Source organism: Abrus precatorius, unplaced genomic scaffold, assembly GCF_003935025.1.
Source record: "Abrus precatorius isolate BTA unplaced genomic scaffold, Abrus_2018 Scaffold11, whole genome shotgun sequence".
NCBI classification, from domain to species: Eukaryota; Viridiplantae; Streptophyta; class Magnoliopsida; order Fabales; family Fabaceae; genus Abrus; species Abrus precatorius.
The window spans coordinates 7,322,844-7,394,932 of NW_020874303.1; the positions used below are offsets into that span (position 1 = coordinate 7,322,844).

At 27.2% G+C, this 72,089-nt stretch overlaps 7 protein-coding genes across 7 annotated transcripts in view; 3 read left to right on the forward strand and 4 right to left on the reverse strand.

The window, feature by feature from the left end:
- Positions 1–1,478: 1,478 nt before the first annotated feature.
- On the reverse strand, positions 1,479–3,220 carry LOC113855555 (G-type lectin S-receptor-like serine/threonine-protein kinase LECRK3). The gene is given in 2 exon segments (XM_027487194.1): positions 1,479–2,068; positions 2,071–3,220. Coding segments are annotated over 2 exon segments (1,740 nt in total).
- Positions 1,482–6,758, reverse strand: LOC113853792 (thaumatin-like protein 1). The gene is made up of 3 exons (XM_027484416.1): positions 6,668–6,758; positions 5,900–6,581; positions 1,482–3,796 (listed from the first exon to the last, which is right to left on the reverse strand). The coding sequence occupies exons 1-3, from the start codon at positions 6,732–6,734 to the stop codon at positions 3,256–3,258; spliced, it is 1,290 nt and encodes a 429-aa protein (XP_027340217.1). The 5' UTR covers positions 6,735–6,758; the 3' UTR covers positions 1,482–3,255.
- Positions 6,759–21,595: 14,837 nt separating this feature from the next.
- On the forward strand, positions 21,596–24,883 carry LOC113855163 (sperm-associated antigen 1A). Its single transcript, XM_027486671.1, has 3 exons — positions 21,596–22,043; positions 23,172–23,360; positions 23,836–24,883. The coding sequence occupies exons 1-3, from the start codon at positions 21,870–21,872 to the stop codon at positions 24,316–24,318; spliced, it is 846 nt and encodes a 281-aa protein (XP_027342472.1). The 5' UTR covers positions 21,596–21,869; the 3' UTR covers positions 24,319–24,883.
- A 4,547-nt stretch (positions 24,884–29,430) lies between these two features.
- Positions 29,431–30,518, forward strand: LOC113856287 (ervatamin-B-like). The gene is made up of 2 exons (XM_027488041.1): positions 29,431–29,860; positions 29,947–30,518. Exons 1-2 carry the CDS (start codon positions 29,431–29,433, stop codon positions 30,516–30,518), a joined length of 1,002 nt encoding a protein of 333 aa, XP_027343842.1.
- Positions 30,519–58,002: 27,484 nt separating this feature from the next.
- LOC113855556 lies at positions 58,003–58,560 on the reverse strand. Its single transcript, XM_027487195.1, has one exon. The coding sequence runs from the start codon at positions 58,558–58,560 to the stop codon at positions 58,003–58,005; it is 558 nt and encodes a 185-aa protein (XP_027342996.1).
- Positions 58,561–65,958: 7,398 nt separating this feature from the next.
- On the reverse strand, positions 65,959–66,516 carry LOC113855557. The gene has a single exon (XM_027487196.1). The coding sequence runs from the start codon at positions 66,514–66,516 to the stop codon at positions 65,959–65,961; it is 558 nt and encodes a 185-aa protein (XP_027342997.1).
- Positions 66,517–71,339: 4,823 nt separating this feature from the next.
- LOC113856601 (protein EPIDERMAL PATTERNING FACTOR 2-like) overlaps positions 71,340–72,089 on the forward strand; it is a 1,252-nt gene continuing 502 nt past the window's right edge. The window contains exons 1-2 of the mRNA XM_027488493.1: positions 71,340–71,439; positions 71,831–71,880. Coding sequence (XP_027344294.1) covers positions 71,340–71,439; positions 71,831–71,880 — 150 coding nt within the window. The remainder of the gene's footprint in view (positions 71,440–71,830; positions 71,881–72,089) is intronic.

Consider the following 72,089-nt stretch of genomic DNA (forward strand, 5'->3'; position numbering starts at 1 on the left):
ATATTTTTTTTATGATTCCTATCCTATCACCTTTCTTAAGATAAAAATTTGAATTACTATGATAGAATAGAATAACTTAATAAGATAAGTTATCATTATATTGGAATGTTTAACAAACTGAAGATATAATATGATAGAATAAATTATCTTTTTTATGTTATTCTAAGCACCAAATAAACTATTAAACTTTATTTTAATAATATATATATTTTTTTATATAATTTTTTTATGAATAAGTTGTATCCTATATTTTATTAGACTTTTATAATACTATTAAAATTAATTTCAACACATATACTTACACTTTTAAACAACTTTTCTTAAAATACAAGATTGATTAAATTTATAAAATTTTATAAAAAAATAAAAATAAATTAATAGATAATGTATTACATTATTTTAAGATCATGAAGTCAGAAGTTAATATAATATGATTCAATAATTAGATTGATTAATATTTTTGTAATCAACGAATTTTGACTATATATATTGATTGTAATTTTCTTATAAGCATAATATATAACAAGAAAAATAAAATAAAAAAACAAAAAAAAAAACATAGGTTGTAATTTATTTTTCATTTTACTTTTACACATGTATAAATATTATAATATTATATTTATGGCTTAATAAACTTTATCATAAAGTACAAAAATTTATGATAAAAATAATTGATTAAAAACCCATATTTAATGCATAATTAATTAATATCCCACCTTCTGAAAATCCATGTTATTTAAATTTAAATTAAAGTTGTAATTTTTAAAATTTATAATAATAATAATAATAATAATAATAATAATAAATAAATAAATAAGATATATATAAAAGATAAAATTTATTCTGAATTATGAATTAAACTATCTTGTACATCAAGTTATATCCATGACCATTTTGTACTAATGCAATTAAGGCCTTTATATTGAACTAAGATTTGCATTTAATTTTCTATCAGAGTCATAAATTAAATCTTGTTTGTACATAAAAGCAGAAGTGCATGTATGAACACAATTAATAGTTTAATCTACCATTTTTATATCTTTTATTAAATGATGCTATAATCTTCCACTAACATTTGTCACCAAATTTTATATAGTTCTCCGCATGTCTCTCTGTCTGAACGTTTCCACGGTATATATAATCTTGAAGCTCTGTGGGCTGGACTATAAGAAACGATCAAGAAGATATGCAATTCTTTTGAAGTAAATGAACATATCATTTTTACTGAGGATTCCATTATTTTGGTGTATTGTTACTGGAAATCATCAGCAGGAAAAATGTACCTTTAAAAATTACTAGAACATCTAATGTCATTTATTATATAGAATAATAAATATAATATAATCAACTTCTGATTTTTAACAATTTTCCCACTTTCTAAGTGACATGAAAGATCAATTTTAACAACTAGATGAACAGTACATTATGGAAAAGAAAATGAAAGGCAATGCCAAAACCACATATAGAGGAATCTATTTTCAATTGTGACTTATTGAACCATTAAAGTAGGGATTTGGGGGAAGAGAAACTTCAACAATTCCTTCTAGCATAAGCAAAACCTTCTTCATTGTTGGCCTAAGAGAGGGATCTTCTTGAGTGCACCAAATGGCAATCATGACAATCTTTTCGAAGCTGACCAATTCATTTACAGCCTCATAATCATTTTCAAGAAGCATTTCTAGTCTCTTGGTTTTGTAGCAATCATATGCCCAATCAGTTAATATCCCCTTTTCTTCATTAACAAGCTCTTTTTCTACATTCTTCCTGCAACAAATGATCTCTAGTAGCAATACCCCAAAACTGTATGTGTCAACCTTAGTTGTGACCGGTGCACTTCTAAACCATTCTGGTGCAACATACCCTTTTGTTCCTCTAATTCCGGTTTCAGTGTGACTTTGATTAATCAGTAATAGCTTTGCTAACCCAAAATCTGAAATTTTGGCATTATATTGATCATCAAGAAGTATATTTTGTGGCTTTATGTCACAGTGGATGATTTGGGTGGAACATTCCTCATGCAAGTAAACAAGACCTCTTGCAATTCCAAGAGCAATGTGGACTCTTGATTCCAATTTGGTTTCAAAGGGGTGAAAAGGAAGCTTGCTGAAGTTCCATTGCTCATAAACTCATATACCAGAATCCGATGTTGTCCTTCATTGCAATATCCAAGCAAACGAACTAGGTTCCTGTGATGAGTTTGGCCTATCACGTTCACTTCTGTTTGAAATTCCTTATCATTATCTCGAACAAACTTATCTAATTTCTTAACAGCCACATTAGTCATCTCTATTATTCCTTTGTAGACAATGCTAAAAGATCCCCTTCCTAATTCTTCTCTGAAGTTACCTGTTGCTTCTACAAGTTCCTTGAAGGTAAAGTTGCGCAAATTTCTATCAACAAAACTTTTTTTGGTTCTATTACTTGTCATTTTCTTGCGATTCCAAGAGAAACCAAAACATATTGCACCAACTAATGTTAAAATAACAAAGACGGAGCCACCCAAAAGAACTGATACCACAATGATTAAAGTATCATGATCTTTCTTCGCATGTAAGTTTGGTAAAGAGGCCAGAGAAATATTGTATTTCATCAATTTCATGACTGAAGTTCCATTTACTCCCTGATCTTTTCTCCCATTTGTGAGTGGGAGCTTCTTTTTCCAACAAGAACTTCCATTGAAAGTAACTAACACACACAAGCAATCTTGCAAACAAGATTTTTTGCATTCTTGTAGACTAGAAGGACTTAATGTTTCATAATCAGATCTAGGCCAATCAGTGTTTGTTAATTCCTTCATTATGTACTGATCATCTTGTGGATATTGATGCCCACCTTCTTGACAGATGACTTGGAAATTCGGTATGCAACCACCATACACGTTATATGAATCAATAAGAGAGTATCCCTCTGGGCAATTACATGTTGGCCTTTGGTCATCTTTAATGGTGCATATGCTATTAAACCCACAAACACCTTCACCATTTGTGAAGGTAGAATTCAAACAAATGTTTTCTGGTATTGTCCTTATAGTGACCCATCTTTGTCCATCTTTTGGATCTTTAGGGTATTGCGATATGGTAAAAACTCCATCATAATTGATTGTTGCTTTGTAGTAAAAGCCATCAGTTGAGATCCCCTCATTTGGCTTGGTGATATTAAACTTCTCCCCTCTTTCTGTCAATATGTATAAGAAGCCTGATTTGTCAAATATCAATTGCATGCCATCATTGGTTTGGTTCTTGGCATCAACGGCGCCTATGTTATAGTAAGGCTCATAACTATAGTTGCTAGGCAAATAACAAGGTTGAGCACAACATTTCCATCCTCATGGAGATGAAGTTTAAACCTTCCAGGAGAAAAGTTGAATTCTCCTTGTCGGGAATAAAGATTGCCATTTAACTGCATTACTTGAGTAGGCACCAATGTGTCTGTTGGATGACTGAAACTCTCCCATACTGGCATTAAATTTTGGTCCAATAGTTGAAAATTTCCATTATCATTCATTAGACCACTATAAATTGTCCTTGACGTAAAACCTGATCTCCATAACTCTGAACCTTGAGGGTTACTAAGCACTAGCCCACGAGAGTCATTTAGTTCCAACCTTGATCCTTTAGGAGCATGACTGTCACCATTTGCACTCCAAATAATGGTCCTGTTGGGTATATTCTCATACCATATAGCTAGCAAATAAAGCTCATTAGGAAGTTGATAAAATCCAAAAGCAAAGTCTCCTGATTGAGAAAGCCACCGAGTTGTACCATTGCCAGCAATGAGTGTGTCACCAACACGGAGGCTACATTATATTGTAGAAATTAACTATAATCAGAAATCTTTGAGAGAGAACAAAAGTACCCTTTTAACTTTAGTGCAAAACAATGTTGCGACTCCATGTTTAAGCTCAATTATATGAAAAACTTTATAAAACTCAAATGTAAAAATTATTTGAAAACATTTGTAAAATTTGAAAAAGATTGTTTCTGTTCAATTGATCTAAAATCAATTGAACTAGGTATGTATGCATGACGGGTTAGTACATGTTTATCATGATCACCGTGATACTCCACCCAAATTTTTATGAGGTTATTTTTTCAGATTCAAACCCGCTTGACCAAGACTCAATAATAATGGAACAGAATCTGATCAACCCAATTTACCAACATAATATATCCAAGTTAAAACTTGTATATCTAAATTATAAAATTAATGAAGTGCAAAATTAAAATTAAATCATATTTTATATTATATATTATAAAGAAGATAATATCTATCGATATAAATATGATATCATGCATATAAAATATTATCTATCAAGTTTTAAAATCTTATTACTAAAACATAAATACTTAAAAAATAAAACTTTTAAAAGGAAAAGAACATTAGGTCTGGTTTAAAAACTCAAATTATAACCCAAACTCATCGTCAAAATACACTCGGTCTAATTTTGAAAATCCAAACTTATCAAAATTAACATTGAGTCGGGACGGATCAAATCTTGTACAACCTTAGATTTACAATGGTAAAACATAGCCTATAAATTTGAAGGGTATAAATTTAAAATCATTTTTATTTTATTGCTTAAAAGATATTAATTATTTTATAGTTAACCATATATAACCCTTTATCAAAATTAATTTATCCTAATTTTTTACAATAACTTGCAATAGGCAGTAAATCATATAAAAGAAATAATTATACATTAAATATACATCTATTCATCAATCAAATTTCTTCTTGTTCTTGTAATGTAATCAATTGTTAATAAAAGAAAAAGTTAAGAAAAAAAAATAAATCTACTGGTTATGTTTTGGATTAATTTGGATCGTGGAATACGAAATACTATTTCAAAATTAAACTGCACAACATGCAGTTATAATATTCCAATTATAATATTCCAATGGTGATTATATTTTACCAATAGTTATAAAAATGTAATTTAAAAGAAATGAAAGGTGAGATTGAGAATTGCACACTGTATACAGTTAACTTCTGAGCCCTAGAGGATCTTAAATTGGTAGGAACCGCACCAAAATCATTTGGAATAGGAAATTGTGTAAGAAGCTCTCCATATTTAATTTAAACTGCAATTAACTACTCTCCACTTGAATTTGTTTTTAATTATTCTTTAAATTTTACTAATTTATAAATAATTTTTAAAATTGTAATCTTTTTCGTTGATCCTTAAAATTTACTCCCTCTGTAAATAGCTCCATAAAATTAAATTAAATTACTAATATTTAAAAGAAAACAAATTCTTTACTTTAAATTTGAATCATTCATTTTTTATTATTATAGCTTTTTAAAATGTCATAACATAATAAAGATTCTAAATGCAGTAAAATAAACACAAAAAAAATTGATAAAATAACACACGCATATATATAATGAAATGTAACAAAACAAAATAATGAATGATAATATTTAAGATAAAAAATAGTTAATTTTTCATTATTAATTTAATTTTATGAAATGGATAAAATTAAAATATTAATTGAAATAAAATAAAATTTTAAAATATCTATTTATGAAAATAATGAAGTTTAAAGATCGATTAAAATGAAATTAAAGTTCGTGATGTCTAATAAAAGAACAAATTTTTAAGTTTAATTAAGATAAAATTAAGTTTAAAGTATTTATAAATAGGATAAAATTTAAGAGAATTCAGTTTTTTTTTGTTACCTCAATTTAACATAGTTGAGAGCACAGAAGAAGTCGTTTATCTTTGCTAACTTCTCTGAGACAATTTTTTCCAAAAATAATAAAATTTTTAAGGATTGATAAAAAATTTTAATATCATGAATTAATTCCACATATCATCCTTAAAAAATAATTATAAACTTACATATGTAACAGTGTTAATAAAAAAAAAAAAAAAATCAAGCGTAAGATAGTATCTAACCTGGCGTTATTAGATGAAGGACAAAAGATGATGTTGTAATCTGCAGATGAACAAGTAAACGTACTGGTAGAGTCATCGTAGGCGAAACTATACGCTTGAGGGCACGCCGTCTTGAATATCTTAGAGTACGCGCTTGGCTCGCACGTGCTCGGCGTCGAGTGATTCCCAACGCAACAGAAAAACTGCAAACCAAACGCGCCGCACGCGCCCTGGCACCCCACCACGTTCCCCTTTTCCGTTACCTTAAGCTCCGTCGGACACACGGCGTTCAGATCCGCCGGACACCCCGTGCTGTTGCAACTCCGGCCGGAAACGCCGACGGGAATCACCATCACCGGCACGTTGTAACCGTCAATCAAACTCACGTCAAAGAAATCCTGGCCGTTCGCGCCGTTTAAAGAAATCTCCACCAGCGTCGCAGGCGGCGTGCTTCCGCTGCCGCCGCACTCCACCTTGCCGGAGCCGCAGTCGCCGGTGACGCAGGAGAAGTGTCCGGTGGCGCAGAGAGTTCGGCCCCAGAAACGGCCGTTCCATTTCGCCGGTGCCGTTACGGTGGAAGACTCGCCGGTTTTCAAAACGAAACCGGTGGTTGAAAGGTTTTCGTTTCCACCGGTACTTAGTGAAGCTGGCCACACTGTGTAGTTGCATTGATTAATTAATGTGAATTTCGCGGAATTCACCCCTGCAATGCAAATCCAACGCTAAGTATAGATTTAAATTATTTATATTTCTTACTAATAATGAGGATTAAAATTCTGAACTAATTACCTGGTTCTGTTAATTGAAGTGCTAATAGGAGAAGTGAAAGCAACCATGTTCGCTTTGGCTTAACCATGTGGAAATTTAATGAAGAATAATAAGTGCTCTGTTCTTCTTCTTCACTCGGGGATTATATCAACTTTAGCAGCTTTCCCCTTTGGGGTCCTCGTTGACTGCCATAATTACTTTCAAAAAAATTAAATAAACAATAATAATATTTTTATATCACTTTTTAAATAACAATTTATATATAATAATTTTTTATTACAAATTATAAAATCTTATACACTTACAACATTTAAGTATTATAATTCTTAATAAAAATATATTATTACCTTAAAAAATTATTATACTTTCGTATCTATATATTTTTATTTTATGATTTTTTATTTTTATGTGATTTACTTTTTGTCTAGTTTTCTCTTCCATTTACCCGTTTTATACGCAAAATGGGATGTAACATAACTTTTGAAAATAAATAGGCTGTCCTAATATAGTTATTAGTTTACTTTCAACTTCATTTTTGTTTTTCTATTTTATTATTATTTATTTAAATACAAAATTAATTATTAAACACGATTTTATCCTAAAAAGTAATATTTTATACAATTCAAACAAAAGATATATTATTTTAGTCAACAGCATTAATTAGGTTTGATAACTATCGTCTGGCAGCTGGGAACACTATTACTTTGAGAAAAATATTAATATGTATCGTTAAAATAATAATTAATGAATAAAAATAAAAAAATTACGTTTTTAATAACTTTAAAGTGCTTATCACCGAGAATGACGCTTTGAAAGTCAAAGATGCCGTCTTGAAAATTGAAATCAACCAGGATCTTTCGTATCGTTCGCATTACCAGTGTATTCACAAATATCACAGATAATGTTTTCGTATAAGAAAAAACTATTTTGTTTATTGTTATTTTATTTTTACTAAAATACATTTTACTTTTTTAAATATAGTCTTTTGAACTTAATTTTTATTTTATTAATTATTCTAACCTTTAAAAATTACAAAAAATATTTTACATAATTCTAAGTAAAAAGTAACCATATTTTGAAATTTTTAAAATATATATTTTAACCTTTTTATTTGCTGTATATTGATTAGTCAGTAGAGTTAGTCGTTTGTGATTCTAGATTATTTTGTAGTCAAATTAAGAAGAATTGTTTGCATTAAACGAGTTTTTTTAAAATATATTAAATAAAGTTATTAATTTTAAAATATTTTATTAATCATGTAAATATAAATTAAAATATAAAAAATATAAATTTTTAACATTTTTGTTAAAATTAATTTAATTGATGACTCTTATTATAATAATTTGTAAATATCTTATTATATGAAATATACATAAAGAAACTAAACTGTATTTTTAGAGTTTTAGTATGAATTTTTTTTTTTTTTTTTTTGGCAAATACAGCGTTTAAGTTGAGTTATGAAAACAAGATAGTTAAACTGAAGTTAAAAAATCTACTATCTAAGAGCTGTGCACAACGTAATTTGGAAAACAAAATTACTTAAAATTTCATAGAGACGGACTGGAACAGATCACGAAAATGTTTAAAGATGTTAAAAATTACATATACAACACAACGTGGTTATAACATATGAAATTAATATATTATTAAGATATAATTAAAATTTCAAATTACAGTATAGAAATTATATTTAAAAAATTAAATCATGATAAATATATTAAAATGTTACAATTTATCTACTTGTAATATTTGGCATAAATGCATATATTTTTATTTGTTATTTTCTTTAAATAACCAGTAATAATATTTATTATTTATTAAGGTGTAACATAGTCTAACTATACGAGGGTAATTTTTAATTACTTTAAATTAGCTATATTTATTAAGAATATTTTAATTAAATTTAAATTATCGAAATATTCAAATTTCAAAATTTTAACGTCTCTAACTTATATTTACTATTTTAACAATTTTGTATTACAAATTGAATTTTAATATGATTCTTATTTTATTGAAATATTTTTTTTCATGTCATTTCATATAAAATGAATTATGAAGCTTGATTTAAAATATATAGTTTGCACAACTTGAACTACTACATTTACACACAAAAATCATTAGATTACGATTTTATTATACCTAATTTGATATTTTAGAAGTTTATTACATTTTGAATTTGTATTAATAAAGAGAGACCTAATTATGATTATTATCAAAACTTTTACTCTTAGATTTAAGATTTCAATTATAGCATTAGTTCTCTGTTGTTCTTGGATATGTTCTTTTAATTATAGCATTAATGTTTGGAGTTTCTCTTTTAAACAAATTTAAACTTATTCTATCTAAATTATGTTCTTATATTTTGTTTGGTTTTTAATATGTATGTTTTATGATATTTAAATTTTATTTTGGACTTAACATGATTAATAAAGAACTTTTAATCATAGTAGTGTTTAATTTTACATATTATATTAAGATTGAAAATCATATTTAGGTTGTTTTAACTTTATGTATGAGTTTGAATAAAATTTGATTAATAATAATTAAATTCGAATTAGGAAATATTTGACTAACATAAATTTAATGAATATTTTATATGTTATTTACAATAAAATTTCTTCTAATATAATTAGAGCTTAATTGATCATCTTAAGATTGAATTAAGAGTGAAAACAGAATTTAGATTTAATGATTAATAATATATGCTAGCTTCAATATTGACTTGAACGGAGAATTGATATATTAGTCATATTATTAATTCATTTATTTTATTTTCTATTTTTAATTAATAATAATCAATCAACATTTAATTATTTTATAATTATTATCAATTCAAATTTATTGTAGTATACATATAATACTTAATTTAGTAATTATTGTTTTTAAAATATGATCTGAGTTTACTTATCTAATGCTCAATTAATTTTGTATAATATTTTTGAATGAAAGTGACTTGAATCAAATTGGCACCATTGCTAAAAATATTGGTGCTTAATTAAGCTTCACTTGTGATTAATTTAGGACAGAATAATATAAGATAATTTTGTAGTTTAAGATATTTTTTCTATCCAATTTTCCATTCTTTCACACGTAACATTTTTTTAAAGTGTGTCAATCATTTTGTTATACATAACATTCTTTCACACGTATAGTTATACATTAATCAATCCATAGAAATTGTGTCAATCATTTTGTTAAAACTTAAATTCAAATTTTTTCTATCCAATTTTCCATTCTTAAACTACAAAAAATAAATATAAGGCATAATATTTTCACATTAAAACATGCATAAAAGACATTTAATTACATCACAATTCATTCAAATACATGTATAATTTGCACTATAGTTCTAATGTCTTTATGATGCAGGCTCTATTATCAATATTTAGAAAGTATAATTAGGTGCTAAAATTTCATATTTAGCCTAAAATTTCAACTAATCTCCACAAACTTTTTCTAAAGAATCAATTTCTACTAATTATGGAAATAAGTATTACACTTAATTTAGATTACAGGTTGTTTCATTTTCACTTTATCACTAGCTTACGAGGCCATGTTCTCTTGAGATAACTAACCTTAATGACTTGAATCATATACCTCACAGATCCACCAACTTAGTTATGCAAATTTATTATATTTTGAAAAAATACTTGTTTAACCTAAATGATAGTTTTATTATTTTAGTTTTTAAAAGAAGAAAAATTATTTAATAAAATATTAATTGATATTTTAAAAAAAAATTATTTTAAAAATTATTTTTACTTGATGGTCTAATTTCCAATTCTACATTTACTTCGATGTAACGAAGAATTCAAAGTCATATATTTCTATACAAAAATTGTGTAATTAATTTACTAATTTAAAATTTATAATATTTTTGAGATAAAAATAAAAATAAAATTATATAGACAAGATAGCGTGACTACACGCTATTCTACAATAAATAATACAAAATAAAAATCATAAATTCATATTATAGATAATTTCAAAAGAGTTTGTTAATTAAGATGATATATTTTAATTTTATAAAAAATAATTGAGTATATATTTAAAATCAAAATTTAATATTAAAAAAAATTAAGATAATGTAAGTTATATATATCTCTGACTGAGTCACAATGTAAATGGGTGCTACAAAAAATTATATAATAAAATGAAAAATAAATTTAAATAATCAATTTGATTATTTAATTTATCAAAGTTAAAAATATAATTTAAAATTATTTTAAAATATAAAATTAATTGTATTGAATGAAAGAAGAAATATTTAAAGAGAAAAATAAAAAATATATTTAAATAATTAGTAAAGATAATTATTTAATTAAGATAGATTAATAAATTATTTAATAAGTTAGTATTGCATAAAACCTAAGGTAAAATTGGCATTACATGTCTTAATAATTTAAAACATATAAAAATAAAAATATACAAAAATGTTACAAATTATTGCATTAATATAATTTTAAATTGGTTAATAAATTAGTAAATTAATTATTTAGTAATTAAAGGCAAACATGTAGTTTGATTAATTACTAAAATAATTACCTAATTATTTAAAGATAAAATATAATAAATTTATATTGCATAAAGCTGAGGTAATATAAGCATATTTTATTAACAATAAAAAAGTTACACATAATTATTAGAAATTGATACAAATATTTTATTATTCATTTAATATAAAATAAATAAAAAAATAACTTATTAACCATAAAATAAAAGAAAGCAAAACATAAATATAAAATAAAATTATATCAACATTATAAAATTATATAATAAATAAAATAAAAAATAATATACTGAAGCATAAATAATAAATAAATAATATGCAAATAATGAAATAACATAAAAATTATTGTGAAAAATATTTTTAATATTACATTATCTATCTTTTATTGCTCTTAATAAAAGAGATAAATTTTACAAATAAAAATTAAAAAATAATAAGAGTTAAAGAATAAAAAGTAATATTATGTTGTAAAGAGGGGACTCTTATTGCTGTAACCCACACTGGACACGTAAGTAAAAAAATTCAAGTGGATAAGCAACCTTTGAGAAAGAAGCTTGGGACTCCTAAATCTTTAGGAACTTCAACCTATATTGGGAAGGGTAAAGAGCATTCCTTAGGATCCAGATTTGAGGTGCTAAGTAAATTTGCACAGAATGAAGGTCAAAATTTGCCCTCTATTCATAATACATTAGTTAATAATCATCATACAATAGATATTGAGGGCAGTAGTCAATCTGTATTACTTCGGTCTAAGCCTGTAGGCAAAGGTTTCCTAAACCTCAGTTCTTCATATTAGATTACCAAAAGTTCTAAACCAAAATCCAAACCTAAAGTTGATAAATTAGGAAGGGATAAGGGTATTTGTCTTAAAAATGAAGATTCCAATCCCACTTTAGCTGAGGGTCATAAATTTGACAAGGACAATCCGAGCCAAAAAGAAATTCTTTTAATAATGAATAAAATGCAACAGGAAATTGATCATAACTCCTCCAAAAACCATTCCATTCAAGATCTGCTAGGCCTTAACCTTAGAAGTCACTGGACCCGTACTGATAATTTAGTTAATATTCCCACTGATAGACCACCTGATCCCTCTATGGATATAGACTTGGTGGATAATCTGGTAGGAAAAGAGTCCTCATTTTCTATTGATTTAAAGAAACTCGATTCCAGTTTGACTAGTCCCCAGTATCTTAAAGATACATCTTAAATTTCCTTCTTTCATGAATTGCATCTTTTGGAACTGTAAGGGGGCTATTAATGATTTGATAATCATGTATAATCTAGATTTTCTAGCTCTGTTTGAACCTAGAGTCAATATGGATAAGGTTGATAAGATAATTAACAAGATTAATCTAAATGGACATACTAAAGTGGATGCAATTAGTTTTTTTGGAGGAATTTGGTGCCTCTAGAATTCTAATAGGATCAAAACTTTTGTAATTTCCAAATCAAAATATATAGTTCATCTTAAAATTTGTAGTCATGATCATAGTGAGTGGTATTTGTCCTCAATTTATGCTAGTCATCAAAATAATCATAAAAATGAGTGTTGGAATGAATTGAGGGTCTTTAGTTAGTCCATTAACAGTCCTTGGTGTGTAGCTGAGGACTTTAATTCCATCCTTTATGAAAATGAAAAATCTGGGGGTAGTCTCCCAATCTATGTCAAATTAGGAAATTTTTTGATTGCTTATATAATTGCAACCTTCATGACTTGGGTTTTAAAGGGAGTCTTTTTCACTTGGCATAGGGGGAATACTAAAGAAAGGATTGATAGAGTAGTGGTGAATGAGGACTGGCATCAATCTTTTCAAAATAGTTATGTGATCCATATTTCTTTGTTGAAATCTGACCATATGGGTCTTTAGCTCAGGATTCGAAATAGGGATAATGCTCATAATTATAATAAACCCTTCAAGTTTTTTGCTCCCTAGCTTTCTCACCCTGATTTTACTAGTCAAGTTACTAATTCTTGGATTTCTTCTCTTCCTTGGGAAGAGAATATTCAAAGATTCACAACTAATATTTCTGCTTGGAATAAAACTAGCTTTGGTAATATCTTTAATAAGAAGAAAAGATTATTTAATAAAATTGAGAGAATTTCTCATAAATTAATTAATGGGGATAATCCTTTCTTAAGTAAGTTAATGAAATCTCTCTGGAATGACTATTAGCAGATCTTAGATCATGAAGAATTTTATTGGTATCATCCTTATAGGGCTATGCGGCTCAATCTTAGGGATAGAAACACTAAATTTTTTTCATTCTACTGTTGTTATTAGAAGGCAAAAGAATGTAATTGAAGCCTTAAAGGATGATTTAGGGAACTGGGAATATGGTCCTTCTAAACTCCAAATTTTGGCCCTAATTACTTCAAAAATTTATACCATGATCACTCTCCCCTCTCCCCTTCCCTGATAACCTGCACTCGTTTCCTCCCATTAGTGACTTTGACAATCAAAGACTCTCAGCCCTTATCTCGTTAAAAGAGGTCAGATCTTCCCTATTTAGTATTGGTAATTTTAAATCTCCTGTCTCTGATGGATTCCAGCTTTATTATTTAAAAGTCAATAGAATTTTTTAGCTCTTTTTATTTTTAATTATGTTCAGGATGTCTTTAGAGACCGTATCAGAATCTTAGCTGTTAATGAAACAACAATTACTTTGATCTCCAAAGTCAATAATCCTGAATCCATTAAGAACTTCAGACCCATTTCTCTGTGTAATGTTAGTTACAAACTCATTACTAAACTGATTGCTAACAAGTTGAAAGAGGTTTTATCTAATCTTATTTCTGCTAATTAATCTAGTTTTATTCCTAGTAGACAGGGAATTGATAATGCCTTAGTTTTATAAGAAATAAGTCACTCTTTTCACAATATCAAAGGTAGGATTAGTTTTATGATTCTTAAATTAGATTTGTAAAAAGCTTATGACAGGTTGAGATAGAATTTTGTGTTTAAGACTCTTCAAAGTGTTGGTCTTAATCTCTCCCTGATTAGCCTTATTCATCACTGTATTTCATCTTTTTCTATGTTTATCAATTGGAATAATGGGATAACTAACTCTTTTAAACCTTCTAGGGGAATTAGGCAGAGGGATCCCTTATCCCTTTATCTTTTTGTTCTTTGTATTGACAAATTGGCTCATATTATTCAAGATAAAATTTTGAGTAAGGATTGGGTCCTTTTTGGTTTTGGTACCCAAGGTCCTAAGGTGTCTCATTTGTTTTATGTTGATGACATAATCTTGGTTGCGAAAGTTGTTTTACAATAGGCTACCATTATTAAAAATGTCCTAGAGGAACTCTGCACTACTTCTAGCTTGAGTACTAATTTTGATAAGTCTTTCCTTGTGTTCTCTAAAAATTTTGATCCCTCCCTTGTCCAATCAATTAGTAATTATTCCTATTCTGGATTTCAAACCTTCTAGGAAGAATTTTTCTTTTCTCATTGATAAAGTTAGGAAAAAGCTATCTCTCTAGAAAATGAATTCTTTATCTTTAGCTGGTAGGATAACCTTAACTCAATCCCGTCTTATGAGTATTCCTTCCTATGTCATGCAATCTTCTTTAATTCTTTGTTCAGTTTGTAATGAAATTAATAGTCTATGTAAGAAGTTTATTTGGGGTGCTCTTAATGGGAAAAAAATGTAATTTAATTAGCTGAAAGAAAAAATCGTAAGCCAAAAGCAGAAGGGGGTTTAGGACTTAAAGATCTTGAGATGCTTAATAAGGCTTTCCTGATGAAATTATGTTGGAGACTAGTAACTTATTCTTTTAGCTTATGGGTCCAAATCCTGAGTCACAAGTATAGATTTAGTCTAGGTCAAATCCCTAGTTTTAGGTTTGGTCAAGCTGCTTCTCACCTTTGGAGAAGTATTGCATCTGTCTGGCCTATGTTCTCTCAGGATTTAGGATGGACAATTAAAGATGGCATGTCCACTAAGTTTTGGATTGATAATTACCTACCTAGTAATACTAATCTAGTTACTTATTCTAAGTGTCTTACCTCTGACTTAGATCTGAGTATCCCTGTAGCTTTATTTTTTGTCAATAGACAATGGGATTGGTCTAAAATTCAAGCTGCCCTTCCTGTTAGCATTTGTAGCACTATAGCCCTGGTTAGCCCCCTGATAGGTTTAGTGGTTCTGATGCTATGTTTTGGACTTTAATTGGTAATGCCTTATTTTCTATTAAAACTGCTTATCAACTGCTTTCAACCCCTTCTAATATTCCTAATAATTGTACAAAGATTTTTAATTTAGTTTGGAATTGGGAACGTCCTCCTAAAATTGCATATTTTCTCTGGAAAGTTACTCATGAGAGTCTCCTTACCAATGTGGAAAGGCTTAGAAGAAATATGTCTACCTCTTCTTTTTGTCCCAGGTGTGGAGATCAGGTTGAGTCTTTCATGCATGTTTTAAGGAATAATTTTTTTGCTAAGGAAGTTTGGGATCATTTAATCTTTTCTTGGCAGTAGGTTTCTTTTTTTAGCTTAGGTCTTTCTGATTGGTTACTTCTGAATCTTTCTAATTCTTCTTATAGTAAATTTCAAAACTGGAATTGCTTATTTGGTTATGTTATTTGGTTGTTATGGAAATGTAGGAATGAATTTATCTTTCTGAACCATCATGCTAAGCTTAAGGATGTTGTGTGTAAAGCTTTATATAAGGCTGATTATTCTTTACTTTGTTGTAGGGTTAATTCTAAGAACTTTTCTAGCTTGGTTTCTGAACCTCGGTGTATCCGTTGGTGCCCCCCTCTTGCAAGACAGTTCAAATAAAACATAGATGGGGCTGTTTCTAGGTTTTGGTTCTTTCGATTCTGCTTGTGAAGACCTTATCTGGGATGATTAAGGAAAGCTGATTGCTAGATTTTATAGCAGAATAATTTCTTGTTCTCCTATTATTGCTGAGCTGTGGGGTATTTTGTTAGGTGTCCAATTGGTAGCCAACCTTTATATTAATTCTATTTGGATTGAAAGTGACTCTAAAGTTGTTGTTGGGCTTATCCTTAAGGCACCTCTGTCTTCCCACCCCCTTCGCCATCTGATTGATAGGATTAGGTAGAAGCTAAAATCTATTCAGATGATTAGGATTATGCATGTTTGTAAATAAGTTAATATAAGTGCTGATATATTAGCTAAATATAGTCTGGAAGAGTTGTTTCCCAATGCTGAATTTATCTCTACTCCTAATACTCTTCTCCCTTTTTTAAGCTTTGATGCTGGTGGTGCTTGGCACCCTAGGCTTGTTATCTAATTTATTTGTTTTGCTTGGATCTTTGACCCCGTTTAATATAAAAAAAAAGTAATATTATGTTTTAATTATTTTCTTCTTCTTCTTCTTCTTCTTATTATTATTATTATTATTATTATTATTATTATTATTATTATTATTATTATTATTATTATTATTATCTGTAAAAACTAAAATCTATAACTTACAAAGACCAATATTATTATTATTAAATAACTGAATTTTAGAAGAAAATAAAAAAGAATAAGAATATCAAAATAAAATTAATGTAAGAGTGTTGCATGATTTTAATTTTGATGAATCAATAAAATTAGTTGTTTATTTTTATTTATATATCAAGGAAATTAAAAAAATATAATTCAAAAAGATATAATAATAACAATAAAATTTATTAAAAAGACATTTATATATTATTACAATCTTAAAACAATCAATGAATAAAATTTAAGAGGAGTAAAAATTTAAAATGAGAAGCAAAATATTTTCACTAAAACAAACTAAAAGTAAATAAGATAATAAAAATAAGTGAAAAATACCTATTGGGCCACAAGAACACTAGCCCATTTTTGAAAAAAGAAAATTAACAAAAATACTTTTAGACAAAACTAGCTTAGGGGATACAAATATTTTTTTTGTTTTTGTAGACTTATAGGTTGGATAGATTGAGTTTTGTTTTATCTTTTATTTTTCTCTTTTTGGACTAAGTACCAATATTTGAAATTTATGACAACAAAAAATAGTATTACACTAAAAATGTAAAGCAATATTTACAGTCTAGTTTTACAGAGTTCCAAGTGTGATTCACAAAGGTTAGTAAATAGTTTTAAATTTGAACAACAGATAATGGTGAGTTAGCTTAAATAGTGACCAATGGTGACTTTAATGGCAGTCGATGGTACGATTTTCCATTTCTTTTAGTCTTTAATTTCCTTTGTTCTTTTTCTTACCCTTGAAGCTCTCGTTCTTGGGGGATTTTAATATCCTCCTTTTTTTTTGTAATAAGTATGTTGGTTTAAAAATATTGCTTTTGCATAAGTGATTTATATTTAAATTTAAGCTGTTAATAGAAGCAGTATAAAAATATATGGCTAAGATTAAAGGTTAAAAATGTTAACAAATATGAAAAGAAGTTATAAGTGAGACAGATGAAGAAGGATAATAACATAAAATTAATATTTTGGATTATGTATAAATCAATCTGTATAATGTAAAATATGCGTAAAACTTTAAAATTTTCTGCATAAACCAATGTGCATAAACTAACACATGAGTGTTTTTAAATTTTTTGCTTAATTTTGAAATTATATGTAATTAAGTCTAATTTATCATCCTTAAAATTTAAATATACCAACATGTGTTTATGAAAATGAAATTGCATAGAGATGAAAATGTGGCTTTCCTCGTCAGAACTATTCCACACACGGAAGAAGCTCAATGGTAGGGCATATTCCCAGGCTAAGGTTGAGAGGAATGAGGTAACTCGCTTGCTTACTTGAGTTCTGAAAGTATCGATTTCTTGATCTCGGAAAAGTACCAGATCTACTTTCTATTTGTCTGAAATCGTCCCAAGATCAAGGCTTTATCGAAATGAATTAAGTAATGAAATGCTATGTTCAGATTCTGAACCATTTGGCATGTGGTCTTCCCTCGTTCTCTTCTGTGGCTTCCTCCGCTATTTCCTCTGGATCGCATGCACTGCCTTATCAATCAAAACTGAGTTTCAATTTGGATAACAAAAAGCAGGTTGAGATATGGTTGAAAAAATCTCACTGGAAAGGGAAAGACCTCTGACAAAACCAAGAAGAAGATGAAATGTGGTTGAAAAAAAGCAAAAATGAAGAAGACGCAGAAAGTATTTAAAAAAAAAATCACAGCTTTTTACATTGGTTCTTAGATAGAACTGATGTAAAAAGTTATTTTTGTTTACGTAACTATTTCTACATCGGTTCTCTCACAGAACTAGCGTAAAAAGTTATCTTTTTACATAGTAATACTTCTACATCAGTTTTGTTGTCCAACCGGTGTAAAAGATCCCAACCTCATTCACAACGTAAACTTGGATAAGTTATACATCAGTTTAATTCTATAACAGATGTAAAAACCTTTATGTACAATTTTAAAAGAATGTAATACACGACATCGGATCTGTCCTATAGGCATTGTTAAATGATGAAAGCGTGAATTTGTATGCATTACCATTTTTGACACCTTAGTTCATATCATATTTTATTGCATTGGTACACTGTAAATGGCTCCATCTTCGCAGAAGAAAGGTAAAAGTGCGGAAACTATTCTACCATTGATGAACATTGTCTTCTTTTGTTTTTATTTTTAATTTTTTTTTTGTAAACTGTTGTACCTATATTGCCCAAATCTGTTACTTTACTCACCTAGTGAGTTCATGGAACTTTTGAAAAACGCAGTGCACCCAGGTAAATAAAAAACGAGATGAGAACAGAGGTTAAATGAGCATCCCACACCCAAAAGATGCTCCATATAGGTATTTCCCAAAACTCCCCAGTAACTAAGGTAAACAATGTAAGAAAAACACTCATTTCTATACCGATTTCGGAAGAGAGATGAAAAGGAAATGTTTTGTTGATGGGAATAAGAAAGTATTTATAACTATAGCAATATAAACAAGAATACTCACCTGTGCCGTAGGAATATGTACATAGAAAATACGAGAATTTTTACCTTGCTGAAGATAGGAAGGTTTCACAATGACCACAATATTGAAAGGACATTAAAATCATATTACCATATATTTGATGTAGATATATTTATGAGTTAAGTTGTAAACAGTGCATGTTTTATAACATTAGTTCTGCACACAACTGATATAAATACAGTGCAACAGTAAATTGTAAAAGGTGCACATTTTATGACATCGGTTCACCCACACAACTGATGCAAATATAGTGCAATAATACATTGTAAAAAGTGCGCATTTTATGACATCAGTTCACCCACACAACTGATGTAAATATGTTTATGACTTAATTATTAAAGGTCCTTATTTTTTGGCATTAGTTAAGCAAACAACTGATGCAAATGTCGACTATACATTTGTTAAACTCTGTCTACAATTTAACATCTTTTAACTATCGAACTATTACAAAAACTATAAAATATTCATTATTTTTTTCATGTCTATGACCTACATAACCAATTTCATTGTAGTAATACAGTCATCTCCTTATTGAGGGAGACTAAAAACACAACTCATTACATTTTGTACTACTGCACAGTACACAATCATTATAAATATGCAACCCAAATATGTATTTTTAATATATACTATATTAATATTAATAAATTCATTGCAACTCACTGATGTTGAAATATTTTTCTTCCGAAACATTAATTTCTACAATGAATTTTAAATCTACCTGATGCTCATAGTGATTAATCCATCAAAATATCTGTACTTTTTTACATTGAATCTCCACAACCTGATGTTATTTTTATCTTAAACTTAACTTTATACATAGTTAATATTTGAAATTCTATGTTTTTAACATTGTAAACGCTCCACACCTGTTGTTCTGTTATGCAATTGTCGTTATAAATTAAACTTTCAACATCTAATTTTCAGTAAACTTTATATATATATATATATATATATATATATATATATATATGACCCATATATATCAAAATAATATAAGTTGAATATCCACAACTCGATGTTATTGTTTTTTTTAACCTTACTTTATTCCATGAGTTATACTATAGAGTTGTACAAACTGGTCTTTTTACCGCTAAAGATAAAGAGAACCAACAAGAAGAAGAAGAAAACACGAAAAAAGAATAAAAACATGAAATTACCAATGTATCCTTTCATAAATCTAACTTGAATATCCGGTATCCTGTAATTCATTTTTAACCATTCGATTAAAATCAACGGTCCATAGTATTTAATTACTTTTACAAAAGTTTTTTTTTCCTTACCTTTTACAAAAGAATAGAAGATATTAAAATCTGCCCTCGTTCTTACCTCTCTGTTTTTTTTTTTTAGTTTTTTTATGCTCCCTTTTCTTTGTGCTTCTTCCTTGTTTTTTGGATCTTTTTGTGGTATATTTTTTTTACCCCCTCTTCTTTATGTTTGTTCCATTTTTTGTTAGGATTCTTTCACAAAAGTTTAAATTTATGAAAATTTTCTTCTTCGTGTGTAAAGTTTGACATCTTTTTTGTGATTGCATTTCCATAATGTTTAATTTTCATCTTTTGAAATCAAATATTTTTTTTTTAAATTTGTAAAAAGCAACTTTTTATTTTTCTTAAAATAAAATTGTTTCTTTTTTACTTTTGTAAAATAGGATAAACATACAATAAAAAATTAAATTGTTTTTTTTTTAACAAAAATTAGTATTCATAAAACTATAACTTATAGATTATCTTTATTATTATTATTATTATTATTATTATTATTATTATTATTATTATTATTATTCTTGAATAAAATAACACTAATACTAAATATAGATAAATAGCAATATTTTAAAGATTAAAGCAAAGTTTAGATTAATTTTTTTTTATATTTTGCTTTTAAAAGATATGAACTAAAATTTCATTGAATTTTTTAAGTATAAATTCAAACATATACATAAATAATTTTAAAAAAGAAAGCTATAACTTTCACCTAAATTCTGAATAAACTTCAAGTTTGGAGAGGATCAAGGATCCACCTTTCAATTTTGCCTTTATTTTTATTGAAAATTGATAACAGTACCTGATATGTTGTATAGTTTCTTTCTTTCTTTCTTTTTTATGATTGTTCATGCAAAATCACCCCTCTTTATTTCTTTATCTATTGGTAGCACGGCATGCAAAAATAAATAATCATACGAGAAAGAATATATAAAGCATAAGAGCATGTTTTTTATTTACTAATTTTTTTCTTTCTTTCTCAGTACAGAAAAAATATATTACTAACTTTATTAAGGAAAAATATATATAATCGGATAATATTGTATTTTAGTTTTATTAAAAACTGAATTATTTTATTCCATTTACTTAAACCGATAACTTACATGAAAACGGAAAATTACAATAAAAAATATTAAATTAGGGACAAAAATGCTTAATTTAATAAATTAAGGTAGAAAGTGTAAATATATACCTTTAAACAAGGAGAGTAGGGTGTATTTAAACCTTTATTTTTATTTTTAAAAAAACTAAAAGAGAAAAGACAGAGGCAAACGCGCGTTTCTAGCGAGAGTACAATAATTGGGCGAAGCGCTTCCAACGACAGCGTCGTCTTGTTCCTTATTCTCTCTTCATACGCAAGCTGTCACTGAGCTCACTTATAGATTTTTGAAAGCTGTCCAAAACTCAATTTTTCGTTTCACAGTGAAGTACGTGTACACATGATTTTGAATCGTTCCATGATTTAAAACTCTTCGTTTTTTGTTGTTGTTGAAAGTTTGCGATCGAATTGCGACGGAGATGGCGGCGTCGAACAAGATCGAACGCGCTCACCAGATGTACCGTGACGGACGTTACGGCGAGGCGTTAGGGTTTTACACTGAGGCAATTGCCATGGCCAAGACCAACCCTCAGAAGATTGCTCTGCATAGCAATCGAGCTGCGTGCTATCTCAAGCTTCATGATTTCAAGAAGGTTCTCTCTCTCTCTCTCTCTCTGGTTTGTTTTTGGTATTTGGTTAAGAAATGAATTTTCTACGTTCTGCACAGTGAGTTGAATAGCTCCGATTTTATTTTTAATTTTAAATAGTAGGACGATGTATGAGCTCATAAAAGATGAATTTAAACTTTATGTTTGAGCAATTTTCAAAATTCAGCTAATGTTTTATTCTAGGTTGAGTTTTTTCTTTTTCAACGAAAGAATGTGATTATTGGGTCCTGATAAATGTGTGAACTTAAAGGCCATGCTCAAGAGGAACTGTTTCATTAGTTAATAGTGAAGGTCTGTTGAAATTCTGAATATGTAGATGTTTCTATTGATTTGGTTTGAATGGTGAATTTGCTTGCAATTATGTGCGTTTTATGGGTTTTAATGGAATATTGTTTAGGAATTTGGATCCCTTTCTGTTGTTAAGTAACATGGTGGTCATCTTAGCGAGAGAAAGAGACAATTTTTATCAAAGATTCATCATGAATGATTGTAGGACCCACTAATTAAATTTGATAAAAAGTGTGTTTCTCTCTCTAATATAATCGTATCATGTTACTCAACATGAAAGGATCCAGATTTGTTGTTTAGTTGAACATGTTCATTTACTTCCTGTCCAAGGATCTGCTGCTATTTGTATATATAATGCATCAATTGTTAACAAATATTTGCTGCTTCGTTGATGTTGAATTAGCAGTCTTGTCATTGGATAATGTCATTATATAGTTCTTGCCCCTTTTTCTTCTAAATTTTTCAATGGTTTGGCGAATGTACTACAGATAGTAATTTTTTTATAGGAAAACACATGATATCACAAGATTTAATGCAATGATAATATTAAATGCAACAATTTTCAATAAAACTTACTATTTATTGATTTCTTGTTATGTGCCCAAGGACACATGATCCGATTTTGTAATGCTTTCGTCTGTATTTGATGCCACTTTGGGTTTCAAATCAACTAATCCAAGTTGAGTCAAATTAAACATTGGTTAGGATTTTAACCTTCTAAATGTCGTTGCTTGTCATTCCCTCCATTTTCAAGCTTTTGCTGCGTGATTTCCTGCCTAATACGTGTTTTTGGGATGCAATCAATACTTGTCACTGCCATTTTAGGCAGCAGAAGAGTGTACCTCAGTGCTTGAGCTTGATCAAAAGCACAGTGGGGCATTGATGCTGCGAGCTCAAACGCTAGTCACCTTGAGGGAGTACCACTCAGCACTTTTTGATGTCAACAGACTCTTAGAGTTGAATCCATCTTCAGAGGTTTATCAAAATCTTCATGCTCGCTTGAGGACGCAGTTGGTAGGGTGTTATCTCTGCTATCTTATTTTCATTTCAGGTTGCATGCATTGCATAGCTGGTAGCTTGGTTTCAAGTTCCTAATAGATTACTTAGCACGGCTGTGGGGTTATTGTTCTCACTTAATTATAATATTGTTGTTGTTTTTTCCTTCTTTTTTTTTTTTTGGATTTTATATTTTTATTGTTAGGTATTCTTTTTTTGACTTTTCTTTCATCCTGCCAGTAGGAGGGACAGGGACACTCATTGAGTGCATTTGAGTTAGTTTTGTTAAAAAGTTTTGGGTATTACATAAGTAGTTGAATATAGGGTGAGAAATAAAGAGAGAAAGTGGAAGAAATGGGGAATAAAAAGGAGACACATTAGATTGACCTAAATTTGACCTAGAATTTTGTTCTTCTAGACAAAATATTTTATTGGTTGGTAGTAAGAAATGGTGTTTTTTTTTTTTTTTTTTTTAATTCTTGCTCAAGGAAAGTCACTTGCTCCAATACCAGAATCAGAAGAGGAGTATGACAAACAGGAAGATGAAGAGCCTGAAGTGATACCAAAAGGAGAGAATAAAAAGGAAGAGATGGGAGAGAAACATGCAGAGATTTCTATTATTAGGACAAATCAAGAGGATGAGCTTGGCAAAAGTATTATTAGTGCTGAATGTGCTCCCCCCAAAACAGATCCCAAGTTTTCATCCAACCAAGGAGAAAACCAAAACTATGAGCCGAAGAAGTCCACAGCAGATGCTATTGTTCCTAAAGCACCAAACAGGGAGTCAACCGAGCAACATTCCAAAGGATGGAAAACAATTCCAAAACCAAAAGGACATTCAGCTCTAGACTATGCCCGGTGGGACATTGTTGAAGGTGGTTCTAGTGATGATGATGAGGAGGAGGAGGAAGATGAAGAATCTGTGCCTCAGTACCGATTTCGTGTAAGAACAATTGGTGTCCGTCCTGTAAAGTGAGACGATTCTACTGTGCAGAACCTATAAATAGATTTTTTTTATCCCATAGTGAAAATAAAAGTCACATCTGATGCCCAAGAATGGTTGAGTTGCAATAGCTCAATCGTGTTATCTGCCATGAAGATCTACGAATCCTAGGTTATTATACAAGTTGGTTTGAAGTCAATGGTCATGAACTAATTGAACTCTGAATTTTACATGGAATCCCTCCGTTTGAAGCTGATAACATCCTGATGTCTGGGTCGTCTATATTCTTTTGTGATAGCAAGTATAAGGGTTCTTACAGCGTGACTAATATCATTGCAGTTGGAGAGAACTGATTATTTATCTTGGTGACACTCTTTCCACAGCTATAAATAGTATGGGAATTCCACGATGCATAATTATTGCAGTGGTTGCAGCCACGAGCATCCTTTATGCTTTTCTATCTATCATTAAAAAGCAAAATCTAGTCATTTTAGTGGGGCATGAACCTCTGATTTTTGCTCTGTCTTTTGTATATTCTATAATATGAATAATTTTCCGCAGTGTGTTATATTTACATCTATTTAAATTCAAAATTTTGTGCAAATACCACATCCTTTATTTATATCTTCATTTATTTCTGTTCCCAGAGTGCAGTTTGGTTTTCTGTTTCGGCGGCCTGGGATTTAGATTTCTATCAATCCATTTAGTTCAAACTGTGTTAAGAAAATAGGTCTATTTTGTTGATTCAAGCTGGCTGGTTTATATCTGTAAGATGCTTTAGTTTGATGAGATGGGTCAAATGTTATACTAAATAATTTGTATTTAATTTTGATGTTTTAACTAAAAATGTTAATGATGTAAAAAATAAAATTAAATATGTCTTGAGCATGAGTCGGATTTATGAAACATTGATTTAATAGATAAATTAGGTTTTTTAAGTACAAGTTCAATTGAACCCAGCGAATCAAAGTTAGTGAGTAGTTTGCACCCTGACTTACTAAGATTCAGTCTTGCAACCAATAACGGATATCGAGAATTTGTCAACCTTCAAAACCCCATTATCGAATAATATTGCAGTTAGTTTTAAACCGTGTTTGGTAATTATATTTTTTGTGTTGCTTTTTTTTTTCTCATGAAAAATGATTGGATTGATTTGGTATTGAGCTAAACAAAACCAAAGGAAATCATAATTATATTTGTGACATATATATAATTTGTACGCTTATATATAATTATATTTCAATTTACTTATTAGATTAAACTCCAGCTTTTAGGCTATCCTTAAATTCAGTTCATGATATTTCTCTTGAGAATTGTAGGATAATCTAAAAGGTCAAGTGAGTTCTAAATAATTGCATGGGTACACCGGTCAGGTAAATGTTGGATTATGCTTTTCTATTTTAAAATTTTCCTGCAAGCTATGGTCATGACATATTATATTTCTTGCTGCATCGATAATTATATTTCCTGCAAGTTTTTTGTGAGACCAGTGTCATGCAAGATCTCAATCATTGATTTAGTTTTTGCACAATAATTTAAGAAGAAAGACAAATGATGGATGGTTGAGATTTCAACTCTAGACAAATCCAAGCAGACTGGCAGGAAATGATCCAAATTCAAATGACATTTCCTACATGCTTATGTAATTATTAGTGTATATCCTCATATTCATGGGCTTCGGTTAATACTTAAAAAAAATGACAAACAAATCACACATAAAATTTAATATATTATAATATATTACACCTATATGGTCTTGGGTTAGAATAGATCAAATCATGGAAGGACTCGGGGGACACCATACACGTAATCGGCAGCTATCCGCAAGACGAGTTGAATGAATATCAATTTCAAATAATATAAGTGTCCGATTTATTAAAAAGAATTTTAATAATAATTTATTATAAATAAAGTTTATTAATCTAATTATTTATTTTAAAATTTTTATTGAGTATATAAACTTTTATATAATTTTAAAGGTTAAATAATGTTTTATCGCCTTATTTTATTTTAACAAAGAATATATTATTTAAAAGAGTAATGCTAAAGTATGAAAGAGTAGAATATGAACATTCACCAATTTAAAATTATTAAATGAAGTTTTACATAACTATGACACTTTTGTGAATAAAATTTATTTTTAATAAATATTTATTGAAAATATCATTTTATAGTTTATACACATGATATTATTTAATTTTAACTCATAATATATATTTAAAATTATCATCATTTAAAAATATTATATTTGATGCCAATTGTCACAACTTATAATATAGGACATATACATACACACAATAAGTTTTCATTAAATAAGTTTATTTTTAAATCAACCATTAAATTTAATTTTTTTATTATTTAAATTATGTCTAGAAAAATTTAAATCAATATAAAATTACTTGATACTTTACTAATATACTTTAAAATTAAGGTAGTATACATTTTGAAATATATAAAATTAAGAATTCCTTAACTGCATTCTTATAATTATTCAGATTTTAAAAAAATAATTAAATAATATATAGTTATAATTCCACAATTAAATTAATAAATTTTATATGTTATTAAAAGTGTAAGAATTGTTATAACTTATACTCATGTAATTTAATTTTTTTTTCCATACGTATGCATATTAATACATACATATATATGTATATATATAACTTTAAATTTCTGGATGTATCACTTCAATGAATCCTTGTACTCAAGAGCTCATGCAAGCTGCTGCAAAAGAAACATGAGAGACGTGGGATCTGAAGTTTCTTCGTGGACAGTGCAGCCCACTAAGTTCATTTCCTTGGCCAAATTACAAGCTTTGAAGACGCGTTATTTTTAAGGTGTTTATTTCTTTCTCTATTGTGGACCAAATTATATGATGTTGTCGTGTTCATTTTTGTTGAAGCTTCTATAAATTTTGTGAAACACATTTCCTCTACCAAATCCCATTAATAAAAGTTACATACTTTACAATTTAAGTTTTCTCTTTTTATTTTAAGGTTTTATATTCTTTGTTTGTTGAAAGTTAAATTCGTAATAGACCTTCTAAATGAGAGGAGGAAGAGAATGGGAAAAAGCGCATAATGCTCACTACGAGAGATTCAACTCATGCATTCAATTCACGTCTTACATAGGGGGTGAGCGAAGCAAACCCATTTTAGTGTTGAAATTAATCCCACAAAATTTAAAATTTGTTTAAAGCAAAAATTAATCTAATTAAAAATAAAAAAAAGTTGCATTATATAGGTGATTTGGTTTAAATTTTAATTTTTATTATTAAAATTGAACTAAACCAAATCGTACTAAAATATATTTATACTATTATTTATTTATATTTTTATAGAAAATAGTTTTTTCTTGTTTTTATTATAACAATACATAAATATATATGGCACACTATTTTTTATCTCCTCAAAACTCTCATTTCTCTCAATTGATTTTTTTTCTATATATCACTCTTTCACAGTTTTGTGATTTTAATTAATGTCTCTTTTCTCTCTTTTATTTTTACTTTTCAACAAATTTACTTAACTTTTGTGTTACTTTTAATATAAATAGAAAATTAAAAGTCATAAAAAATAAATAAATTTTGAAAAAATGAAATATTTAAAATAAATAAAAATAATCCAAATCAAATTGTAAAATATCAATACTGATATTATATTTAAACTAAAATAAACCAAACTATATATTATTTTTATAATCAATTTAAAAGATTTTTTTTAAAGTAACAATCAAACCAAACAAAACTACAAAAATCCTTAATCCTACAATTAATTAAGAAAATATTGAGCACTTAATTCATGTCATAACTTTTTTATTTCTTCGAGAAAAAGTTATATATTAGGTGAAGAAATATTCATTTTAAAAATATCATTTATCAGTAAACAAAAATTCTCAAGTATTAAAATGACATTTGTTGATATAATTTTTATCTAATAAAAAAGTAAATTATTAATATAGTTTTTAAAAAATTATATTAATAATATGATATATTAGATTAATAAATAATGTTATTAATATATACTATTAATACATCAAACGTCAGTATAATTTATTATTTGTTTGTATAAACCTTTAAATTTTATATTAATAATTTAATTTTTGGTAGAAAATAATTATACTAACAAATACTATCCTAAAAATTGATAATTTTTGCATAGGAAATAATATTTTTTTTTTAGTGATTGTTAATTAGCTATTCCGTTACCTCAGGAAAATCAATGAGGGATATAGTAATGAAACACGCATAGAAGAATTGCTGAATACAATTGAGCACATGTTCAGCTCAAATATAAAGTAAATAAATATCTTCTTAAAACGTAAAAATTATGAATAGAAAGACTCTTAATAATATTATTAATTGATATATAAATTATACATTAACATATAGTTAATGTTAAGAAAAAGTATTTTTTCATTAAAAATTAGTTTACTATTTTATTCTGATACACCTCTCTTATAATTAATAAACAATTTTATATATCTCGCTTGACTTTTATTATTCTAGTAATCTTAATCAGATTATTACCGTCTATTATTTAATATAATATTAAATGTTGGAATAGATAAAAGGAACAAAAACACTCATTTTTATTAATATTAATTACCTATTACGAATGTCTTTTTTTTTATGAAACATTGTCAACATTTTTTTTTTCATTTTAGCATAAATCAATTTTTAAAATTAAAATTCTAAAAATATTTTAGATCAATAATGAAATATAAAAATAAATTGATATTATCGATTAAAAAAATAAATGACATTAAGTAAAACAATTTAATAAATAATTTTTCATATTAAAAGGTTTATAAATCATTCAAATTAATTTAAAAAATATCATACTAAAATTTACTTTTAAATCAAGATATAAACTAGTCGGCCCAATTGAACAAAATGCATATGGCAAGAGGCGCATTGTTGGAATAATAAGGACTTTCGCTTCACACCTGAAATCATGTTTCCAAGTCAACCTTACATTAAAAAACCATAGTATAGGGGAAATGATTCTTAATTATGTGTACCGAGATTAACGCTAGACATAGGGTTTTTAGTTCTATATATACCTCAACTCTGTGCTTACCTCTTCACCAAAACACAATCCTTAATAGTTATTGTGATAGAACAACCTCCTCTCTCTACAAAGAATGGCTATTACTATTGAAATTAAGCATCTTATTGCTATTTTCATAATATTTTGGACATGTGCATACCCAGCCATGTCTAGAACACAGCTTGAATCATCTGTTGCCAACACATTCCAGCAATGGATGTCACAATATGAACGATCCTACGCAGATGTTGCCGAGAAGGAGAAACGTTTCAAGATATTTATGAGGAATTTGGAATACATAGAGAATTTCAACAACGGTGCAAATAAGAGTTATGTGTTGGGGCTGAATCAATTTGCGGATCTTACTTATGAAGAGTTCATTGCTTCACGTACTGGACTCAAATTGCCAACCCTATATTCAACGAACTCAGTTGCACCAATTTTAAATCTGAGTGATGTTCCTCCAAGCATGGATTGGAGAGAGAAACAAGCTGTCACCAATGTCAAGGACCAAGGCCAATGTGGTAATGATCGAATTCTAATTAAATAAAAATATCTAGTTAAATAAAGATTGCATGACACTAACATAAATCGATTAATTTGTTTGCAGGAAGCTGCTGGGCCTTTTCAGCTGTGGCAGCTATGGAAGGCATCGTGAAAATCAAAACTGGGAAATTGATCTCACTGTCGGAGCAAGAATTAGTCGATTGCAACCAAGGGTGTGGTGGAGGTTTCATGGATAAAGCCTTCAATTATGTCAAACAAAACCAGGGTCTTGCTAGTGAAAACGATTATCCATACCAAGGAGTGGTTGGAACGTGCCAAAATGGGATGGCACGTGCAGCCCAAATAAGTGGTTATGTTGATGTACCTGCCAACAATGAAGAGCAACTGTTACAAGCTGTGGCCATGCAACCTGTCTCAGTTATCATTTCCACAGATAAGGAATTTCATTTATACAAAGAAGGCATATTTACTGGACCATGCGAAACATTCACACAAGACCATGCTGTTACTGCAATCGGATATGGAACAATGGAAGATGGTACTAAGTATTGGTTGGTTAAGAATTCGTGGGGAGAAGGTTGGGGTGAACGTGGCTACATGAGATTGCAAAGAGATGTTGGTTATCCTGAAGGTCTTTGTGGCATTGCTATGAGAGCTTCTTATCCCACAGCCTAAGTTGCTTCAAAGCCAATTTCAAGGACTCGTGTGTGTCGTTCAATAATAAGTTGACATCATTGTCAACCTTTTTGTTCAATTATTCTTGTTATTTCCTATGTTTTCTTGAATGCATTTGTTTTGAAATTATACTTAGTTTGATGCTTGTATTCGAAATCAACTATCAATGATACAAAGTCCTTCATATACTTGAAAGATGGAAGTGCTCGGATTTATAACTACACAAAGGACTTTCGAAAGTATGGATTAGTTATTTATATGAATGAAAATATAAAACTAAATTAGAAAAATAATTCATGATCCTATTTAGAAGAAAATTAGAGAAAGATATTCATGCATACAAATTCTCCAACATTAAGAAAAATGAGAATATCATTGATATCATCGATCTACCGTAACTCTTCACTGTAAATTTAGTCACTCATATGAATTAAAAATATAAAATTAAATAAAAAAATAATTTATAATTTTATCTGTAAGAGAATTAAATAAAAAAATAATGTGATGTCTAAGTTCACTTGTTGGAGAGAGCCAAGGGTAGTAGAAAATAGTTATTTGATTGTGATTTATAATAAATGAAATTTATCAAATAAGTGATTCACCCTCAAATAAAAGAATTTAATTATTTTTGTTAAATTTATTAATTTACACACACATATCTTAAAATCATATCATAATTGAGTTGAAATTAATTTTAACGGTATTATAATTTGTGGTTTATTTCAAAAACTTTAAAAAGATCAATATTAAACCAGATTTGTTGCATTGCATTGTAAATTAAATTAAAAATAATAAAGATTTAAAAATATGTTAAATTATCATTTTAAATATATAAATATATATATATATATATATATATATATATATATATATATATAAGATAAGAGAATTAAGTATCACCAATTATAACAATTTTTATAAAAATTATAATCTGAGATTATTTTGAAATAAATATTTTTGCTTTATTTTAACATGAAATTTTTAATATTCAATTGTGTGTGTGTGTGTTATAATTTCTATTCACATATATCTTGTATATATTTGTAAACAATTTAACATATAAAACTAAATTATGTTATTAATTAGATAATAAAAAAAACTATTTTTTAAAATTGCAAGAATGAAAGTAAAGATAATAAAATTTATATATCTTGATTACAATAAAAAAAATATAGTAATTTATTAAGAAATGTAATGATTTTTAAAATCATTCATGATGATTATAAAATTATTTTACTTAATTATTTAGCATACAATTTTTTCAATAAATGTTGTTGGAAGAATGAAAGTAAACTAGTATATATAATTTCTACATTTAATAAGAATTAAAATAATAATATATATTTTTACTTATCTAGTAATTAATTAGTTTGATATAAGACACATTACTTATTAAATTCTAAAATTATATTTTTAACTATTTAAATACAAATTAACTGTTATCATATTTATAAATAAATATAATTATTATGGTGATATTAAATAAAAATGCAATCCTAAATATTTTTTATTTTTTCCATTTTAATGTGTATAGGGGTCATTTAGTAAGTCAATTTTTTGAAAAGAATAAATAATAAAGTATATCATTACTGTTATTCATAAGTGTGAATATATCTAGTTTAGCTGAGCCTTTCTTTATTTATTAACTTAATTTATTTTATTTTAGCTATTTTCATATTATTCTAATTTTGTTTATGTATATGCTATTTTGGATTTTTTAAGTTTTTTATTTAATTTTACTTTTTACTTATCCAATTCAAAAATTTAAACAAAGAAAACTAAGGAGATTTTGGCTTTACATGGCCCCAGCATAATTTGGGACAGAACAAAGAAACAGTGGTAGTAAACACTCAAAAAGGGAGAAGAAAAAGAGGTAGCAAAAACTGCATAGAACAAAGATCAGAGAGCAATAACCAAACACATTTAATTATATTTCTTTTGCTCAATATTGCAACCTGTGATTCTGATTTCGCAGAAGTTCGTGTGATTAGGTAAATGGGCATGGTTGCATTTTGTGGTCTTCTAGCGTGTTTTATTCACGAGAGTTAGAGTTTGTTTGATTTACTTTTGATTTTTAATTTTTAAAAAATATATTTTAAAATAATTTTATAAAACTGGTTTTAGAAAAATAAAATAAAGTAAATTTTGTTTGATAATTTAATTTTTAAAACTGTTTTAGTTAAATCTTTGTTAGTTTTAAAAAAAACAAAAAAATAAATAAAAAATACCTAAATAGCAATTCTATTTTTCAGATTTAAAAACTCTATTTAAAAAAAGAAAACATACAAGCTCTTGGAAAGTAAATTAATTTTCACACAATACATAACAAAAATAGGGATGTGAAAGTTTTGTCGAGAGTCACCGCATAATGGGGTCCAACCATACATGCAACAGTATCCAATATTAACCATTACAGAAATATGCACTGTACAAAAATTATTAATTTTTGCTCTTCACATTTCTCTTCTTTTTTATTATTGTTTGTGTATGAAAAACTTTAATTTTTTCTAATTCCCTTTTCTTTAAATAATAATATTAATAACTAATAATTAAATAAAATAATTTTGCAACAATTTGAAGCATTAACTGATTATTTTTTTACTTTTATGTATTATAAAATTGTAAACTTATATGTATCTGAAATCATCTTAAGTCATATAACTTAAATCTATTTACAAAAACTAAATATTTTTATTTTTTAATTAATTAAAAAATCATGTTGTGTTACATCTTATGCAATACTTTTGAATTTAAGTTTATTTTAAAATAGAAATGTTATTTCAACACCCAAATAAGTTGTTGGGATATAAGACATCGTATTTCTACTCTATTTAAATAACTAGTCTTACAAATCTAATTATAAACACTAATACAGGATAGCAAACTTTATAAAAATAAATAAATTCTTCTCTCGCTCAGTCCTTCTTCTTTGTTACTCTCTCGCTCCAACCTATTCTTCTCTCCCGCTTACTCTTTCCTCTTTGCATTACAAATGCACGATAGCAAACCTCACAAAAAAACTTTTCTTTTCTTCTGCCCACTCTTTCTTTGTTACTCTCTCACACCATCTTGTTCTTCTCTCCCACCCACTCTTTCCTCTGAACGTTATGCTCTGGCTCTCGCACCATCCTAAGACTCCTATCAAAGCTCGTCCACCACAAATCCATTTCTTCCAACACTACCATTTAAGCTCAATTTTTTTTTGTAAGTTACTTTCCTTTAAGTTCACCCACAACACCTTTTGTTTTGTAAGAGTTTATTTTTTTCTTCATATTTTTCTATTTTGTGCAGGTGGTTAATTTTTTAATTAAAGCATATGAAGGTGCAAAGGTCTATGGAGGAGGAATCAATCAATCATGACATGCAAAATGTTATTGAGCTCGTTAATGAGGTTGGTAGTGTCAATGATAGTTCTGACATAGTTGAGCCATCTATTGGAATGGAGTTTTTGATTCAATAGAAGCTATTAAAACATTTTACAAGAAGTATTCAACTAAAATGGGTTCAGGATGGAAAGTTAGAAATTCAAAAAAGGGGTAAGATGGAGAGTTGAATTATTTGATTTTGGCATGCATACGAGAAGGAAAAAGTTAGTCAAAGGTACCAATAACTTTGAAGATACATCCCATTGTAACTACCAAATGTGAAGCAAAGATTACAGCAAAGAAAAGGGGATGTGAAAAATGGTCTATAAAAATAATTGTTCTTGATCATTCTCATGAAGTCAGCCCTTCGAAGGCAAGAATTTTTTTAAAAAATAAGTAGATTAGCATGCATGTGAGAAGAATAATTGAATTACATACTGAGGTAAGGGTAAAAATAAACAAGACTTTTCAAACCTTTGTTCACGATGTTGGTGGACACAATTTGCCATTTGTAGAAAAAGATGTCATAAACTATATTAAATAGGAAAGACATTTGACTGCAAAGCAAGGAGATTCCAAAGCTTTGGTGAATTATTTTTGTAGGATGAAGGAAAAAAAATATATTTTGGCCAAATGCTAGAAGTCGAGTTGCATATGAAGCTTGTGGAGATATTGTTCGTTTTGATACAACATACCTAACAAACAAATACGATGCCGTTTGCTGATTTTGTTGGTGTAAATCACCATAGTCACTCAGTTTTACTTGGTTGTAGCTTAATATCAGCGAAAGATACTGAAACATTTGTATGGCTTTTCAAATGTTAGATAAGATACATGTTTGGAAAGCCACCAAATGGGATTGTGACTAACCAATGCAAGGCTATGCAAAATGCTATTGCAATAGCTTTGGCCGATACTCGCCATAAATGGGTTATAATCTTTTTGAAAAAATATTTCTGGGCAGGACTATATCTACCACACAAAGAAGTGAGAGCATACACGCATTTTTTTTTATAGATATTTAAACTTGAAGACAAGCCTACAACAATTTTTCAAGCTATATGACAATACAATAAGGAGCAAGGTAGAGAAGGAAGTGGAAGCTGACTTTCGTATAATGAACATCACAATTCAGTATGTGTCAACCTCCCTTATTGAGAGACAATTTCAAGTTGAGTATACTAATTCTAAATTTTCTGAAGTTCAAGCAAAATTAGAGGAAAAATGAATTGTGCTACAACGATGAAATTTTAGGATGGAACAATTGTTTCTTACAATGTGGTTGAGGATATTATATTTGGAAATCAATTAAAAGAAGCTAAGTTCAAAGTTATTTTTAATAGGAATAGTCATGACATTAGTTGTCAGTGCTTGCTTTTTGAATTTAGAGGTATAATATGCAGACGTTCTCTTTTTATGCTTGCGCTTAAAAGAGTTAAGCAAGTGACTTGTAAGTATATTTTGAGTAGATGGAGCAAGAACATTAAACGTAGACATTCATACATTAAAACCAGGACTAAACCCTCACTTTAGTCCTTAAGAGAATTCGAGTTAAGCATTTTAGTTCTTGAGACCTTTAAAATATCACGTTAGTCTCCAACTTCTTCTTCCGTCATTCATTTTAGTCCCTGACATCAGGCCTCGTTAAGAAAGCGTCACAAAAGGCTGAGCTGTCATGTTAAGTGCTACATCAAAATTCTACTTTGTAGCAACAACATCATTTTTGGAAGCTGGCGTGACACAAATAATTGTGAAATGATGTCATTGTTATTGAAGCCCTTTTGCCCAAATTTAATCACATATTTCCTCATTTTTGTTGAAAAAGAACCTTACCTTAAGTCCATGCAGAATCTCGCCCAAATTCTTCTTCATAGTTGTGTGGCTAAGAAATTTTTAATTTAGCTATGGATTAGCTAGAAAAAATTTTCGTAGCAAAATTAACTTATGGTAGGAATAAATGGCGCCTTATGACAGAAAAAATTTGCTTAAAATTAACTTCAGATTAGCTACAGACTTTTGCGTAGCTAAATTTTTTTTACTTTAGCTACGAATCAGCTACAAAAACTGTTCGTAGCAAAATAAACTTATGGTGGAAATAAATGGCGCTATATGGCAGAAAAAATTTGCTTGGAATTAGCTATAGAGTAGCTACAGACTTGTGCATAGCTAAATTGTTTTTAATTTAGCTACGAATTAGCTACAAAAAATTTTCGTAGCAAAATTAATTTATAGTGGAAATAAGTGGCGCCTTATGGCAGAAAAAATTTGTTTGAGATTAGCTATAGACTTTTGCGTAGCTAAAATATTTTTAATTTAGCTACGAATTAACTACAAAAATTTTTCGTAGCAAAATTAATTTATGGTGGCAATAAGTGGCGCCTTATGGTGGAAAAAATTTGCTTGAGATTAGCTACAGACTTTTGCGTAGCTAAAATGTTTTTAATTTAGCTACGAATTAGCTACAAAAATTTTTCGTAGCAAAATAAACTTATGGTGAGAATAAGTGGCACTATATGGAAAGAAAAAATTGCTTGTGATTAGATACATACTTTTACGTAGCTAAATTTTTTTTAATGTAGCTACAAATTAGCTATAGAAATTTTTTGTAGCAAAATAAACTTATGGTGAGAATAAGTGGTGCTATATGACAGAAAAAATTTGCTTGAAATTAGCTACGAATTAATTACAAATGTTTGCATAACTAAAAATTTCTTAATTTAGCTACAGATTAGGTACAAAAAATTTTTATACCAAAAGTTAGCTATAAAATATTCTTAGTGTAACTACGGAATAGCTATAGAATGATTCGATAGCAAAATTTACATTTAAAAAATTTTTAAGTTAGCTACAAATTAGTTTTAGAGTTTGTTTGATTTATGGTTTTTAAAAATAATATTTTAAAACAGTTTTATAAAATTATTTAAAGAAGAAAAAAAAGTAAAATTTGTTTAGTATTTTAATTGTCAAAACTGATTTTAAGATGAAAAATAAAAAAAATTGTTTGATATATTTGTTTTAAAAAATAAGTTTTAAAAACTAAAAAAATATATTTGTTTTTTATTTTTTATTTAATATTTTAACTTAGATGAATATATATTTGATATTTAATTTTAGTATTTTTTATTTAAATATATTTTTATATGAAAAATAAAATATTTGATTAAAATTTTTAAACCATTAAAGTTTAATATAATATATGAAAATAATTAATATTAAATTAAACAATAATGATTAATTTGCATATTAGAATATTTTTTAATAAAATATAAATAGTAAAAATTTAACAAATTATGAAATAATTTGAATTATTAACTCATACAAAACACTCTAAAATCTTTATAAATTAGATAACGTACATTTATTATTAAAAAAAATTAAATAAATAAATAAAATTAAAACTCCTTAAAAGTAATTTTTTTTTATTGATATTATTTATTAATTTATTGATATTATTTATTAACCAAATCTGGAGTTTTATTTATGATAATTATAAATACAATTTCTTATTAAAATAAATTAAACTTTAATTTTAAACTATAAACAGGACTAATTAGAGTTAAATAACAATATAAAATTATTATAATAAGATAATATTTTATATTTAATAAATTGTGAGGTTAAATTTAATTTTCTCAGTCTTGAAATTAAATGGAACACTTTTTTTAAAAAAATTTTTTAGCATACTAATTATGTGCTCTGGTGAATTTTTTTTTTTTTTATAATTGAGAAAGATAGATATAACAGAGTAAAAGACAAACTAGGCTCAGCCAGTTAAATAATTTATTAACTTACGTTAAATTTAATTAAAAGTTTTTCTCTTAACATTAACAAATTTTTTTAATATATTTAAGATATTTGAAATTTAAGATATTTTTAAAATTGAGAAAATCAACCTAAAAAAAGAGGAAAATAAGGAGTTTATGGATTTTAATGAAATGGAAGGTGGGATAATAATCATAATTGAAGATGTTAAAATCAAAACACATAAAAGTCATATATATAAAATGAAAAAAAAAAAACGTTAACTCCATATGACTCATACACAACATTTAAGTAATTTTTATGTAATCGTAACGAATATAAAGGGTGTTGATCGCAAAAGTAATAGAAATTTCTCTTTTTTTACATGTAAATTAATATTTATAAATAAAAATTATTTTGCTAGCACTATTCTTTATGTAGAAAAAATAAAATTATCATATTAACACTTAATAATCTTATTCTATTTAAAAAAATCACGAGAAAAAAGTATATAAAGTTAGTTTATATATAAACTAAAAAAGTATTTATAAAAACTTAGTCATTAATAGTTATATTGAATATTAACTTAGTCATTAAATGATTAATTTTATAATTTTTTTTTTAGTTTCATGATCCATTTCTATAGTCATTTTCACTAGATAAATTTTTAAAGATTATTTTTATTATTTTTAAATAAAATAACAACAACAATAATAATTTCACACTTAAAACCATTCTAAAGAAATTGTATTTATTTTTTTAAAAAAAGTTTTTAAAAAAACATACAAGAATGGCCATTGTCTCTAAAAAAACAACAATAAAAATATTATTATTAACTATTTCAATTTAATAATAATGACATTCAAATATATATTTTATTAATATATATAATACAATTTATAACTTTAGTAGAATATGAATAATTTTAAAAAAATATTATTTTTTTAATAATAATGCATTAAATGTTAGTAAAATATTTAATTATGTTAATTATTATTTTTTGAAGTGGCTTGCAGCATAACCTTTATAAATATTAATTATATATGTAAATTAGATTAATAATAATTTAATATATATTGTTAGTTTTTTTTAAGTTATAACAAAATAAAGTATCATTTGTATTTTAAATTTATCTTTAATAAAATATTAATATTTAAAAAAAGTATATAATTTAAAAAAATTATTCATTTTAACAAGAGTTCAAAAACTTCATAATTATTACATATGTTATATATTTAAAAAAGATTTAATTTAAATATTTATTGCATAAGATAAGTCTAATAAGGTTGAATGTAAAATTGTTCAAATAAATCGTATTAATTTACTAATGACTACTAAACCATGAACAACATACTTAAAAGACTAATATTTAATTTGATTGTTATTTTTTATTTACAAACAGCGAATATTAATATCAATAAAAATTAATATTAATTTTTTACATTTACCGATGTAGACCTAAACCATTTTTTTATATACTTCTAATAAAAAAAACTTAACAAAGAATAAATAGAAACATAAAGTAATATATTTATTTAAAAGAGCTCAAAAAATAATTTATACTCATAAATTATTTATACTTTATCTTAATAGATTTATTATACCACTTATAATTGTATTTATATAAAATAATAATAATTTAATTATATGTCATACATTGATACTTTATTTCACAAATATTTACAATATTAATTAATATCTTATATGTATATATAATAAGTATTATATTAACACAAATATTTTTTGATAAAAAAAAAATATAATAAAGAATATATTTTTATTTGTTTCTGGAGTTGATAGTTAAAACGGACCGTTTTAAGAGAGAGAGAGTTTCAGTGGTTAGGTCTTGTTTGAGCTAGCTGCACCCTAACCTTGGAATGGTGCTGTGACTTTCAATACCATGGCTGGTACTCATTCGTTCTCATCTTCTATTTTCCCCTTATACCATCATTTGCAGATTTATCATATTCCGTGGTTTTGGTTGCAAATTTATTTTCACCCAAATGTCGTTGTTTAGCGTGCGATTCTTCGATATTGTTATCAAATTTTTGACGATATATGAAAAAGCATCGAATGGATTGTGTTTGGACAGTGCATAAATTACCAAAAGTGTTGTAACTACTGGTTTACATAAATTAAACAATAACGATTAATTTTAATATTAGAATAATTTTTAATAAAAATATAAATGTGTTTTTACTTATGTTGTTTCCAGCTCAATACAGATAAGAGCCCTTTTCAACGGACTTATGCAGCTCAGGTGCATTTGGTTTCTGATATGATAAACCACTTTTTTGGGCATGATTTTTTTATTTGAAAATGACATCTGTTTTGCCTTTTTGTTGTGCTGTTTATCTTTTCATTTTAATTGAAGTGTCAAGAATTCTCCTTCATTATAAGATCCATGGCTAGTGATGCAGAGAGGGGGGTTGAAGAGATCTGGGTAGTGTAATTGAAATAATGTGCAAGTTAAAGAAGATTTTTTCACTATCCTTCTTTGATGTAACAGAACATCTCGTTGTGCACTTGCCTTATGAAGCTAAGGTTGGAGGACCTGTGTAGTATAGGTGGATGTATCCATTTGAGAGATGCATGTTGTACTTGAAAAGAAAGGTTCGGGATAAAGCGATAGTCGAAGGATCTATTCTGAGGCATATATATTAGAAGAAATTTCAAATTTTGCATCAATATATTTTGATCCACACATACAAACAATGCACACTAAAGTTTCACGGAATGATGATGGTGGGGAGGTATTTAAAGACAAATGTCTCTCTATTTTTCAACATCCATGTCGCCCTATTGGAAGAGGTCATAAGAAATTATCGACTGATAAAGAACTTGAAATTACAGAAACATATGTGCTTGTAAATTGCACTGAAGTGGAACCCTATCTTTAGTAAGTTCTCTTAATTATTAGTTTGTAAGAAGTCTTTTTATTTTATATAATATATATATATATATATATATATATATATATATATTTACCAACTATTACTCTAATTATTAGACAATTTGAGGAGCATTAAAGAAAATAAATCCCAATATCACCGATAATGAAATTTTAAAAGTTCGGGATAATGAATTTTGTAGATGGTTAAAAGAACTTGTAAGTACTTCATGTATATGTCATTGTTATAAAACTAAGGAAACACCCCAATATGAAATATTTTGAAGTTGTTGAGTACTTTAAAAAAAAATTTGGTATGCAGATAGAAGATACCAAAATATACAGGTCAATGGTTAAGGCAAGAGAGATTATAGAGGGAAGTGAGAAAGAACAATTTGGGAAGTCGTGGGACTATTGTGGAGAACTTTTGAGAAGTAATCCAAGTTCAATTGTCAAAATGAAAACTGATCTTCAAGTTGAAGGTCCACCGCAGTTTAAAAGATTGAATATATGCCTTGTTGGATACAAAAATGGCTTTAAGGCTAAGTGTAGACCAATGATAGGACTTGATGGTGCATTTCTAAAAAGTTATTACTGAGGACAATTGTTGACAGCAGTGGGACAGAGTACTAATAATCATATATGGGTAATAGCCTATGCTGTTGTGGATGTTAAAAATAAAGAGAATTGGCAATGGTTTTTATCACTCTTACATGAAGATATGGGAGATTATAAGCAACATGGTCGGAATTTTACCTCTGACATGCAGAAGGTAAATGTCTATCTAGGATGAAGTTACTCATTGCTTAGAAATGATAGGGACTTAATTGCATGAATAATAAATCAGTTAGAGACTAAATTGTATGATTCTTATTCTATTAAGGACTAAAATGAACTTTGTATTTTACTGCAGGTTTAATTCCAGCTTTGCAAGAAGTGATGCCAAGTGCACACCATAGGTTTTGTGTGTGGCATCTATGACAAAATTTTTGTAAGTAATGGAAGGATAAAGTCTTGAAGCACCTTATATGGGAATGTGCAAGATCACCCACTATCTCACAATTCAATGCAAACATGTACACAATAAAGACAATGAATGAGAAGGGTGGGCATACTTAGACAAGTGGTGACTAAGGCATACTTTAGTGAATGGCTGTCGCAACTGGTCGCAACGATACGGTAAAAAACCTTTTAAAAAAAAATCAGTAGAGTTGCCATCGAGGTTTATCAAAGAAAATCTCAGAAAAAAAACATAAAATTTTGATCTTTGAAACCAAAAATAGATTCGGGAGTCATTTACGTATAGGGAAGGTGTTAGCACCCTACAACGTCCGTTTAAATAACGGTTATCTTAAATTAATTGTGCAAATTTATTATAATTTTGAAAAGCATTTGTTTAACCCTTAGAAAATAAATGTTCCTATTTTTTATTTTTAAAGAAAAAAGATTTATTCATTAAAATGTTAAGTTATATCTTAGAAAGAAAAAAAAAATATTTTTTAAAAATTCTTTTGACTCGACGGATATGATTCCGCTCCTACTATCTCCGAGTGCAATGAAGAATTCAAAGTCACGTAGTTCTACATAAAAATTACGAAATTGGTTTATTAAAATTAAATTCTGTAAAAAGAAAATTTATTCTTAAAATTAAAATTAGTTTTATAAAATTATAATGTTTAGAATACAAGATAACGTAGTTATACATGTACTCTACGAGAAACAATATGAAAGGCAAAGGGAAATCACACATCCATATTGTAAGTCATTATAAAAACTGTGATATTTAAAATATAATATTTTAATTTACGAAAAAGTATTTTTAATATATAATTTAATTAAAAAATTAATATTTGAATAAATTTAAGATAGCGTAAACTATACATAAATATTTCATGATTTATTTGTTGATCGAAGGCAATGTAAATTGCACATCTATATCGCAGATCATTTCATTAAAATTTAGTAAAAATATTTTCTTCAAATTGGAAACATGATTTAAAATTTTTAAATATGAAGTCAATTTTAAAAATATTTAAAGAGAACAAATTAATATATTTAAATTGATTAATAAAGATAGATGTTTATTTGAAGGAACTTAAAATATATTTCTAATAATTTTGTATTGCGTGAGACCAAGATAACGTTAGTATACAAAGGTCTCAACAATTTAAAACGTACAAAGGTAGAGATGCTACACATTAACATTCTAGATCATTGCATTAATTAAATAAATCAATTTTAATTTTATAAAAATATGATATATTTTGATTAACGAATTAGATGAGATAAATAAATAAAAAAAGGTTATGTACTCTAATTGATTGACAAATTATATAATTAAACAGAGGTACACATTATTTTATTTTCAGAATAAATTTTATATTATTTGATAACATGAGTGAAGAAGATTTTTAGACATATATAAAATTAAATAAAATAAATATATAATTTATTAATTTTAGAAGTAAGATTTTTAGACGCATCAATAGTGCATACGACCTAAGATAACATAAGTATACATAGGTCTTGACAGTTTATAACATTTAAAGGTAGAGTTACTACACAATAACGTTATTAACTAATGCATTAATAAAGTAATTTAAAAATAATAATAATATTTAAATAGAAAAATATTTTAAATTAATTAAGAAAATAATTATCTAGTTGATTAGAGTTGAAACATGACAAATTTATATTATGAAAGACCAATGGTAACGTGAGTACACACAGGTCTTGCTAATTTATAACATAGAACAATAGAGGAGTTATACGTCAATGTTATAAATTGATATAAATATTTTATTGTTCATTTAGTCATCCATCTATCATATATAAAGAAAATTACTAAACAGGAAATACAAGAAAGTAAAACATAAACATAGAAATCAAAATATACAAACAATTTATAAAGACAATGATGCTGTGACAAATAATTAAGATAAAATAAAATAACTAAATACAAACAATGCGATAACACAAGAATGAAAGTCCTAATTTAATTTTAACATTACTGCATATTTTAATAAAAGAAGAAAAAATTTTGTAAAAAAAGATTAAAAGGCAAATATAACTCAATTAAAAATAAACAACAACTAATATTAAGTTCTAATCAATTTTAATTCCCTAAAACAAATCTAAAAATATTAAATAGATAATGTTTGAAAAGGAAAAAAATAATAAAAATAACAAATAAATAAGTAACTAAAAATGAAAACAAATGAGAATATAAAAAAATAAAAAAAATTATGTGAGAGTAAATACATCATTTTAATTTTAGTAGATTAATAAATTTAATTTATTTAAAATTCGTATTATTATTATTATTATTATTATATATATATATATATATATATATATATATATATATATATAAAACCATAGTTTAACAAGATTCAAAATAAATATTCTTATTATTGTTGTCATTATATTTATATATATAATTTTTATTAACAACAAAAAAATGAATAAATTTAAATATATGGATAAAATAAATAACACATTTTTTTTAATATACGTATATTTTAAATAAACTAGAAATAAAAGAAAAATAAAAGATAAACTGAACAAAAAATGCACTTTTTTTTTATTATTATTGGACCAAAATGGTATTAGCCCAAAAACTAAATTCTTTTTCTTATTTTTTATGTGTATTCTACAGATTGGGCTCAGGAGCCCAATATTACTTCAGATTATGAAGAAACCTGATCCAACTATCCAAAAAGGGAAGCAATAAATAGATACATTAAAGATAAAGGAAACCTTAGCCGTCCAACTTGCCAAAACGCAGATTAGGGATTTATAAAAAATCTAGGGTTTCTCCAACTATGACAAAAAGAGGGGGGCGACAGTGGTTTAGGAGCAGGGCTGGGGCTTGAGACAAAGGGAGTACGATGATGACAACTTGTCATGGGTGCAGTGGTCGTGGCGACAGTTTGGGGTTGCGAAAAGAGAAAATGAGGGGGGGAAGAGAGATCAAGATGATTTGAAGCCAAAAAATGAAAAAAAGACTGAGAAGAGATACCTGCGGCAACACTAGAGATGACAAAGAACTTAAGAAGATTCGCAGCTTCAATTTTTTTTGTATTCAAACTCTGGTTTTTTCATTTATATCTTCTCCCCTTTTATTACAATGTCGCTCATCACCTCCATTTCTCTGTTTTTTTCTTGTTTTTTTAGTTTTTCTCCTCTTTTTTCTTTCGTTCCTCCCTCTCTTCTTATTACTGATCTCTGTTATTTGATATCCCTCCTCCCCTTTCCTTTTCGGTTGCCTTTCTTTTGTTCTGTCATATGCTATTTTTGCTTTATGAATTACATCTTTTTTCTTTGCTCAAACACTCTATTCCATTTCTTTGCAATTTCGAATCTGAGTTTGTGTTGGCAGGCGGCAGGGCAGTTTACGTGTTCACTGTTTTATGGGTTCTTGCATGTCTACAGTTTTACGGGTTCTCCATTCTATTTAATTAAAATAAGAAAAAGGAAAGAAAAGAAAAAAAAAAGTATTCACAATGGCCAAAGGTGGATAACATCTGCAATAATAACTGCGAGGTCTTCAACTCAAAGATTGTAAATGCAAGGTATAAACCAATATCAACAATGCTGGAAGAAGTCTAATGCTATATCATGACAACAATTAGTACCAATAAGTTGAAGTTGGTAGCCCATGCATGTCAGTTGCCTCCTATATAGCAAAGTAGGTTGGAAAAATTAAAACAACAAAGCATTAAGTGGACACCAATATGGGCAGGTAAACATAATCCTAATTTTCTAATAATTTTTAGTAGTATAACATTAAATTTGTCTTAACTAAACTTCTATCATAGGTGATGATGATACTCATAAATTTGAAGTGCAATGTTCCACAACTAAGGTTGCTATTCTCTTGGGCAGCCACACATGCACTTGTAGATTTTAACAATTAACAGATTAGTTAATTCTATATAATGTCTAATGTATTAAATCTATATGAATATGCAGCATATATAATCTTTGATATTTTTTTTCTTATAATTTTTACTGGTATGCCTTGTATGCATGTTATTGCTGCAATAGCATATAAAAATAAGACACTAGAAGATTACTGCCATGGATAGTTAACAATTAAAGCATGTCGTGCAACCTATGAACATCATGTTCAACCATTATAAAGTCAAGATTTTGAGGAGAAAAGTGAGCTAATTCCACCACTATCACCAACTGTTAAGAGGACTGCAAGCATACCTAAGAAGCAAAGAAAAAAAGATGAACAAGAAAAGCAAACAATTGAGAATCAACAGAAACATAAATTGAAAAGAAAATTGTCACAGGTTAGGTGGTCATGTTGTGGAGTTCTAAAGCACAACAAACAAACTGTCATGTACTGAAAAAAGCAAAGAATGGAAGACTTTTAAGCTCAAAACAACAACTTAACACAATAGTCCATCACCATATCTGCAGAAGAAGCCTTAACACAACAATCTTCCACTGTACCTGCAAAAGAAGGGCCAACAAATGCAATACCAAACGAAAAGAAAGGTAGAATTAGGCCTAAATTAACCATTAGGACAAGGTCATCTGCTGCAAATGTTCTCACATCACCTCAGCAAAGTCCACCACTATCTTCACCAAATGAAAAGGGAGATGACTCTGCAAAAGCCGCACAATTCATGCTGCGCCTGGAATTAGAATTGCAAAATAAGTTGTTTTAATTATGTTACTTATTTTAATTATTTTTTATGTAACAAGTTTGTATTATATAAGACTTGTGTCATTTGGATATGTTTTATTTGGAATAGTTATTTTGATTGGACAAGTTGTCATGTTTTAGGTTCCACCAATTTAATCCATTGAATGGTTTTATTTCCATTCAGTTTTTTGTGTTGTTAGTTATTATTTAGTATTTTTATAATTTTTAAACCAAAATTGGGTACTGTTATATTGTTATGGCAATGAAAACTTACATAAATAGTACTGTTGTTTTTAAGCCAAAATTTGAACTTAATCTTTGGAAATGTATTCACTACAAAGAGCACCACTAACCAACATTAGCTTGAAATACTTTTAACTTTTTTGGTATATCACACATTTGGTTTGTTTGTAGCACTTTTTGGTATGCTTTTATTTTTCTTTTCATCAATTTTTACACTAAAAAATAAACAAAATGTGGGTCAACAATGATTACAAAAGCATTCTTTATTAATACTAAAACAAAATTTTATCATTATCTTACAACAAAATACATGACAATACACATCAAAATACAAACAATCTATACAAATAACTTTAATTTCTTAATTTCAGCCTCTAAATATGTTATTTTGGTAGTCAAATTCTTCATTCATAGCTGTTATACTTGTAAGGGGAGATGTTACTTAAGAGGTTGGATAATTAGTAATATTATAACTATCCTCCATGTTATTTTTGTTATCAACCCACACAAAATAATTGCAATGTTCACTAACCTACACCATGTGTAAGAAGTAATTTAATTTATTAGAAATGGCAATTGAACACAACACTAAATTAAATTTGTTTATCATATATTTAGGACATCCAAAGAACAATCTTCCAGGTTTAGCTTCTGTTTGTGAAATGCTAACAGTTGCTTTCAACCTGCAATGACAAATCTTGTCATTTCGTCTCTTATTTTGTTCTGATGATGACTTTGAAGCAGAAACTCATCAGAGGGCTTCTATTGCTATTACTAGCCATATAAAGTGTCGGAAACCCAAATCATGCAAGGAAGGAAGGAACCTAGTAATAGAAGCAAGATACCCTAATAATAGAAGAAGACTAGAGGCACAACATATATGCTGATATATTTGATTAAATTTGGGCAAAAGAGGTTTCAATGACAACGACATCATTTTGCAATTATTTGTGCCATGTCAGCTTTCAAAAACTATGTTGTTGCTGCCAAGTGGGATTTTGACGTAGCACTTAACGTGACAGCTCAGTCTTTTATGATGGTTTCTTAACAGGGTCTGACGTCAAGGACTAAAATACCTAATGGAAAAAGAAGTTGTGAACTAACATGATATTTTAAATGTCTCAGGGACTAAAATGTTGGACTCAAACTCTCTCAGAGACTAAAGTGAGGGTTTAGTCATTTGTGATCAGAGTAATTGTCAATATACTATTTAAATTGTTATGTTCATCCAAATTAGGGTCTTTCTTTGTTGAGTTATTTATTCGTTTAACTTTGAACTGTTTGACTAGCATCATATATTTTGGTGAGAGGTTTGATCAAGTGATGAGGGTGGTCTTATATTTATATGTAACAGTTGAGGGTGTATGCATGAATGAAAGTGTTGCAGTTCCCAAGTTTAAAGAAAATGTATTGTAGTCATAGTAATCTAACTTGCACCCAAGGACATTTGTTTCTTTTCTTTAATCTGTTGAGCATAACAATTGTCCAAAGGTGCAAGCATGTGAACCACAAGTTTTTTTTTCTTCTTCTTTGAACTTATTTCTATATAAGATAATTGATGATGTCTTCTTATCTAGGTTGTATAGGATTTATCTTACACAGATTTTTCGTTGGATATGAATACAATCAAACCCTATGATATTAAAGAAGATAATGTTTAATCAGAATAAATAGTTGACTATCATTATTTTGAAACTTTATGGACAAGTAAATGACATAAAAATATACGATGACATGCAGGCTAGGCTAACAATAAATAAGTTTTGAATGGATAAGATTAGTAAAATTAATCTTGAAATCTACTATGTATTTCTTATATAATAATGAACAATGTGTGTCTATGCAAGATGTTGTGTATATATACACACATGAACTTTTTGTTTCACCATGAACAATGTATTTTTGGCTCGAAATATGATATCTGAAGATTATCTAGTCATTTGGACAGGAAAATAGAGCTTAAGAGCTGGACCATAATTTTTTATTTTTTATTTTTGTAGATTTTAAATAGCAAGATAGATTATTTGTAATTAGCCTATTGAAGATGGTTTATTTGATGGCACAATATTTACTGATTGTTGTTATCTAAAGTTTGAAATCTCTTGATTAGTATTTCTCATTTTCTTTTCTTTGGAAGCAGTTACTCTTGTGGATGAAAGATTACTAGCTAAAGCAGCTTCTTCTTGTGCCTTATACATCTTAATACTCTTCGCAACCAAGTTTTGAAACAAATATATTTACATATTTAATTAAACTTGAATTTTTTGGACAACAAAAAAGGTACCACAACATAATAATATAAACAACAAAAAAAGAAATAATTTCATACATCCAAACAACATTTATTATACCTCAGTTTCAAAATTCTCTTTTAACCACACTGAGTCAACAAGATCACCTTTATCGTTTCTGTAGTACAATAGGCCTTATTGAAAATAAAAAAATTATCATGAATTATAAACAATTTAAGTCTGAAATCAACCATTTTCAAATTTAGTTACTATTAAAGTAATATGAACACAAATTGGTATCTTTAAATTAGATCAATGAAATTTACCAGCACGTTATTATTCTCTTCCGGAATTCACTTGTCTACCATGTTAGCATCCCAATATTTAAATAGCGAACATTCTTTGTTCAATGAGGTAACGCTAACTGAATGGTATGAAAATACAAAATTTGTAGTAATATTGAAATTAAATTATATAGCACAATAAAAAGGGAAACTTAGCCAACGAGAGTTAAGTATTAGAATTAACATTACACAATTAACATTTTCTAAACTATAACAAATAAGTTACCATACCTTAAGGAAAAAGATGCAACCTTCTATCTCTACTGTCTTACTCTTATATTGTCTGGCCTTATATGATTTTAAGTGTCTTACAAACCATTTAAAAACAAATAAACTCTCATTGTACTTTTTTTACATTTTGTATATCAATAACAAATCTTAACAGCTTTCACATGGTGCCATCTTTAAAGTTGAACACAAGAAACATGACAACATATATAAGATAAATGTTCTTCTAAACTGGTCATCAACTTTGCCTTCACTAATAATCTGACTTACTTGGACATATGTTATTCTATCAAATTTACTCAACATTGCCCTTTGATCCGTTGTGGCACATTTTGGAATGTCCAATCCTATTTTTATCTAAAATATTAGAATTTTCAGTTCCTAAGTAAAAAAAAATTAATTGACAACTAGTAGTTAAAAATATTTATAAAACTCATGAAATAAAGTGAAATCATGACATGAGACAGACACATTCCTTCAAACTTGACAAATATACTAATGAGTCTCATGCTAATTAACTTATGCAATATAGACAATTGAGATACCATCTTGTGGTAGGCCAAACACTTTGCCTACATTGCAATAGCTAACTCGAATCTCCTCTCCCTTAGCATATATGGATAGTTGATGTAAATCAAAATAGTTGAGATACCATATGCATGATTGTATCTTGTTATTCTTGTGTCAAGATCTTACAAATCGTTTGTAAACGATTTGGTGAGCATCGACTAAGGAATACATTCTGTATACATGAATTCCAATTAAACTATCAAACATAAAACCTCAATCTGAATGATAAAGGGAAACAAGTTTGATGAATACATACCTTGTCAGATTTCTTCTTCTTTTGTTCAATGCAAACGTTCCCAGATTTCATGTTACCATCTTCAATGCAAACCTTCATAAGTATTTTTATTTTTTTCTTCGGTACGAACCTTTTCATATTTCTTCTTAGTGTGCTTCTTTGATTGTTCAAGGATCTTAACACTATGCAAAATTTATAGATGGCCATTACTTTTATCACTATAGTCATGCTCATCTATATCAAGCATATTTTCATTAAATATGCTAATATACCATAGGTTTTGCAAATCAAAAGGTTGTATTTGTACAGGCTAGCCATCTCATCATCATTTATTACATTAGAATCAAAGTCCTTGTTCAATCCTCAGCTTGTCAAATCTTCAACTACATGTTTAACTATTAATTGAAAAAATAGTTAACGCTTCAATTCCTACATAGTCTAATTATACTTAGTTAGTTTAAATTTGTTAATATCTTTGAAATTCCCCCACTTATAATATATTAAAAATTATGTAACATGGAATAACATACCACATGCAGATGAGCAGTACGTCCTTTTCCTCGTGCCATTTGCTATGCAAGAAATAATTGCAATATATTCACATCACTTACGAATAAAACATCAATAGATGCAAAAAAAGGTAAAAATTTAAACTAACTACCTATTGGTATATAAATTCCTACATAATTTACCAATTCAAAAGCAAAGTGATAAAAGTGGAAACTTATGTTTTCTTATTGTACTTATTAAAACAAGATAAGATATTTCAAAGATTGGTTCAAGCATGCCTTGCCTAGCAATAAACATGTGTCTATATGAGAGTTATTGCCATGGATGGAACCTTCAACAGTCTATCAGGTCACCAATATAGATATACAAATTATAATGGGGTGGAGGGAGAAAATGTAGACCTGTATTTTAATATTTTAACACCAATTTTAAGTTCACTTTTTTACAATGAACTAACTTTTAACACAATTAAACATATAAACTGTAGTAGTTCAAAACCATTAATTTTATAAAAAAAAAATTTAGTGAGATGTTATAATCAAAGAAGTAAATGCAAACCTAGGCAATCAACCAAATAAACTTAAACATTTGTACATCCTACCGTAGAAGTATACTTCAACCAAGTCTAAAAGTACAACTACCAAACAACATCAAATTTTGCACACTAAACCAAAATAACACTCAAGTTACAAACAAGTCAATATCTCCTTGTTGAACCCAACAAAGCCAAAAACATGTTTAATAAACTCAATCCAAAAACTCAAAAGTTAAGAAAAAAATAATTTTGTAAACTTGGAAACGGTGAAAGCAATGGTGAAACTATGCAGATTTGGAGATAAAGGAAAAACTTTCGTTAAACTACAAAATAGAAATTATTTCGGTCAAAAATTCTCAAATCTACAAAAGAAAGAGGAAAGCATAGTGTGTAATGGTTGTAAACCTAGCACCTGATGTAACACTCTACTATTTAAACCCTCAATTAGAGAATTAGATTTTATTTTTTTTAACTAATAATCTTCTCCTCATACATAATAACAATGTATTAAACCATTAATCACAAAAATAAACTTTAACAAGCAAATTTTAAATAACATATTTCAGAATTTCGTCACTGCATAAAGTACTTAAGGTAAACTTTCATAAATATTTAGATATCATTTTACAGTAATAAAAAGAGCAAAATAGTTAGTAAGTTCCCCGCATTACACAACACTGCTTATTGGGGAACTCAATTACCATTTCACCTATCAATATAATTACATTCATATAAAACATTAGTTACAGTTCTTTAAAATAATAAAAGCAACACTGGAGATGACTTCCTACAAAGCAGCATAACTAATAAAAAAGAGTGGCTTCTACTTGGTACCATAAAAATCTATGTACAACAAAATAATACCTACGACTAACATTTGCCACTATACAAAAAAAATAAAGTAGTATCGGTCCTACTCCGAATCCATATCTTCAGACTCATCGGTGTTTAAAGGATCATAATCCTCTGGAATATCAATATCCATTTCCTCCTCCTCAGCTGGAGGGGGAATTGGTGATGGCATGATCTGAAAAGGATTATTATTATCTAAGTCAAGGGTTAGTCTAGTCCTTATGGTAATAGGGCCACCACCTCCGGATCCTGCCACTCTCCTCAAAAATATAGTAAGTATGCCCGCAAAAATATGGGTGTGTCTATCCCAACCGTGCTGCCATCGATGTGGCTCCTGGATAATAAGCTTGATCGTCATATTCATTTGGTGTGGAATCTGGGTTATCTCTCTCTGCTATAGGTGGTAACCAATCAGGTCCAATGAATATCGCAGGTACAAAGAAAATAAAGAAAATAGAAACAACGATAGGGTGAACCGCAGTTCATACATCACGTTAAAATCAAACATCATAAACATTCACAGATCAATCGCATTCCAAATGAATGATAATGATGGTACATGATCCTAGTTTGTTTTTCTAAAATGTCCATGCATGCGGGCCCGAATCACTACGCCAAAAATGAGATAAGAGAGCGGTTCCGTTTTAAATTAGAGAGCGTTTAGAACTGCTCTAAAATCTCGTGCTATTCAATATAATACATTTAGGAGAGCGGTTAAATAATCGTCTCAAATGTTAAGATTAGAGAGCGGTATAGCGGTTCCGCACAGAACCGCTCTCCAAAATATGAATTTAAACCACGAATCTGAAATTTGAAATTTATTTATTTGCAAGTTTTTTGTAGCAAACTAAAATTAATTTATTGTTACGTTTAAATTTTAATTTACAAGTCTGACAATCAAAATTTCTTCATTTTTATCACAAATCAAAATTGAATCTTAAGTTCATACGCTATGTTAATCAAACAGCCATATTTGCACAAACCAAACAGTAAACAGAGAAAAAGAGAACAATTAATAAGATAATTCACCGTTAATAAAGAGAAAATGAAAGAAAGAATGAATGAATGATTAACAGTTAATAAAGAGAAAAAGAAAGAAAGAAAGAATGGGAAGAACTGTGAAAAATGTACCTACAAATGTGAACGAAGAACTGTGAAAACATAGAAGATGAACAAAACCTACAAACGTGAAAGAGAACAAATACACCAACTTTGTTAACGCATAAAAGATGAAAAGAACTTATAGAAGTAAAAGAGACCAACTTTGTTAGGAAGACAAAGAGATTCATGAGTTGAGCCAGAGCGTGTTTTATTTATAAAAGTTAAAGACTTTAGAGAGCGGTTCTTTATTAACTGCTCTCTAATATATGACTTTAAAGAGCGGTTAATAGAGAACCGCTCTCAGAAGTATAGATCTGAGAGCGGTTCAACACTAACCGCTCTCTAAATGTATTTGTACAAAGCGGTTTTTACTAACCGCTATCTAAGTTAGCGCTTCCAAAGCTTATTTCTGGCGTAGTGAATTGTTTCTTAAATCAGTGTTGGAGTAGTCAGGACTTGACACTACTAGGTATGGAAATCCACCCACAGAATTGTTAAGACCCACGCTCAAATATGAACCTAGTGGCTCACTGACCATGATATATGGCAAGAGCACAGTCAAGTACAGGAGAGTTTGTACAGTGGGATCCCCGACAACAGGTAGCGAGCCTGAGCCTTTTAGGGCTTCCAACCACTATCCTTCCTATCCCCAAGTCCTCCCTCAGGGCCTCCCCATCGTATTCCCAGAGTCCATAGTCTCTGATTCCCCATTTTGCACAAAATACCATTTTCGGATGAGTAATGTATGAGTTCCTAAGTGGTTTTTCTTAAAAAAGTCTCATATTCCCAAATTTCTAAATTTGTTCGAGAATGATTAAAAAATTTTCTAATTTTGAATATTTTTCAAAATTTTGACAGAGTTTCTCCTATAATACGAACTTCCCAAAATTTTTCAAATACCTGTTGCAATCAAAAAACTTCCCGATACAGTTTATAAGGGTTCTCAATCCATCATTTCAATTTATTTTCATTAAGCTTTCCTGTGAAAACCACCATGCACATAAATGCTCACTCAAAGACAATTCATATCATATTACACAATTTATGTCTTAATGAAGTATCAAACATATATTTCCACCACCAAACACATAAGCAAACCATTATCAAAATTAAGCATATAAGGAAATCACAATCATCAATCACAACAAAATTTAGACAATTTCAACAAATAAGGGTAAATAAGTTTATAATGTAATCCTTACTATATATCCCACCCCTTACCTGTTACGTCCACATTTGTTCTCTCTAACGCTTGACGTTGATTTCTAACGAAATCTATACACGTAATGAAACGCTAGTTAGAACTTTATAGTTCTCTGATTTTATCTCGCCAGAATTTAAACTCACTTTGTTTTGTTAATTCATTTTTGTTAATATGTTAAGCTCACATTTACCTCACACTTAACTTAAAAAAATAATTCTAGTTGGTACACACTTAGAGTAGGAAGAATCCTAATGGCGAGCATGAACAAGGTTCAGTACTTTGAAATTTTCTAGAGTTATATAGACTGTTTTGACATGAGGTCAAAGCCCAAATTTCAATAACATAATTATCTACAATATTGATGTAGAGGTCAAAATCTAATTCGAGATAGATTGTACAATAAGGTTGATCAAAGTCATGACAGAGAAATTTTTGAGCAGATTGCACAAGGTTCAGTGTTTTTGCCATAACTCAAGATATACTTAATATTTTAACATGAGACCAATTTCTAAATTTCAAGGATTTATTTATATACAACTTTTATGAAGGAATTAAGTTCAAATACCCTATAGAATAGTGCCAATTTTCAGGTTACAGTGGTTGTTTCTGACAGAGATCAACTACACTAACACTCTAAATATACCTTAGTAATCTGGCCATATCTCATGCTACACATAAGATATTGACATGAGACTAATTTCTAAATTTCAGGCATACAATTTCCTACAACTTTTATGAAGGAGTACAGTCCTAATTTTACACTCATAAGTCTCAGTAAATCAAAATCCGTGACTGTTAGAACAGGGCAACCTCCTAAGGTGACAGCTAGAACACCTGTTAGTAAAATGGACATAACTTGAGTTACAAATATTCGCGTTTGAGGTGAAACTAGTGGCTAAATTTCAAGTATTAAAAGGGCTACAACTTTCATGAAGACATAAACTCCTAATTCAGTCCATACAAATCCCAGAATTTAGTGAACAGTGACCTGCGAATTTGGGTTCTTAGGTTTTTAGCTCAACCACTTCTAATCCTTCATTTCAAGCATGATTCTAATATCCTAGATGTAAAATCACAACAATAAAAGCAAGATATCACCCTTCCCATTCCTATTCAAGCTCATCCAAGTAAGAAGAGAAAATTAAATAACACCATTTTAAAAAAAATAAAACCATACAAGTGTAGAAGAGGATAAGGGTAACAAGTTTGCCTCTTGAAGCTTCTCAAGAAAATCAAAATTTGGCCCTCAAAATCAAGTTTGAAGGTGAGTGTATTTGAGAGAAAAATGTAGAAAAATCTTACGGAAGCTTGTAGAAGAAGAAGATGCATTCTCTCTCCTAATCACTTTTTAAAAGTAAAAAAATTATTTACTTTATTTTTTTTTTTACTTAAAAATTTCACTTTGGCAAATGTATATTTCTTTTTCAGTTTAACAAGTAGAGAAAATTTAAAAAAATATAGTAGAATATTTAAAATAATACTGGGATAGTCACTAAAATTTTAATTTACTCAAATTGCTCTCGGATCGGTTCCTTTCTTGTCTGCTTATTAGATGTACTAAAAAATAAAATTTTGAAATTTATCAAATTTCATTGTAAAAACTTACTTTTCAAGATATTTCTAATATTATTAGGCTCTCGTAAAATTTTCAAAATTTTACGGCTTTATTTGCTATAGAATTAGATTCAATTTGAAAATTTATTTATTTTTGCTAAGATTCCTGCAAAATAGGCCAATTTTAAGTATTTCCTAAAAAATTCAGAAAAATTCTAGAAAATCAAAAATTATCTAATGAATATAAAACTCTAAAATTACATTAACTAATTCCTAATAATTTATTTTTTTTAAATTTTGACAAAGGTTCTGTCAAAATTTAGCAGACTAGAGATACCGAAAATTAGGATGTTACACCTGATAGATGAAATGACAAGTTGGTTATCTATATTGTGCAAATCGTACATTGAATGTTAAAATATAGATGTAAGGAAGGATACTTAAATAGTGGTGTTGGGAGAAATGGATTTGTGGTGAATGAGCTTTGATAGGAGTCTTAGAATGGTGTAAGAGCCAGAGCGTAGTGTAAAATGGAAGTAGTGGGTGGGAGAGAAGAACATGATGGTGCAAGAGAGTAATGAAGAAGGAGTGGGCAAGGAGAAGAATTTTTTTTTTGTGAAGTTTGTTATCGTGAATTTGTAATGCAAAGAGAAAGAAGTGGACGGTAAAGAAGAATAAGATGATGCAAGAGAGTAATGGAGAAGAAGCCGCAGGCGGGAGAAGAAATTTTTTTTTATAAAATTTGCTATCATGTATTGGTGTTTATAATTGGATTTGTGACTGGTTATTTAAATAAGGTAGAGATATGGTGTCTATATTCCGACACCTTATTTAAACGTTGGAATAGCATTTTTTATTTTAAAAACAATCTCTTTAAAAGATATATTCAGTTTAAATCAAAGTTACGTAATGTGTGGCTTTTATTTTTTTATTGCATCACGGATATGTTAAAACGATAATTGAGCCTGTTGAGTTAAAATATTTTTTTATACATTAATTAATATTTTTTATAAATAATTTTATAATAATAATACTAAAAGTTTTTAGAAAAATTACTTTGGGATTAGATAATTTTTTAAATATATAATAAATTTCTACAATCAATATAACCATTTTTAAATGGAGGAGTTAATACTTTTTCTATACATTAATAATTTCTAAACTAAAATCTAATTTTAAAGATTATATTTTTTAAAAAAATTAATAATTTTTTATTGTTAAAAAAGTATCAATACCTCCTTTCAATACAGAGGTACCACATAATTTATGAATTTAAATTTCTTCTCTGAATATTTAGCATATATTTAATATTATTATATATTAACTAATCCGGTCCTCGTGGTTTTTTTGTTTATTTATCAAGATTTCTTACAGAACTGTCAATAAATTAAAATATATGATAATATAATTTTTAAATTATTATTATAAAAATAAATATTTTTATAATATTTTTGCATTCCATTTTAATTCATATGTAACTTTAATTTTTCTTACAGTTAGAGAGCTCGGTTGTGGCACTGGCACCCATGTCTAAAATCTCAAAGGAAACCTGATCCAACATTCTAGTGATGCTATAAACTGAACTCAATCCTAGCAATCACTTGGAACTTCAATGCCATTCTTTTTACCTAGCACACTCGCAGAACAAAGCTTCAATGTAGGATGCAGAGGCAATTCTATCCTTCTACCAAACAATTTTTTGTCCATAAAGCATTTAGGAACTCAATTTGTTATGTTTATTAAGAAGTTGTTCCAATATATATATATATATATGAGCAGGATTTTTTGCACTGGTGTAAATTTAAAAATTCTTAAATTAAATCTGAATATTTCATTTAACTTATATTTAGCGAGTTATAATTTATTACTTTACTTGCTGTTAGAAATAAGTTAAATGAAAAGTTTCAAACTAAATGTAAGAATACACTAACGTAAGAAGATTCTTTTTTTTATATATAAATTAAACTATACGTGAAGACTTAAAAAAATATGTAGTAATAAATAATGTAGGATATTAATGTATGTACAATAACATATTAATGATCTATAAATTTATTTGTTAATAGTATTATAAACTCAAAATGTCAATACTAACGAAAACTAATCTAATATTAAATAATTTGGATTGTCCAATTCATTGCAGTAATTGATTATATATGCCAAACAAGCTTTATATAACTTTAAAATATAACAATTTTATTAGGCATCACCCGCATACATTAAAGCTTTTCAATAATTCTACAAGCAGCCTCAGAGAGCTCCTCATATGCAGTGGTAACATTAAAAATATCACTTGGCACTTTATTAGGGCCAAAACTCTTCAATTTCTTCTGGCAATCAATATCAATATCCAGAGCACTAACCACAAAAGATTCAGCTTTTTCATATTGTTGAATTTGCAAGGACTGCTTAGCTGAATCTATCTCCTTGGGAATGCTGTATCCATAATCTTTTGCACATGTTTGACAAAGGGTCTTGAGATCTCCATCTGAAATTGAAGCTAAGTTTGTCACGTTGAGTGCCAAGGTAGTTGCCTCGTCTTTGATGCAATTCAGAATGATTGTGGCTATTTGAACACCATCAGCTTTCTCAGAAGCGTTACAGGACTGCACACACTTATTACAAGTTTGAGGTGTCTCGGAGTAGTTGCATAATGATTGAATCAAGTTGGTGTTTGCTACAACCAGATTTTTAGCCTCATGAATGAATAATGGCGATGACAAATTGAGAACAAAAAGAAGAACAATTACACTAGACACGTAAGAAAAGAAGGCCATATTCATTGTATTCGTGTGAATTATTCAAAGTATTTGTTGCAACTATAAATTAACTTGTAATGGCTTTTATTTATAATGTTAAGAAAATGTGATTAAGATTTTCAAGAGTTAAAGGATGGTAGGATTTCATTTTACACTTACGTGTGAATATGATCTCCAACAATGAATACAACTATTTATGTTAAAGTAGAAAATTGTTTTCTTCACTTTATTTTCTTATGGTAAAGTTAAAATTAAAAAAGTAATTTCGTCATTTTTAGAAAAGATAAACTCGAACATTATGTTGATTAAAAGGAAGACAAATAACTTTTGAATTTTTCATTTATTGGTAAAGTTAAAGAAATGCAATTTTATGAACACCTGTTAAAGAAAGAAAGAAGGTTCGGTTTTAACAAAATTAAGGAAAATGCTAACCATGATTAAGGTTTGTGGTATAGTTAAAATTTTATATAAAATTGATTAAAATTTAAACATTAAATGCACTTACTATTACTAAAGGAAACAGTAATTAAATAAGAGGGCCCACTTAAGAACGGAGAAGACTTGAAAAACTTTAATAATAATGCTTTTATTTATGTTACAAAATAAGCATCCATTATCTAATACGTATTAATGGACACATGAAACGAATATATTTAACATAACTTAAGTATTTTAAATTATTAAAAAAAGTAAGTCTAAAAGAATTTAATACTTTTTATATATTAAATATTTTCAATAAAAAATTTTCATGTTTGTTTTCTAATATACAGCTATGAATCTATGACCACACGTTAAAAAGAATTAAAATAAGACAATTTCCGCATTGTAACTATTCTATCCTTTCACGTGCATATATTTTCACAAATGAACGAAGCAGAAAATGAAATTATTAGGAAGTAAATTATAAAATTAATATTCAGCCCTTAATTTATTTTAAATAATAAGATCATTATATAAATTATGAATATATTACATTTAAATAATCCGTACTAAAGTTTCCGTAAAAATTTTGAGACTTGAAAGGTCTTTTGGCGTTATGTTTGAATTGGAAGTGTCCCCAGTAAATACTAAAGGATGACTTTTATTGCCTATTCCTTTCAATGTACATTAAAGGGAATAACAAAAGGGGAATAACTTTAAGAAAGTTATTTTATTCTGATATTAAGATGAGTCACAAGTCACATTGTTTTATTAAGAAAAATAAAGAGAAAGATAAGAAAAACAAAGGCAAAGAATAATAATGTGTGTTATTTCATTTATATACAAGTGAATAAAAATTAATTTAAAAATTATAATATGCAATATTTATTTGAAATCATACATTATATAAAAAAAATTATAATAAATTAAATTAAGTTTTATCATCATCATCATCCATAAATATGCATAATTTACAAGAAAATTTTAATTTTGCTTAATTTAAAAAAATTTATTTACAAACTTCAACAAATTTTGTATTTTTAACTTATTTTAGGTATGTTTATTAAAATTATCAACAAAATCACTAGAAGTTAAAAAATTAAATAAATTCTAAAATATTACTCTTTCGGTCATTTTACAAAGTATCTTTAACTAAATTATACAAATTAATAAAAAAATAATTATTATTATTTTTTATTTTTATAAAATATTATAACAAGACCATATCACCCTCATTTAATATTATTCAACCTATCAACCTTTATCTATATTAATTTAAATTTAAATTTTCACAGGGTAAATGAAGAAACATAAATATTACTTCTTTTGTCTCATATTAGATATTAAATGTCACTTAGTATTGATATAGATATAATAAGAAAATAATTATATTTTTCAAATTATTATGAGAAAGAAAATAATTTTACTATAATACCTCTATTAAAATTGTTAAAATGTTGTAACAGTTAACCAATAGCTAATTTTAAAGATATTTTAGTTGTTTGGTAGCAAAAACTATCCTTAAAGAATAATTATATTAATTGAAAAAGTAATATATAAATGCTTTTTTATATTTTAAAATGGTAAATAATTTTAGACAAATAAAGTTTTCAAGTGACATCTAATATGAGAAGGGAAATATAAAATGCCTTATTATGAAAAAAAAGAGTTTTGTTAATTTTACCTCTTAAAACATTTTTCGGTACCTAAAATAATAAGCTTCTACTAAAAAAAACATATTTATTATATTAAAATTATAAAAATATAATAAATATTTTGTAACAAAATATTATTATTAATTATTTAAATTCAATTATATATCTTAAAGTTAACATATTTTTAAAATAAATTATTAAAAATTTCCAAAAAGTATTTTATAAAAGAAAACAAAAAAGTGTAATTAAAAGTTAATACGTAACATTTATGTTACTGCGTTTAGTTTGATCAAACTTATTCTTTACTTTCAAACAAATATTTTCTATTTATTTAAAAAAATTAGTAGGCACAAATAAAAGTAGAAAAATGATAAAAATAAATAAATTAGTATATATATATATATAATTATCACAAAATAATTTATAAAAATAGAAATGTCATATATATATATATATATATATATATATATATATATGACATTTCTATTTTTATAAATTATTTTGTGATAATTTTATAAAAAATTTAAGATCTTAATTATATTATTATTATTTTTAATTATAATACGAAAAAACTTATATATATTTAAAATTTTTATTTTTTATTAGTCAATCCTTAAAAATTTAATAATTATTTAGGATGATAGAATTTAAATAGTATTGAAAAATTATTTTATTTGTACTACTTAAATACATAAATACAATATTTATAAATTATGTTCAAAATACATTAAATTTTAAATTAAATAATTATAAAAAGAAAAAAATTAGAATACATTATATGCTAATAAGCAAATCACTAATACATCAAAATTTAGAGAATATGATTATAATTTGAATCAATATAATATGTCTTCTTAAAATGATCATATTTTTTTTTTTGAAAATATAAGTAAGATTGAGTCTTCTCAACTAAAATCAAACTAAAATAATGATTTAATAAATTAATAAAAAGATCAAATACTATATCAATCATATCAGCAATATTTTAAAATATATGTTAAGATCATATTATTTAACATATGTTTACATCAATTGGTATATTACAATAAGTGTATTATAATCCCATCAATCAATATGTTATAACACATATATTAAAATCACATCTGTCGATGTTTTACAATACATATATTATAATCATACCAATTAATATGTTACAACACATATATTATAATGACACAATTAATATGTTACAATATATATATTACAATCACACAATCATTGTCGTTGGAATCCTTTTCATAAGTATAGATAATCGCTGGTTAGATATAACTTCATGAATACATGTACTAATACACTCCTTTTAACAAAAGGTATAGTCAAGAATCTAGTCAAGAAATGAGTGTAGACTTATGATGCTTTCACTTTCATTAATTTATATGCACCCATTACTAATAACATTCACCACCCTTATTTCTCCTAAATTTTCAAAATTATCTCTAAACTTTATACCCTCACTATATCTTTGTAATTATTCATACTTATTTGTATCACCTTTCGTGATAGTATAACTTTCATCCTTTTTTTATTTTTTATCATGATATGAATTCATCATTTTTATAATAAAATCATCAATTATGTTGAAAGTCAGACACCTCCAGACTTAGTTCAATTTATATGTTTTCAAAAATTATATTTTCCACATCCTTCAAAGAATAATCAACACATCAACTTTCAAACAAAGATTTACAATCACAACAACATATCATTTAAATACAATTACATCATCAAACAATTTGCCAAAGGTCAAACACCTCCACACATAGTTCCAATCGCATTTACATGCTATAATTACTTTAAAATGTAAACCCTCTATGCTAAGGTTTGAAGTACATTACTATATAATTATATTGTACTACATATTTTTTATATATCTAATGCAAACTTCTCAAAACACAATATATCATGCAATCATTCATTTCAAAATTTATCTAACTCAAGAAAATAACTTAAATTATGTCTTACTCAACTTTCTCTAGAAAACTTTGATTCAAGTGACCCTTGAGTCAAATCCCAAGGTTTGACATCCAAGAAATTCATTTTTAAGTTTAGATTTTTGAAATAATCATATAACCACATACTAAACAAAGCATGTGTATGAAAATAGGAGGAAGTTCTGCAGTTAAAACTTTAAATGATGGGATAAACCCTCCTTGCCTCAAGGAGATGATTTGCGAAGAGTTTTGTGAAAAATATCGTCCAAAAGATCAAGTTCTTGCTGTGTATCACAAGATAGAGTACTTTTGAGAAAGGAAAAAACAAAAAAAAAATAGAAGTGAGATTAAAATATTAAACTCCAAAAAACTTACTTGGAATCAAGAGGAAGACACGTCCAAGCTTTTATTTGAAAGGGGTTTAGAGTTTAAAGGAATTTTCTTTGGAAAAAGGAAGAGAGAGAATAGAGAGAAAAGTAAGGAAAGATCACTTGGCTTGTAATAAAAGTTTTAAAATGAAGTTCTTTAAATATCTTGTTTGACTAGCAACTTTGCGCTCGAGAGAGTGATTCTTGCTTGAGCGAAATGCATTTTCATTTGGGTAAGAACACCAGACATAAAAATTTACTCAGTCTCTAATAATTTTACTCAAGTAAAAATCATTTTTGCTGGAGCAAGACTCGGTGCAAAGAACTCTCATTTTTTTGTGTGCCTTTTCGCCTAAGGAAAAGGACAGTTGGAGCGATTATATCTAAATGCGTGGTCTAGAATAACTAGTCTCACTTGAGCGTGATCTCCAGTAATTTTCAAATTTTAAAATTTTTTATTTTAAAAATAAATTGTAATAAAATACAACAATGATAAAAACAAGGTAACTCACTAATTTATTTTTTAACTATAGTCTAATTTTTATATGTATGCTCTAATTTTCTAATTTTTCTTTTGGTGTTTTACCTTTTTTGTTAAATATGTTAAAGCTGAAAGTTGTTTACATTATGCATTTTCACTAAATGAAATTATTTTAGTTGTATTATCATTATTTGATGTCAAGACCCGTCTTTTAAAACTCTTGTTACAATGGCAAGTGTTTGCTTTTCCACGGAAAAACATATTGAATTCGTTGAAATATTTTAAAAAAAAATGTCAAATAGGTATTTTAAATTGTGATGTATTTTAATTTTTTTTGGAGAAAAGGGTTATACAATTCTAAAATAAAATGAAGGATAGTGAAATATAAGTATTTTCTAGGGAGAGAAATGTCCTTTGCTCTTCCTTTTTCAAACTAATTACTACTTGCAAATCTTGATTATGCAGAAAGAATTTGCAGATGTTAGGGTTCAAATACAAGACCAATAAGCTTGACGATACCTTATAGTCTCTAGCCTTGAATTAAAAACACCACAAAAGACATAATACCATAGAATTGATAATTAAATATTGTGTAAATATAAATTATTTAAAAAGATTCACGATAAAATCAAAAGTAAATTATTGCTGATTAATTTTTGAATTCAAAACACTGCTTTTAAGAAACTTTTTAACTTTTAAAAACAACAAAATTCACCTTATTTTCTATTTATTGAATAACTTTACTACTTTATTGGTAAAATTAATATGTCATTAGTTTCTAAATAGGATTAAAGCATTAAATTTTGGAGCTGAAAAAGCTCGTTGATTCACATGAATCACTGCTCGGCATTTTTCACAAAGAAGAAAGAGGATAGAATGGAAAAAGAAATAAAAAAAAAATATGTCGTATAGATGAATAGAAAAGATAATAAAAATAAATAAATCGATAGTATAAAAACATATTTTTGATAATATTACAATGAAATTTAATAAAAAATTTAAAATTTAAAATATAATATTTTACATAGTTTTATTTTTAAAATATTTTTAATTATTTTAAATCTATACAATGATTAAAAGATATTTATTAAATAGTGAATTTATGTCATTTGAATAGTAAAAAATTATTAGTAATTATATGTTAAATTATTTTAACTAAAATAAGTTTGTTTCTAAAATAAAAAAAGTAATTTTTAAATAATTTATCTTAATTTAAATTTAATATAAATAATTCTTCTCAATTAAAATTTAATCTTTCTAAAATTTTAAATATTTATTGCACCATTTAAGTTAAATTTATTTTAAATGAATTTTTTAAATTTAAAAAAAAGATTTCTTTTCAAATGAAATACCTATTTAAAAAAAATCATTTCATGATTTAAAAATAATCTTTCTCATCAAAAAGATATTTTTATTTTTCAATGCAATTTTTTTTAAAAACCAAACATTTTGAAAAATCAAAATTATCTTTTAAGAACAAGAAACAAAACATATCTTCAAAGTTAATCAAACTTGATTTTTTAAAAGAATAAGATAACTTTAATTTTTCCGTTACATTCAAAGAATACGTAAGAAGAGAAACATGATCGAAAAAATCTAAAAAAAATTAAATTTTTTTAATTATAAAACACCAAAAATAATTGTTAAAAGTTTTTTTTATCTAATTTTTAATTTAAAAAGAGTAAAAAATAATTTCAAACTTTTCTTGTTCCTAAAAAGTAAAAATGAAATTATGGTATGTTTGATTTCTCTTTTTAAAAGAGTTTTTAAATTTTTTCTAAATATAATATTAATTTATACTATATTTAGAAAAAGAAATTAAAAACTCTTTTAAAAATGGGAAACAAACATACACTCTTTCCTAATTTTATTAGATAACAAAATGTGAAAATAAGTTTTATAATTTACTTCTTTTATCCAAAAAAAGAATAACATTTCTTTTATACAAGTTATTCCTTTGATTCAAAATTTAAATAAAAATATCTTCTTAGTAAAATTATGTTTCCTTATTTTAAAAATACAAAAATTAAATTTCTTATAAATTATGTCTTCCTTTGAATTATAAAAATTTTAAAAAATTATCTAGACAACTTAAAACATCCTATGTAGTTTGAATTTTCAAAGTAGGATGCCATGAGATATTGTCAAATTCAAAACTAATTCTTAACTGTCTCTAACCCACAAAAATTTGCACATGTTAGAATTCAAATACAAAATTCTCATCATGTCCAACATCCTTCAAGTAAACATCAATCATAAACAGCGAAACACAGATTACTCTCTAACCTTGAATAAGAACAAAATATATATATTAAAAACACCTCAAAAAGCATATAATAGTAGAAAAGTAGAGTATTTTACGAACAATATTTGTTGTGCTTATAGCCGTTGTTTTTGTAAGAATTTCACTTAATGAACACAACACACACAAGAATGCACATATAAAAAGAGTCTGCAGAAGTAAATTGTTTATATAACTCATCTTGTAATTTCTACATAGATGCTAACCAAGAGATACAATACTTTAAAACATGACAGTTTATTCGGTATAAGCCTCATAGTTATAGCTTTTCAATTATTCGAGAAACAGCTTCAGATAGTTCTTCATATGTCTTCATAACTTTAAAAACATAACTTGGCACTTTCTTTTGGTAGCTTTTCAAATCGAAGTGGCAAGTAAGGTCCAAATTCAGAGCTGTAAGCACATTAGATTCAGCAGTGGCATAATTTTGATTTTCCAAGGCTTGTGTAGCTGAAATTAACTCTTTTTTGGCAATTTGGGGCCCGTAGTCTTGTGCACATCTCTGATAAAGGAGTTTCAGGCTTTGATCTGATGTTTCCAAAGCTAAGGTTGTCATCTTTTGTGCCAACGTGTTTGCTCGGTCATTGATGCACTCGACAATGATTGTGGCTATTCTAAGACTGTTAGCTTTCCCACAATCTTTAGCAGATTGCACACATCTCATACAAGTTTTGGGTGTCTCAGAATAGTGGCATAAAGTTCGAATCAATTGGTAATCTGCTCCAACCAAATTCTTGGCTTGATGAATGAATGGTGGAAACAAAATGGCAAGCAAAACAAGAACAATTACTCTAGCTTTGATCGGAAAGAAAGCCATATTCAATTTGTTCTTGTGATTCGATGTACTTGTTCAAGTGACATGTGTGGGCTTTTATTTACTACGTCTTGCATACTAGAATGAGATAATAACTTATGTATAGTAATTTTTTTATTAAAAATATTAAGATATCACAAAATTTAATGTATGAATGACATTAAATGCTATAATTTTTAATAAAACTTATTATATTTTATTTCTTAATATGTGTATTTGAATATGTATTAGAAAAATAAAAAAAAATATTATTAAAACTCATTAAATAAAAAAAAAGTCATGCTATTTAGTAGGCTTCAAAAAAATTATTTAAGCTTTATTATTGTTTTGCTACATTATTTAAGATTTATTATTTTTTTGCTACATTATTTAAGCTCCATTTTATAAAATTAATGATAAATTCAACTCTGAGCTCTATAATTTGTAACTAACCGATTGAATTAGAATTGTTTGACAAGACTAGTTATCAATTTTAATTATTTGTTTTTAAATATTTAATAAATAATTAAAGATTTTATCTTTCACATATTATCAATTATTTAATTAATCATCTTATCTACTATTTTATTTAATTAATTGGTTACTAATTAATTATTGTATAAATATAAATTATTTTAAAAAGTGCAAGATAAAAATCAAAACAAGTTATTGATAATTAATTTTTGGAATCAAAACACTATTTTAAGTAACTTTTCATCTTTCAAGTATTATGCATTTTCTTATTTATTAATTAACGTTACTGGTTTATTGACAACTAATAAGTCATAAATTCCTAAACGGGATTAAAGATTAAATTAAAGATTTTAAACTAAACGTAATAGATATATAATTTTTTTCTAATGTGTATCATTAAACCCAAATTAATAAAATTTATACTTCCGATATAATAAATGTTTTAAATCTTAACTAAAAAAACTTCTCCTTTTTGTCAACTTATTATTATATATCTATAAATATATAATAAAAAATCTTATATATAAATACTAATGGATGCTTTTAAGAAAGAGTTTAAGAAAATAAAAGTTATCTTGAAAGTATTTAATGATTTCAAAAAAATTATTTTATTTATTATAAAAATAAGTAAAATATTTAAATAAGTAAAATATTTAATTAATTTATTAAGTATTTAATAAAATAAGTTTTTTAAAATTTATGTGAGATCTGTTAAAAATTATGAAATAATTTTGCTAATCTTTCGTACGACTAATACTAATTACACTTAAACCTAGTTATTAAAAGTTTTTAGGCTTAATGAAATATTCTTTCCTTTACATAATTTTGACTTAGTCCCTAAAATATTTTTTTTAAAGTGCAGGTTTTACTTTCTCACAAATTATCATGTAATATAATCAAAAGCTGACACTTTACAGTATTTTAATATATCCCATGAATTAGAAAAACTAAAAATAATGATTTGTGAAAAAGTATATATTATATTCTAACAAAATATTTCATAAGAATTAAATTTAAATTACACAAATTTTATAGGATCAAATACATAATTAAACTAATTTTTTAATATATGCAATTAAGTCAGTAAAATGAACTTAACTAATTAAATTGGAATTAACAAATTTAAACTCTATTTTTGCATGTTTGAAATAAATAATGATTCTTTTTATCTAAAGTTCGTTACTAGCTCTAATATTTTATCAAATCAATCAGATAATTTATTTTATCAGCTCTAATTTCTGTTAAAAAATTTTAATATTTTAACATATTTAAATAACATGAATTAATGGTTGTAACCTTTTCATATGATAAATAATTTTTCAATAAAAAATTCTTTTTGATTTCTTATGATATATTTTTGGTGTATATTAAAAAATGTTTAAGTAAATCCTTTAAGAATATTGGGTGCACATGGGATGTATAATTTTTTAGAAATGATTAATATTAAAATAGTAAATTATCAATTTAATCTTTAACTTAGTAATTTATTTTTAGTTTCATTTTTAAATTAATAAAAAAAATTAGTCTTAATTTTTTTTAAATATAGCTTAAATTAATCCCTACAACTTGTCAACAATATTAATAAAAATTAATAAAAAAAATCCGATACATTAAGTTTCAATTTAATACACTAAGTGATATGTCACATCCAAAAGATATTACGTAATCTTAAGAGAATAATTATAAAAATTTATGTTCAAATTCAACCATTTTCACAAAATCCTAAAGTTATCATTTTCTTCTACATTTATCTTAAATCTTCATTATCTACCGTCAGATCCCCAATATTATTATAATTGATGATGATTAACATATTAAGCTGGCATTTAACGTGTCATTATCAACATTTTTTAGTGTTCAAGACTAATGTCATAGATTTTTCAATAACTCGGTAACTAAAATAAAATATTTATTAAATCACAAATCTAAGAACTAAAGTAATGAGTTATTCAAAATCAAAGTGTAAAAGTAAATTGTGTGTATAAATTAAGGAGATAGACATATTTTAGAAAAGAAAATTAAAATGTAAATATAATTAGCGTTGTTTTCATAAATTAATTAATGTAATTAGTCCTATATTATTATTCTCTAGCATAGAATACACGTAAAAAAATATTAACTAACTTTTTCAAAATTTTTGTTCAACTTTAAAAAAGCATAAGAATAGTGTTAAAAAATCAACTTAAATAAAATTAAATACTCCCTTAATTTAACAATATTTTTCCTTTAAGATAGTTTAAATGGAGAAAGGAAATGGGGAAACAAAAAGAAACAAGGAAGAAGACAAATTTTGTACATACAATTCACATGAAATTAAAAATAAATGTTTTTATTTTAACTCATTAAACAATACATAATATTTTGTATAAAGCTTAGCAAATGTAATAAACATTAAGAGTAAAAAGTCAGATACTCAATCTATTTGAACACTCAATTTTAAGAAATAATAAGTTTATTTGACAAATAATATTAACTATTTCTATTTTAATAAGACAATTTATCAATTTTTGGCTTCTAATTTTTAACTTCCAATTCCTGATTTATTGGTTAATTTGGTGAAATACTTATACTATTTGTCACAATATTGAACTTGAACATCCCAGTCCCTAGCTAGCACTGTGAAATATTAACGGTCCAAAAGAAATAAGTGTAAGGTTCAAAAAGGAAATAAATGCATTTATACATTAAAAGCATAGAAGAAACTGAAAAGAAGTTCATTTATTCCGAAGACCTGATATTCACGTTTATGTCTTGAATTGTGCCCTTCTTTGAGTGACCAGATCTGCGTCTCTGTTCCAACATTATTTACTCACTGCCCCTTCAAATGTGAACTCTCTTCAAATTAATTGCCAATTAAGTGCTTCTACGTTTTTGAATTCAACACACAACATTGTATTGCCGCAATTCTTCCTTTCTGCATTCTTCTGAGTGTGTCTACATGAATAGCAAGTTCCACTGTGTCAAGTATTTTCAAGTAATGATATAGTTTGCCTCCTAACTTATAGTTTTAACATTCTTTTCAATAATAACTTATTTTTATGTCATTTAATTTCCTCAACTATAGTTCAAATTGAAAACGTTAGAGTAACTGAGTGCATGTTTGAAATTCTATCAGAAAACTAAAAAAATAAGTGATTAATTTTCTTAAAATAAAAGGAATCGAATATATGTACTAAATTGTAAATGTTTGTAATTTGAATTAAATTGAGTATGTGTTTTGTTTACTTAATTTTAAAGAAAAGATTGTTCATTTTTGTCAATTTTCTAGAGGAGTTCTTTAAAATAAGTTATTATTTCTGAAAATTAATCTCTTACCAAACATGCACTGAGGAGTTAAGTGATATATAAAAAAAAATCAAAAACCAAAGTTATTTGAAAAATGAGTAATACTATAAGGAGATAAAATGTAATTCATCTCCAAAAGGAATAGCTCTAAATGGTACATTTAGATAAACTTTTAAAAAAATTATATTTTGGCATAAGCTTTTTTATTTTCTCTTATTAGAAAATTGCTAAAACTGTTTTATTATGAGCTATATATATATATAATTTTTTTCAAACACATATATCTAATTATCTTAACAGATTTTACACATATTCTTTACTTTAAAAAAAATTTCCCTCAAGAAAACATACACAAAAAAGAGGGACACCAAATAATTTACATCCGTACCATCTACAAAATCAGTTTTTTGAATCTTGTATTGATTACAAATTAAATATTCAGATGTCAGCAAGATGGCTTTACTGGAACACCCAAATCAGCATGTTACATAGATTTGAGTCTTTTTACCCCTTCAGTTTTCACTTTTCAAATGTGTTTCAATTAATGCCATCTTTCAAACAACCCTTTTTCATTTTTCTTTGCCTTTTCTCCTCTCACTTCCCAATCCTATGATAGGTGAAACCGTGCGTGTGTGGCATCTGACTTTCCAATCTGTTTGGTCTAAACATGTGTTACAGTACATAGTAGTAGTATATCAAAAATCCTTGAAGTTATAATTGAAATTCATAAATATCCTCTTCATTTATAGTTTATGACCATAATAATAGTAATAATAATTTTTCATTTTTATTTCTGGGGTGTGGACCATAAAATATTATATTTCTGGGGACTCACCAAAACTTGTGAAATCTTTAATAGATGACCGTGCATCATGTGAAATGCTGCAAATGTACCACATTTGACATTTAATAGGAAACCTTTGCATCTTCATGTATATAACTCTACAAAGATTCTACAAGTCATCAACAAACTCCTCCCCAAAGTACACCTTCATCTTCATGCTTTTTGCTCACTACCCTCTTAGATATTCCTCTCCTAATGAAAACTAACTTCAAGTTACTAATTGAGTTTGTATAGTTGCCCAAATATGAGCACTCTCTCACTTGGAACTCGTAAATATTTCTTAATTGTGACTTTCTTCATGGTCGTTTCTATTGGCTGGAGCCTTAGGGTGATCCCGAATCATGGTATGCTTATAACTTTATGTAATATAATGTTCTTTTTCTTTACATGCATAACTTTATGCTTATGCACGTGTCTGAATGTCTAGTAAAGCTAGCTTAATGACATTATATATTCAATTCAATTTCATACAATAACCACTATTATACACCAGTTTTTGTATTCTAAATCATATGGATTTTTCTACAAAGCTTAATGGTAATGCATCGTCCTTCCTTAATCTCACTTAACGCGCTACAAATGAGGTTTGAAATTGAAATTTCAAGTTGGAACATCCAATGTTTAAGAATAACAGATTATTTCGTGAAAATAGACAGTCTTCAATGATTGTGACAATTTACTAGTTAAAAAGGTTTTATTGCTAAGCAATTTGTGATTTTTCCCTCTGTTTTCCAGGTAAGTTGAGCAGCTTGCAAGAAGAGAAATCAGCCACTAGAGATAAAAAGGTTTGGCAGTTACATTATTGTGCATGATTAAATTTGTTTTCAGCTCTCCTAAGTTCCTCACAGATACCCCTGCACCCTTCTTCATGGTTAAAACAAAGAGAAATGTTCAATTCAATTTTTTACGACAAAATATCGTAAGGACACCTATTAAAGAATTAAACATTTCAGTTTTATTATAAAATGTCGTAAGTTTTGTTATTCTCAAAAAA

Coding starts and splice junctions, on each gene's coding strand:
- LOC113853792 (XM_027484416.1), bottom strand. CDS start 6,734: ATGGTTAAGCCAAAGCGAACATGGTTGCTTTCACTTCTCCTATTAGCA. Junction 6,582..6,667: donor ACTTCAATTAACAGAACCAG/GTAATTAGTTCA, acceptor TTTGCATTGCAG/GGGTGAATTCCGCGAAATTC. Junction 3,797..5,899: donor CCTTCATCTAATAACGCCAG/GTTAGATACTAT, acceptor AATATAATGTAG/CCTCCGTGTTGGTGACACAC.
- LOC113855163 (XM_027486671.1), top strand. CDS start 21,870: ATGGCGGCGTCGAACAAGATCGAACGCGCTCACCAGATGTACCGTGAC. Junction 22,044..23,171: donor AGCTTCATGATTTCAAGAAG/GTTCTCTCTCTC, acceptor CTGCCATTTTAG/GCAGCAGAAGAGTGTACCTC. Junction 23,361..23,835: donor CTCGCTTGAGGACGCAGTTG/GTAGGGTGTTAT, acceptor GCTCAAGGAAAG/TCACTTGCTCCAATACCAGA.
- LOC113856287 (XM_027488041.1), top strand. CDS start 29,431: ATGGCTATTACTATTGAAATTAAGCATCTTATTGCTATTTTCATAATA. Junction 29,861..29,946: donor CAAGGACCAAGGCCAATGTG/GTAATGATCGAA, acceptor ATTTGTTTGCAG/GAAGCTGCTGGGCCTTTTCA.
- LOC113855556 (XM_027487195.1), bottom strand. CDS start 58,560: ATGGCCTTCTTTTCTTACGTGTCTAGTGTAATTGTTCTTCTTTTTGTT.
- LOC113855557 (XM_027487196.1), bottom strand. CDS start 66,516: ATGGCTTTCTTTCCGATCAAAGCTAGAGTAATTGTTCTTGTTTTGCTT.